The sequence below is a fragment of the Ceratosolen solmsi genome, unplaced genomic scaffold (assembly GCF_000503995.2).
Source record: "Ceratosolen solmsi marchali unplaced genomic scaffold, CerSol_1.0 scaffold29, whole genome shotgun sequence".
Lineage (NCBI taxonomy): Eukaryota > Metazoa > Arthropoda > Insecta > Hymenoptera > Agaonidae > Ceratosolen > Ceratosolen solmsi.
The window spans coordinates 9,609,936-9,682,024 of NW_011948417.1; the positions used below are offsets into that span (position 1 = coordinate 9,609,936).

Consider the following 72,089-nt stretch of genomic DNA (forward strand, 5'->3'; position numbering starts at 1 on the left):
GGTATGTACTCGAACAATTCTTAATTAGCTGTCGTTAAATCGGTATTATGATTAAGCAAAATACCGTAAGGAGTTTAAGCAAAATAATGAAAAGTCTTTGATAAACAAGCCCTTCTTTCTTTCCAATCGAACAGATAAGAAAACATGAATTTACGCTTTTTTATCGTAGTACCTAAGTATCTCGAGTACTCTTCTAGCTACGTTCATCCGGATTAGAGTGAGAGAAAGACCTGGGTTTATGGTCGACGGTTCCATGCTGTCGTGTCTTTCCATATTGATCTGGCAGCGCTGGCAGGTTACTCGTTGAACTGGCAACGTCGCATAACTTCGAACTAACTCTAAAGACGAGTGAAAGAGAGCAAAAGAGAGAAGAAAGAAAGAAAGAATGAATTTGTGATAAACTACTAGTGGGAGGGCTCTTAGTCGGTAGCGTATCCTTATTATTCGTGGACTTACTTGTTCATACAAGCAAAATATGCAAATAAACATTGGTTATATTGGCGTACCTCAGCGTTTATACTGTAATGGATTATTATTAGTGATTTTTAAACATAATGTTTTAACATCTATAATTAATTATTTGTACGAATTAAAAATAACTTAGTAGCTTTATAATTTCTATTACGTTCAAGGTTTGAGCATCTTTCGCTATTAAGTTTAATTGTTTTTCTTCTAATGTCCATTTCATAGCTTTCGCAATGTAAAATGAATGATTTTTATATTTATTTTAGATTTATTTTATTTTAAAGTTTATATTTTGCAATTGTACGTTAAGTTGACCACTTACTTTTTTTTTTAATCTTAAAAAAGAATGAAGTCAAATTTAACAAATTTTATATCATGTATAAAAAGCTTGATAAATTTGTGATTAAAATAAATATATTTTACCTATATTCTTTGTTCTATATTATGACTGTTAGTAAAGTAACATGTGATTAAATACTTAGTATTGATCATTGCAATATAATGAAAATGTAGCTCTTACATGGTATATTATTAAGAGTTAGAAACTAATTTTTATAATAGAACTTTTATTATTTATAACAGTAATCTGGTCATTTTAATGTATTCTATATTTTTCAACAACTTTTAATCTCTTTCTGATAGCATTCCTGATAGAGAATCTTTAATTAAGTCTAACAGCTAAGAATAAGTGATGATAAATTTTTATAAATATCAAAAGATTATATTCCATTATGACTTTCCTGTTTCGCTTAAATAAATTGTAATATTCTACAAAAATAGAGGACTTACTTGTATTTTACAATACACCTCTTTTTTAGGATTAATCATAATAGTTGTTTGTTTCTTCCTCAATTCGTGCAACAAGAATATGATTGACAGTGATATTCAAAAACTTTTTAGTGAGAACGAACAAATATATTGAAATTGTATTAATTATAACAAACACACTATTTATAAGATATTATCATTCAGTGTTCAGTCTAGAAAGCAGTATTTAAGATTGCAATCTTAAACCTAATATAAGATTTTATCATTTACAAGATAAAAAGTGATAATTTTATGAATATGTTGACTGTGTAACATAAAAGCATACATATTTTAATATTGAAACAAAAACAAGTTAAATCAATGCAACAAGTTATTCAAATTATTCTATATAACGACTGCAAAATGCAAAGTATGAAATGCTTAGTACTGCGAATATTAAATAAAATTCTTCAGTTTCTTAAATTTTATTATAATTTTAAACTAAAATTATAAGCGAAAATATTTTCAAGTAATTAATTATATAAACTGTATTATCATTTATGTTACATTACATTTTGTTAATAACTTACACATTTGTTAATAACATAGAAAACTGTTTTTCTATATTATTTCCTTTTGTAAAAACGTTTTAAGTGTTTCAATAAATCGATATAAATTCTATTCAGATATTTTTTATTTAAGATTTATTTATTTATAACTGTACAGTTTTATTCTTAATAAGTAACACAAATCACAATACATGTCGATAAATTCGATAAATAAAAAGGTTGAGGATGATTGAAAAAAGTAAATTTTTTAAAATGTTTGCTATATTTTCATAAAAAATATATAAGCAAATTTGGTAGATGTACCTGTAAAATATAAAATAAAAATTGCATGACTAAAAATAATAGTTAATCAGTAAAAATTAAAACAATATATTTATTTTCGCAACTTACGAAGTAAATTGAATAAAGTCGCAAAGTAATATTTTTCGCATTTATTATAAATATCGAAATTACGTATATATTAGCCATAAATGGGCATTTCGTCACGTAAAATTACCTTAAGTGATCGTTTAAATTAACCGCAAACTAGAGCTTATCCATTATCTGTTTGATTTGCAAATTTTCATCCTTAGATCTAATACAGTCGTAAACAAAGGACTTTCTTTTCTTTTAATATTTAGGGAAACATCTCAAAAGTTTAATGTAAATAACTATGTATGGATCACAAGTGATTTACAAATAATAATTGATTTAAAGTAACAATAAAAATATTATAATTATTAGTATTAAACCGTAATGTACAAATACTTATTGCTTGTGTTGAGAAAAACTTATGAATTTCAATGTTTGTTATCCAATCTTGTTTTTATAAATTAATACTTACCATAAAATTGAATTAATAGTTACGCAATTTGATACTTAGTTATCGGACTTGAACAATTACTTGAAAGTTCATACTCTACTACTTATTTAAATATTATGTATACCATACATATTATATGTGTTCACTTATTACAAAATATTAACATAACTACTACTTATGCACTGGAATAGTTTATATTAAGTGATAATAAATTTCATCGTTTTAATACGAAATTGCAACTCCTTCAAAAAAAATGTCTAAAAAATGGAAAAACGTTTAGATGAATAATTCATGCGATAACTCTTTATTCAAATTAAAAAAATGTATTTATATTATTACAAATATGGCATCGTTCTAACATTCCTTTCTGCGATTAAAATTTATTCTTATCTGCCATGTAATGACTTTCGTTCTGTCTTTAAAAGTAAAAATTATCATGAAATATTAATAAATAAAATTGTTAATAAATAATAAAGGGTTATCTTCTCCAATACTGTCCTCTTACTTTAAAGTTAGGCACGATATGTTTCACAACAGATCTAATCCGCCAGTGCATGCAATTTTTAGGTTTGTATAAATAGATGTGAATCTAATTTCAGATTGTATGAAGTTACTTTTTGAGTTAATTGTTTATCTGATCGATAATTATCCATAGATACTATTAGCAGAAAGCTATTTATTACTTAAATTTCGGTTCTCGTGGAAAACTATAAAAAATGTATATTTAAAAACATTAAAATATTTATTTTATTTATTCTAATAAAGCTATTTCTATGGAAAAATACACTTATAAATTACAAATGTTGATAAAAACATATTGAAGAGGGAAAATGTTGTTGTCTAATCAAAATATTTCAAACTCTTGCTTATCTTATATTATATATATTTCCATATATCATATATAATCCCCTTTAATGATGTTATCATATCTGACATACAATTAATTAGGTAATACGAAAAAAAAGCTTGAAAGCTTAATTATTCTTATGATTGTATATTTTAAACATTTTATTATATAATCTAAGCATTTAATAATTTTCCATTAATCATTATTTTAATTAGAGTTAATTATAGTTAACTATTTATTCAAAATTTTAAATAGCTCGGTAATTAACATAATTGAAATTTTTAAGTACATCTGTAATTGTGATTTTAAATTATAGAAAATAATAAATTGTGCGTACCTTTATATTATACTGACTTATAACCTTTTTTGATTATTTTTTCATTGTTTTACACTCAATATTTATTATTATCCAATTTTATAAAAAGAAATCAGTAGTGATGATCAGAGAAATATTATATAATATTCTACCTTTTATACATTCTATTTACAAATTATGCATAAAAATAATAATGTAATAATGAAGAGGACAATGAAATTATTAAAAAGTCGAAATTAATTATTAATTTTAAAATTATACAAATTTTTGTAGTATGCTTGGTATTATTAAATATATTTGCACATATTTATAAATCAAAGAGAAATTCAATTCGCAATTTTTATTAATATTTGCGTGACATAAATTAATTTCTTAAGCTACATATTTGTCTATATCAATAGAAAAAAGATAGTTAATAATTCTGAGTTTAGAAGAATTTTATCAGCCGTCTTGCATTTACTTCTAAATAGTTTTTATATTGTAATAATCTAATTTTACATTAACAGCAAATTTAATTTTCGTGAAATAAATTTTTTATTAACTGTGAAATGTATAAGAATTTCACAAAAAAATTTACTGTAAAATGCAGTAAATAAATTTAAATATTAGTGGTATGGTTGATTTTATGATGCATTATTTAAAAATAAAACATTTTTTATTTTAAATTTTAGATAGATTTTATTTACACAGGCGTACACACACACACGTACGTACGTGTTATTTTCGCGCATCAATATTTTATTATATTTATATATATTATATTTAATTCTTATTGAAAGAACATATTTTAACATATTTTAAGTATATTATTTAATATTAAATAACAATTTCAATTAAACTTCCGTTTCATTTCTACATATTATCAGTTAATATATACAAAATTTTACATTTATAAAGAAAATGTTTATATTACATAATTAAAGAATACGAAAAATTATAATTATTAATTTTGATATATATGTATAAATTTTTGCATTTACAATTAAAAAAAAATTGTTAATTTTATCTATTGTTACAAAGAAGATATATAACTGCATATATATATAATTTGATGATTGGAAGAACTTTAATTTTCAATATTTTTATCATTTACACTTTATTTTATATACAATTGTTTGTTTCCAGAACTTAAATTCTTTTGGTGTGATTAGTATGTTTTTGTAAAATCAAATTTTATAAAATCAATTTATATTTACCCTAATTTTTATAAACAAAAATAATACCTAATTGAATAATTATAATAGAGTAGATTTGGGAAATACATAAATTGTTTGGCCTATCAAAATTTTGATAGGCTGAAACATACAATAACGAAAACAAATACGACTCAAGAGCAAAGTCATTAAGAAATTCGGCGATTTGAGGTAGAACATAATAATGGAAATGCTGACTTTATAAAAACTTAAGGTACTTTTACAGAAGTTCATGATGCGACTCTCGAGATTAAGTTTAACTTTCAATATATTTTGTTCAGTTTTAAGCTCATTGGTTAACCTTCTGTGTATAAATATTGTTTGGAATGTTTTTATTTGTGGCCTGACACTGGTCGATTGAGAGGAATTAATATGAATAAAATAATATCTTCATATCAGTAATAAATAATTTACACAGAAAAATTAATTTATATAGCTATTGAATTTTTAAAAAATTTTCCTTTTTTATGTAATATTTCTTATACTGAGTTTTTTAAAATATTATTACAAAATATAATATCGATCTTCTTTATTATTTGATTAAAAAAGTTTTATTCATGATCTAAATTTATATTGAAATTAACTTTCAGATTTTTCATAATTATATATTTCATAATTATAAATTTCATATATATATATATATATATATATATATGTACGATATATCATTTTTATATAATTTCATAAAACATTTCCATTAGTCCTTATTGTACAAAATCACGAATATTACTTTTATCATTTACCTTCTTTTATTGTAAATATAAGCCAATATTTAGTTTAGGGTCGATATTATTATAATTTAATTGATAAGGAATTGATAACATTTTACTCAAATCTATTTTTAATGACTCAGTTAAGTTTACCTATTTAGTATCTTCAATTGTAATACTAATTGATCTATCTTCGAAACTAATAATAAATTTGAATATTGATTTAATCTCAATTTAAATTGATAAAAATTGAATGGCGAAGATCATTAAAGAGTTGTAATACCCTGTAAAATTAATAATCATTATATAATTTTCAAATTATTGTCCTTACGAATACGCTTATTGGAAAGGAGGAGAGAGGAAAATATATTTTAAAAATGAGAAAGTGTAGAAATGAGCAGTGTTTCTCAGGCTAACATGCGCAAATATCTGACCTCCTAACTTCTTCGATAATATTGATTAAATACCAAGGAAGTGCATGAAGTACATCATAAAAAGATCAATTAAATCAATTAAGCTCAAAAGTCATTGGTCGGTTAACCACGGTACTATATTACTTGACAAAAAAAATTTATTCGTTTTAGATACTTAATTTATGTATCAAGTACATTAATATTCTCTTTTTATTATTCTATCATAATATTGTATTTTATTTATATATTAAATAATGATAAATTTAATATACTCCTAATATTTGATGATTCAGATACGTAATTAATCTAAAACTTTATCTTTTCGTGTTATTTTATAAAACAGCCGATAAGTACAATAATATTGTCACATCTGTACACAGCCATTTAAATAAATTATAAATCATTTGCAGTCTTATTTTTTAATTAAAAAATTCATGAAATAATTATGTAATAAAAAGTTTTCTCGAAATGCATTACTTTTGGAAATTAAAATAGAATTTAAAAATAAATTTGATAATTATAAAATCTATTTTCAAACACCTAAAAATAAATATCATAAACATTATTGTCAATAAGATCATATTCTATGTTATTTTTACTTGAAGTTTATTATATACTTTTAAAAGTAATATTTTTAATTTTAATAGAGAAAGATTAATAAATAAAAATAAATATTAATATGATAATATATGTATTAGAAATAAATTCTAAATAAATAACACACTCCGGTCAATAAATTATTTTTCATACAAGGTAGTTAGTTTTAATAATTGTTTGTTGTATATATTGGCGAGAGGTAGGATACAAGTGTGTACGATGAGTAAATATATATGGATGTGCCAATATTTAAATTAAATTGTTATTTTAAAATATTTTTTAATAATGAGTAAATAAAATAATTTCTAGGATATATATTAATTGATAAATTAACACTCTAGTAATGATCGATAAACTCTTATAATGACTATATTTACTTGCAATAAATATTTATTGACAATTAAGAGTCAAAATATACGTTTTTTGCATTAAATTATGTATTTTATTTTTTTAAATATAGCAATAGAAGTGCAATTGTAAATTGATCATATTCTGGCGATTGTAAAACGAAAATCTCAAGCTGGAAGAAATTTCTTAGCCAGATACGTAGATAGTCATCTTCCATTTCTGCCCCTTAGCGCCGCATTTTAGTGTTTTTAATTTCTTCGTAGGATATTGCTTTGATCTACTTGAATTTTTATTAAATTTCCTTCATATTTAAAGTTCTTTAAAAATATGCATTAATTTTTCGAGTAACACTTTTTTTTACTTAATATAGTCTATATGTCGACGATTAAATCAAATTCACTTTTTATACTTAATGATGTTTAGTTAATTAGAAATCGATATGGATCAAGTTACATTGTATTACAATTATTGTAAGTATAAATTATAAAAAAATTTCAGTACTTAATTTATATTTTCAATAATAGAATAGATTTTATTTCAAATTAATTTTTCTTTTAGCTTTTCGTCTAAAACAATACTAATTATCTAAACGAATAATATTTGCAATAATTGAAAATATATTTAAAGTATTTTAACTGCTGTATTAAGTATAAATATCAACGTTTAATTTTATAATTATTTAAAATGCTAATTTAAACAGTTATAAATGCTTATTCATAAGTGTTCTACATCGTGTCAAAATTTCTAAAAATTGATGGATTTATTACATTAAAGGTAATATCTATTTATTTTAGCGTCGTTAGATGTATAAGTGTATATGGATTTCATACTTTTTTATTAATAATTTTATTGAATAAGAGAAGTATAAATTACAACTTTTCAAATATAAATTAGTCTAAATTAGTTCACAAATTTAGAATTAAATAAGAAGTTTACATATCTATATATATTATAAAAAATCTATTATATTTATAAAAAAAATAAATTTAGAAAAATATAACAACCACCGAGAAGAGTATTTATACACTAAATAAATTTGCTAATTTCAAGAAAATTTTGAATGAAATACGAATGTCGGGATTTTTTAATGAAATTTTAGACTGATTAAAACTATTAAAAAAGAATTTAACTTACATTTCTTGTTGTTAATCACTAATATAGTATCAGAATTAGCTCAGAAGAGCGTATTATATAACCATACATATAGAGATTAATTTCTATGTACTATAGATTTTACCAACGTTACCGTTACAAACCATCAGATTTTCAAACAAACAATATTATTAATCGACATTTACCAAGTGGAGAAAACTTATAAATATATATTGATATCATAAACGATAAAAAAAGTGGTAATTTACTCATTCCTTCGTCCTCTTTTTTTATCTCTGCAGTGACCGATAAGTACATTTGCCTTCATGCACAACAGTATTATTCGAATAAATAGCCCATGTACCAGTAATTTAAATCATGATAGTTTCCGGGACCGACCAATATCATTTGAACAACACATCTGGAGGGGGGGGGCGGTTAACAACGACATTGGTTTCTGTCCAGATTACTTACGAGCGAACAACTGTCACCGTTATGTTATGCCTTGCGCGTTTCTCGATACTGAGTTTGTAACTGTCCTGATTATGCGCGATTAATTATCTTGTGACAGCCACTAATCATAACATATATACGAAGTTTCAATTCTGAAATCAATGCTGATAAGAATTTAATAGTTCCATTATAATTATTTGACTAAATAATGTTAAATTTCCTATTGAGTGTATAACAATATTATACCATGTACAATTTTAAAATAAGAATTAAACGAAAAAATTACTTTAATTATTGCTTTTGATATTGAAGTAATCATTAAAATAATAAGTTATATGAACTTTATTCATTTCATTAATTTGAGCAATTTACAGTTTAATTAATGAATTTCATAAAGAACGTTTTAATACACATGTCATTATTACTAAATTATTAAATTATTAAATATAAGTATTTATAATATTATATTAACAAATATTAATAACATATTATAGATTAATATACAAATTTGAATCTAGCATCGAAAGAATTACAAAACTGTGTTAATTTTGAACGAACGATTTCATTCTTTATATATATACATTGCCGATGTAATCGAGAAATATTTTATTTAAAATTTGTTCACATGTAACATCAAATTCTGTATATCTTTATATGTTGCTATGGGAAAGCGTTTGAAAGTCGGTGCTTGAAATAAAATCCAAAAAAGGATACTAATAAAAAATTATCCGAATAGTAAAAAAAATGTATCAATTTGATAATATCTAACAAGCGATGGATTATTCCTGATCTCAATGACTTCCATATCATTTTAGTTTTATTGTATGAAGCTAATAATACATCACTCATCTTTCGAATGCTTTTGTAGTCATTGTTGGAAAAATGAATTATTCGAATTATTAGATGAAAATAATAGTCAGTTATCGATAAATATGAAAAATCAATTTATCTTTCATAGCTGAAAGCAGTGCTCGTTAAAATAAAAAATGACGATGCATCGTTTAAGAACGTTATACAGCCAGATGGCAGATATGGTGGTGTTTGCTGATGTGGCGTGTGAATAAGAGAGAGAGGGAAAAGGAAACAAGACGAACGTATTATAACCGTTTTTTCAAGTGAAGCCGTATCTCTTGCACAATTTGTGACCGCGCCATCTGCCGGATGTATTGTAGCCGTTGATGCAGCAGTAATATTATGACGATAGATTGTTGAGTTATATATATTGTGGTTAGATGGCGCCGTAACATCTATTTGTCGTTCCATCATATCGGATATATTAACTCATTTTTCTTTGTAACTTTGTACATATTTAACAAATTTCACGAGTTCGTTTAATGAATTACAATATAGAAAAATATATTTAAAAAGATTTATTGAATTTTTAGTATTGGATATCTTTAGTGGTTTGTTTATTTTTAATTGGACTGCTGATAATTATTCATTGTATATTTAGTTTATTAGCAGTTTTCTTTAATGTTTTAATTATTTTCATTTTAATTTCGTAGAATAATATATTTACTTATTTCTCTTATCAATATTTCTCAGCGTATTACGAATAAGATAAGCGTACAATTTTAATATATATCTTGGGCCATACAACTTTAAATTGAATCTACCATATTCTTATGAATATTATGAATATTATTTAAAAAAATAATATTTCGAGAGAATATTTAAAAAAACATTTGATGCGTAACAATATGCTTTAGCTTCTATAATTTATTTCAAATTTTGCATTGAACAATACATTTAAATAATATATATCTGCAAGATATATTGATAAATTACTATTGTATTTATATTATATACAGGCAATGAAATGTTGCGCTATTTATGCAAGTTTAATTAATTTATTAATTAATTAGAATTTTGAGCTTTTTTCTGAATCTGTGTTATAATAATTTATTTATTTTATCTAAATTAAACCCAAATATATGGCATGCGTTATTTGCGAACTTGTATTTGATTTAAAATTTTAACAATATTAATATTACTTAGACATTTGACGAAAATAGATTTTCGAATATATTTTCTAGCTATTATGAATGCCGATATAAATATATGTATTATAATGTTAAAATATATTGATGGAAGATTTAGGGTAAATGAATAATATCTCGTAGGAGAAACAAATACAACATACATCTACTTTTATTTCCAACTTATTGTTAAAATAATAGAATAATAATATAATATTTTCATGATTTAGGTATTTATAAGCATACCTAGATATCACATAATTCAGAGAAAATATTATCTTGTATGATTAATAAATTTATTGTTGAGTTAAATCAGTGCTGGAACGACGATTAATTCACAATCTAAAATCAATGTAAACGTTATGCAAGACGTATGTAAAGAAGAAATTGTAATCTATGACTGGTAGTTAATTGATAATTTGAGAAAATATAAAATGTTTTATCAAAAGTTGTTAAATTACACTTAAAATGGTGGAGAATTAGGAAAACATAAGTTCATATAATTAATAAAAATTAAATTTTATGTTGTAATAGTTTTTACATATTGGTAAATTTTTTCGCGACATTTATAAATAACACATTTTATTTACATAAATATTTATAATTTATTATTATTAAATTAATAATGATGGATTAACTTTACCGTGCATCATTTGTATAAATTTATCCCAAAACTTTACCGTAAATCAATATATTAATTAAATATATTTCAATGCATTTAATGAATATACGTAGCAATTGTATATAAGGTAAACCAAATTGCATAGTAAATATAGTACTATAGTTCAATTACTTTATTGAGTGAATTTTTTTGTTAAGAAGTAGTTGTTTGATAATTTTATAATTTTTTTTCGAATTCGTGAAAATTGTAATTTTACTCCATTAATCGTTTTGTTTACGAATTATATAATTTATAATTATATAATTTATTAATTTATATAATTTATATAATTATATCATTGTAATTATATAATTTATAAATTATATAATGTATATTTTAAATGGTCATTTTAATCCATTTTCAATTCTAATTAAAAATATAATTTGTCGTGTTCTAAATTTTACATTAATTTTAATTAACAAATTTTACCTAATTGGTAAATAGTATATGCTTATTCAATTTTTAATGCTAGTTATGTAACTATCTAGTAGTAATTATCGTTGTTATATATAGTGTGCAGATTTTGTGAAAGCTGGAGCTGAACAAAGTCTTACACCATCAGATGTTGTTTCGGTGGCGGATATCACATTTTCCTGCGTTGCAGATCCGCAAGCTGCTAAAGAGGTAAGTCATATGTTTTATTCTTATTGAAAATATAAAAGATGTTTATGGAGTTAATAAAATGATGCACTATTTATCAGATATTAATGCAGATAATCAATAATAATCAAATGGATGTAACAGTAATCGAAGCGCAACTTTTAATTTCATTAAAAAATGACAATATATGCCGATTTTTCTTTTTTCATAAATTATTTTCTTAAAAAGCTGCCTTTTCTTATAAATTTGTTTAGTTTTTAATTTATATATTTTAATTCCTTACTTTGTGATTCTGTACTGTATATTTTCTTATTTATGGTATAAAGAACTTACAAAAATATTGAAAACTTAACTGAAAATGAGCTGATATATCAAGTGATTCATAGTAGAATAAAAAAATAATACTATATTTATACAAAATAAATTATTTTGACTTTATAAGATTTCAAGCTATCAATTTAACAAAAAAATTTTCAGTTATTGGAAAATATTACATAATTCAATTAGTAATGCCGAAATAAATACCTTGATAAATCTAATTTATTTTCAGAAAACAATCTAATGCATATAGATTATTTAAAATATTTAGTTAGCTCTAATTGATCAATTTATTTATTACTTAGGCTATGATTTTGCCTAATTGATATTTCATCTTAATTAATAAAGCATTGTGATAAAAACGCTTTACTAAATGAAAGTGCATCATTAGTGCTTTACTATAAAAATTTGTATACAATAACATCATATCTATTAATACATAGATGGTGTTCGGTAATTGCGGTGTTCTCACCGAAATCTCTACTGATAAAGGCTATGTAGAGATGACGGGCATAGACGCAGAAACCTCCCAGGATATTGCAGAAGCCATTACTGCGAAGGGAGCGCGGTACCTAGAGGCTCAAGTACAGGGTAGTAAGGTTCAAGCAGAAGAAGGTACCTTGGTAATTCTGGCGGCAGGTGATCGCCAATTATTCGATGATTGTAGTAGCTGCTTTGGCGCGATGGGCAAAAACACGTTTTATCTTGGCGAAGTCGGCAACGCTTCAAAGATGAACCTTGTACTCCAGCTCATGGCGGGGGTGACGCTGGCCGGTCTCGCCGAGAGCATGGCCTTAGCCGATAGGGCGGGGCTGCAGCAGAAGGATGTACTCGAGATACTTGAACTTACCTCCCTTGCCTGTCCTGCAATACTTGACAAGGGCAAAGGTACTTTTTACATTTCAAGCTCTTTAGCTTTCATGCGTTGCACTGATACAGCTTTGAGAATGATAGTAAAATTACATGAGAATTATTGAATATTTTACTTAATATTCAGTGTAAAATATTATTGACTATAGGTACATGGCTGTAGGTACATATATATTATATATCTCACAAGAGTTTTGTATTCAGATTTTTAATCGTTAGAAGGTGTATCGATTATATTTGTATCATATTACAATTTCTATCCTCTAGTATTCAATTTTATTCTATCAATCATCAAATTTCTTTTAATTTAAAACCGACTACGTACGAAATATATATGCAATTTAATAAATTGTAATTTATCATTTAGATTAGTAAATTCAGAATAACATGTAATTCTTTATAATGCATAGCTTATAGTTTACCTACCTTAAATTTAACAGCTGCTTAAATTTAATTTATATTTTAGTTTCAGTTAATGTATATACCAATTATCTTAAATATTTAAATAAATTTTGAGTTTGACTATTGTAAGATTAAATGATAAAATAAATATACAAGTAATTGGTACACTATTAAAATATGCTTTTCATAATTTAATATAAAATTTTTTTTAACTAAATGTTCCTTAATTATTTGAAAATTTTCAATAGCAAATAGAATATTCCATGCAATTGAATGATTAAAAAGATTTTCAAACTTATAAGTATTTAAAAATTCTAAATTCCAATTTATATGATATTTAAAATATTTTTTTTATTAGTAACGTTGCGGTAATAAATTGTTGAAATGTTTTTAATAGTTATCTAATTAATGAAAGTGTTTTGTTATTTTATTTTCTATTTATTTATTTTTTTATTTTATTTTATAACTATTTATTTTATTATTTTATATTATATTTATTAATTTTTTTATTTTATTTTATAACTATTTATTTTATTATTTTATTTTATAATTATTTATTTTATTATTTTATTTTATAAGTATTTATTTCATTATTTTATTTCACACATTTATTTCATTGTTTTATTTCACACATTTATTTTATTATTTTATTTAAAAAATAATTTTAATAATTTAAAATTTAAAAATATCAAATATAATAAAGATGCTAATATTTATAGTTATTAAAATTTTATATTAAAAGCCAATGCAAGGGTCATTTACATAAAACTATTTTATATTATTTCATGTTACTGTTCAAACGTCCTAGTTTGATCTTTATAATTGACAGCTAAATGTCACTACTGTATAATTCTCAAAATTAAATATCACGAGTCTAGAAATATTTATATTTTTTTATATGTAATAAATATAGTTTCTGTTAATCTGTATAACAGTAGTATAAATTGCTGTAGCACATTTCTAATTTAAAGATATTTGTATTTTGAAGATTTTATTAAATAATGATAGGTTATATTAAATTCACTATTACTCTATTAATTACTTCGGTCTTAATAAATCTAGGATATTTCTTCATAAAAAACTATGTTTTTGATTATCATACTATTATTATGCTTGATTTCTCCATTCTGTTTAAAATCATTGTTTCTTGTTTTATTAAAATATTGCAATTTCAACTTATTTAAACTTCTTAAGAATATTTTCAATAGAAGCTGAGGCAACAAAGATGGCAACAAACCACGATGAATCATTTGACTGGATAAAGAAAACTATTTAGTTTATGTACTTTAAGTGATAAATTTCTATTTATCTAAGATATATGTTTCACAATATAAAACCATTTTGATTCAGTACTTTGACTTATTTAACATATTGATTGTTTGCTGTTTTCATGAACACACCATTAATAATTTTCTGAGACATCGTGAATGAAAAATATTTTCAAATTTATAAATATTGTCAGATTGTTGTTCTCTTATTCTGTTTCAATTTTTTTTATTAAATATAACTTAAAATTTGCAATGTCAAATAAGATAATATATCCTGTAGCCATATACATATCCTTTCATATTTTTCTAGCCATTTACTAATTTATTTATCAAAACTAATTTAATAATTACTTTGTACATTTCATTGTTATTAATGAAACGATCTTATAGAATTTACACCCTTTTTCCAGTAGTGGTCTTTAATTTATTAATAAAATAGCTTGTATATTATATATAATATGAAAATTAATAAATTTTAACATTAAATATATAAATTGTCATGTTTATCACGATAATTATGTACTGCAATACCATATTATTTGAATTTGTTCGATTTGCATGAAAAGATGTTGGTATTATCTAGTTTTATAAATAAGCTTTAAACTACTCAGTGTTAAAGTAATAGTGTTGTAAATACTGTAAATATTTTATAGGCATTTATTGGAGGAATTTTTGTTGCTTTATTTTTTTTTTAAATAATGACTGAAACTTTATAAGCCTTTATTCTTATTAGCCATTATATAATCAGTTTTAATTTATAGTCCACAACAAAAATATTAGAAAATTAGTATTCAAAAAAATTCAGAGTCCTGAATTATATCACATATTTTGCAAAAAGATTTACTTCGGTAAAGTTGAATTTCTCATGTCATATAATATGATCCACATAAAAATTTTACTTAAATTTATCCATGTTAATTTCATTACTAATTATTAATTTTCTTTTGTTTTATACTTTTTGTAATTTTTCCTTGAATTAAGCTTAATATTTATAGTAAGATTTATTCGATTTCTATGAGATCGAATACTAGTTGTAAAGGTAAATATTCATACTATGAAAGTTGGAAATATTCTGTTAAAGTTTACAAACAGTGCAACGTAGAGTTTCAGAATTTAGCGCAGCAGGTATTATATCCGTCTTCAAATGTAGAAAAAAAGAAAATTGTTGTTTTATTTATTATGCAGCAGTATTCGTCTTATTTAAAAAATGTTATTATGTGAATGGAAATACTTTATATTTGTCCGTAATACAGCTCTAAAAAAATTAATTAATTTAGAATTATTAAAACGTTCGTTTATATATAATAACATATGTATTCTAAAACAAACTGTACACAAATTTAATTTTGGTTATTAATGTTGTAAACATATAAATAAATTTTCATTAATATACAAAAGTATATTATAATTTTTAAAGTATTACATATTTTATATCAGCCTATTTAAAGTTGCTGTGATAAAATAAATATTACATATTTACAACACATGTATGATACACGAAACTAACATTACTAGAGCTTGTCTACATGTAATATTTAAAAATTTATATTTAAATGTTTGTTTATATTTCACATAAATAACATATATAACATAAATTGTAGAGCTATAAAATGTAAATATTGAATACGCACAAACTTTATATTTGTACAATAAAATGAGTATTATTGGTTAAAATAAATGTGTACATTTTATATATTATGCATAATCATTATGCATAATTCAACAATGAGGCATTGTTAAAAACATAATTTTTTAAATCACTAATCTCATCTATCATTACAGCCATAATCGAAGGCGGATTCACTACGCAACTGCCTCTTCAACACATGCAAAAGGATCTAAGACTGTCACTGAGTATGAGTGATCAGCTCGAGCAGCCGATCCCTCTTGCAGCTGCAGCTAACGAAATTTACAAGCACGCAAAACGCCTAGGCTATGGGGAGCACGACGCATCTGCTGTCTACATTCGTGCGAGGTTCTAAAAACTGAACTAAGATCGCGCGCCCAAGAATCCCAATCCACAATCCTCAGTGGCGCCGACATCTAATTATCATATTTATTGATGACATAAATACAACTGCAATACTACCTAAGCGAAATGTCGTCTCTACATCCACCTGCATGAGTATCTTGGGTGGATTCGAGAGCGAAAAATTAATAGACAAGCGCCTAGGAAATGCGTAGCCAATCCTCTTTGTTTGCCCAGCCAACAAAGTTATGAAAATTATACTTACACTTATATTTCCATCGATGACCTATTTGAAAACGTATTATTTACAATATTAATAAACTTATGAATCTTCGTTGTTTCGTATATTAATATAAATATACAAATGAAAAAAGATACCAAGAAAGACAGTATAGTTTCTTTTATACTGGACATGCGGTATTAAATTGACGAAATTAAAGTTGACAAAGAATTTTAAGAAGTGTAATTATAGATTTTCATACTCGACTATCTAAAATAAATTAAAGGATTCACTATAAATTTTTGAAAAGCTTCTATTAAATTATCTCGTGTAGTTGCAATTTAATTTTTAAAGTTTTCCATAAGGATATAAAAAGGTTTGAGGAAGATAAAGAGTGTATTTCAAACAAAAAGTAAAAGAAAACAGTGAAAAAAAAGTGAACGAGCAAGAGCGAGTAGAAATATGTATTTTTATTGCCCTGCTATGTATGAGTGAATAATTATATGAATGAATTTGCGTTTTATTTGAGTACTTCCAAATGACACACGACGATTATATATTTGCGCATGATTTATTTCTTCCTAAACATTTATTATCAATAATTTCTCTTTTTACATTTATTAAAAAATTTCATTACATAATTATTGTTAGCGACTCTGACGACGGATGGGATTATTTCGTTAATTTAGAAAAACAAATAATCGTGCATTGTATTCCTCTACATATTAATAATATCCATGATATAGCGCATTCGATATATCACGACGACGTATTATTTGTAATTTTATATATTTTCTGAGTGAAGATGTATACAGCTACTTGTACTAATTCATTCATCCAACCTTCTTTAATACTTTTTATGAATCTTCAAATGGGTGGGTTCATATTCTTCATTTTTTACATTTGTTTATTTTGCGCGTATACAAATGTTGTGCATAATGGTTTTCGTAATATTTACATAAAAGTGACTCGTTGGTATTAAAGAAACGTAATTTTTTTATTAAAGAAAAGAAAACAATTTGTATCAATATTATAAAAAGTTAATAGTTTTAGTGCCTTATAACAAATTTACAAATTAATTACGTTTTTTTTTTGAGTAAAATTTGGTTATTTTTTTAATTTACACATTTAAAATATTTGTAATAAAATAAAGAAGACATATGATAATCAATTTCACGAATTATATTATACGGTATAAGTAGTGCATTTATATTTAAATTTTCGTTGTGTAATTTAAAACTAAGAATCAAATAAAGAAAATAGATCCAACGAGTCGAAAAAACCACAAAATATGATGAAATATTAATTGAATACACAAGTAGTGAGTGAATTACCATATTGTTTGTTAACCACTTATGTAACAATGAAATACAAATGCTATGGACCAGCGCCAGTTTGTGTAATTTAATATTAATTTACAAACAATTTTTATAAATTTAACGAATTTACAAAATTTTTATATATATTTTCGTTTATTCCTTCAAAATGAAAAAAAAGAACGGTAATTTAAATTACACAGTTTAATTAAAATATTATATGTTCATTATGTATTGTGTGATATTATATTAAAAAATTAAGAATAAAAAAATTACATTGTGTATAAATATCAGGCAATTCTGGTGATGGTTCTTAAAGGATAGTATGAATTCATCAAACCTGCTATGAAATTATGCAAAAGGCAGTAAAAGTACAATTGTACATGAAAATATAGATGATAAGAATTGCGATATAGAATATCTTAATGCATTGAGAGAAAATTAATTTACAGCTTGAGAGTGATGAAAAGTGGATCTCGAAGTTGAGATATGCTCAGGCGGGGTTGAAATTTAATATTAATAGAGAATGTAAAAGATGTGTAATATTAAAATGATATATGTATATGAAAAATGCGTTTGTTCTAAGAAAAATAAAATAATTAACGAGATTATGCAAAGCTAAAAATATTAAGTACAATCTGGCGTAAGAGGCATCAAAAGACTTGCTTCTAAAACATATTCATTTTTGTTGATTTTGTATAGAAGCAAGAAATGTTAGCATAGATTAATATAAATATACACATGATTAAATTTACGTATATAAATGTTTCAATGTCTCTGTTTTTATATAAGTAATACAATAATTTATTTTTAATGAATTTAATTATCTACACAAATTAATTTATATTCATTTTTATATAAAAAAATGGTATTGTTTTATGAGCAAGTACTTTAATTGTAAAAACAGTAAATATCGAGACAAAAACAAAGCGCGGAAATGTAAGGTGAAAAATATACAAAGAATTAAAGTTCAAGTATATAGTTATATATACATACCTATAAAAGATAATTTGAGAATAAACGAGGGAGAGGATAAGACAGATTATAAAAAGAATAAGTGTGTTGAGGATGAGAGCATAATGCATAATTGCATCTGGGTTTTGCGGCGCACCGCGTAATATGTTTTTGTCAGAAGATGCATTGGTTTTATTGAATAAATATATCTATTTGATTTATTTTAAAAATAATTTTTATAAAATGTAATGCGAGAAATATATGTAGTTTAAGTATACGAAATGATTTCAAACATAGGATTTTCTTGTATTTACTATACAGACAGAACTTTCGAATAGCATTTATCAATGAAAAATACATTATCATTTTATTTCAAGTTTCCTAGAATATTAAATGACATTTCGGATTTTACATTTGGATGTTACAATAAAGTGTTAAAATACTTTTATTTGTATTGTATTATAAGAGTACCTGAAATACTGCCTCTATCTTCTAAGCTTTAACAAAAAAAAAATGATCACACTAAAAGTAAATAAACTGATTCGAAACCTAAAATCTAAATTATTTCAAGGAAAATATTTATTATTTTTGAAATTTTATTTATTAAATAGTAGATATAAATATTATATATATCTTTTATTAATCTAAAAAATAAAATCAAATATTTTTTTAAAATATTGGAATGAAAATTTTCTACTTCAACAAATTTAGTTTTTTTTTAGTTTCATTTTTCTGTTTATATAATTTAGCGACAAATATTTAGTTGGTGTATCAAGTTTTCAATATTAATTAGTAAAAGTATTTCTTGATTTAAATATTAATTTAATAGTCATAGTTTTGTGAGCAATTAAAAAACTGTATAGTAGATAACGTTGATACACGTGAATTTAGCTAATTGCAATAACCTAAAATTATTTTAATTTTAATAAAACAATAGTTTGGTTATTAATGGATTTTTATATTTATTTCATGAGGTAAAAGTAAATTCTAATTAATGTACATTTTAATATACTATTTTGTAATTCTATAAGAAATTTACTAATTAAATTATACATAAAATATGCAATAAAATAAATAGTGTAATTAAATAATGGAATTAAAAGTCATCAAGCATGAATTATATACAATCTATCCTTTTTATTACACTCATTTGTTTAATTTCTAAATGAAATTAATATTTAAAGGTATTAGGTAAAAGATATATCATAAAGAAATAATATAAAATGTTTTTTTAAATTTAATTCTTTTATTATATTGTAAGAATTATATAATTGTTTGTATGGAAATTTAATAATATAATAAATTAATATAACAATTAAATATTAAAAACTGTCAATTGTACGTTTTATAAATCAAAATATATATTAGAAACAGGACAGAAAAGTTTTTGAATAAAGACATTTAATTATTTGGCCCTGTAAATTAAAGATTTAAATTAATTAAAAGTATTTTTTTATTATAAATTTTTTTAAATTTTTTATTTCATACAGAAGAAATATGAACTATAAAATATTATACGAAGAAAATATTTGTATTCAGATATTTTCATAAAATTTAAGAAAACTTAACTATGCAGTAACAAAAAGCAAAATAGATAAAATGAAATTTAATTCCTTTACTGGGTTTGAGACTCCGAAAGACAGTGCAAAGTTTCAGAATTCATTCACTGCCGAAAGCTTTATTTTGAAAAGTATGTTCGCTCATTGGTATACAGTGACTAAAGAAATGAATTGTGAATTTAAATATCAATTTTGTATTTAATTATTTCCTGCCCTTTTATACTTTCACGTTTCAGTTAGAAATTAAATAAATTAAGTTACCATGATGTTAACACTTAAAAAAAAAAAAGATTGAAAAAGAAGAAAGAGCAATAGAAAAGAATAAAAATGTGGTACAAACATATAAAAGATAAAGATAAAGGATCCAGAAGAAAGCGAAGTTGAGGACAAAATACTACAATAATAAATAGGGTAAGATTAAATTAATAAATAAGAAAATGATTACAAGATTAAGAAATAAACAATAATTATATTGAAATAGTAAAAATGCAGTATGATATAGTATGATTGAATTTGAAAAAATATAAACAAGTTTTATTGCAAAATTAAAAAAAATATATAAAAATAATAGTACATGCATCTATATGAATATTTAAACTTTAAAACATTATATAAAGATATATAAATGGGCATTTATTGGTGTCATATCGAAGGGGTAAGATGCTGATATGATTTTAAACTACAACGATGTGGGTTACCACATCATGATAATTAATACTGTGTTTTATAAACTTGATAGCTAATAATTATTAAGACATTATCTTTCCACATGCACTTCGCAGAATGTTTTTCGGATCGATTTTTATAAGAACTGTAACTCTTTCTCGCCCGTTTATTGAGCAGTTCCTTCTTAAATATCTACACAGTATTAAAAAAATAACGTAATGAAAAATATAGTATAACCAATATTTGCAATTGAATTTTTCGATGTTTAGATTATTATACGTAAATGATTTTGTAATCGATATTCAGTGTCATTTCTCTTTATCATATCTTGTAATAATTGAAATTCATTTTATAGCAATGCTTCTAGTATTATTGTTATAAATATTCTACCTAGATCAATATGACTTAAAACATTTATTAATTAGTAAGTAATTATTAAATCTAATTTACAGTAAACAGATTCTTTAATGATATGAACATTTTAGAAAGGACTATTTATCGCATAGCGTTTATTATTTTTATTTAATTATTTTATAGGGCTAATTTGGTCATCTGATTATTTATCTATTTACTAAATTATATTGGATTATTATCCTCATTTGTTTTTACTTTACAATAGTGCTACTATTAGTGAACAGTTGGATAAAACGAGTAAAGAAACTTAAAAAATAAATTTTTTATATCTATCATTCTTTCTCAATATATTAATTGTAAATTTTTTATTTTATTTATTTTTTTTATGTATTTATTTATGTGCATTTATAGATGTCGAGTAAAGCGAGGCTTTAAATATATTGTATAAATCTAAATACATGCAGTGTGTTGAATTTGTGCGTGGCAACGATACCGAATGAATTACGAGTGAACGGTAGTTTGTTGTCGCAGCGATGTAGATTTAGTATTGGAGAATAGCATTTTGCTATTTTGCTAGTGAAGCATGTGGTTCGCAGTTTAAATGCAATAGATAATAGGACATAAATAATAAGTTTATAATGTTATTTTCCATTATATTATCGTATTTGGAGGATTCCGTGAACGCGAATAACGGTTAGAAATAAGTAGCTAGAAGAATAGTCGTCAGAAAAAACATATGAGGATGTGGACAAAAACGATAGGTAAGAATAATAGATTGGTAGTTTAACTACTTATGGCAGGAAAATTTGTAAATCAACGTTAATTTTTATCTTCGATTGTCAACTTACATTGGTGCATAGTCACATGCAATATTAAATGTATTGATAAGATTGAAATGACAAATATAAAATATATGAGAATGAATTTAAGATACGCATCATTATTTAAAATGAACAAGATAAAATAATATTTTTTTTATATAATTTAACACGTTATGTACTTTCATTTTATTGTGTTAACATTATCATTATCAAGAAACTATACTTTACAAATTATTTCATTATAATTATTGAAAAAAACATAATTATTTATATAAGCCTTACAATTTAAATTTGACTTAATAAATGAGACTATTAATAAATTTGCTGTGCGTGCTTAGTAGTTCTTTTCTTATCTTCCACAATATAAAATTATTTATCAAATTTGTTTATAATGTTAAATATTAAGGCTCAATATAAGCTATATTTATAATACGATAATAAGATGTTGCAATAAATATAATAGAAAGACAGTGAAAAAAAAGAAAAGATGTCATTACCCGACGTTTTTTAACCTGTAATACGTTCGTGTTTTATTTATTTCGAATCATTATTTTTCAATTAATTACATAATAAAGTTCTTATCAATGCTAATGTAATATATTTTAATTATATTAATTATATTTAAAGCAATCATATCAGAAAATGGAATCTAATTAAATTATTGTATAATTTTTATCAAGCTTACGATAGTTAGAAATGTAAACTAAATAAAACATAATTTTTATGCTATCACCATTAAAGAGCTTATTTTTGCTTGTAACCGACTCATTAAGGGCATCTTTATTCATTACCATTATTTTGAGTATCTATATACTTTTAAATCTTTGTACATGTAAATGGTTAAATATATCAAATAATTTTGTTCTTGATTATGTATACATTTTAAGAAATAGGATAAATAATCGGTAACAGGAACGTTCAAATTTCTTTCAAATTTCAAATTTCTTCAAAACGTTTTTGTTTCATCAACCTTGATTTAGATCACATTCACCCACCCAACTTAGTCTCGTAACTACATATGCATGTCCCCTCTTTTTTTTATCTTTGTCATCCCTTCAAACTATTAAAATGATCGAAAGCTTCTGTAGTTTTTCGTAAGGTGCAATGGTGCATGGTTACCAACAATTTTTTTTATCGTGTCTGCCTCTGCTTATTACAAATCTTTCGTTCACACTGTTTTTTCAACAATTATACTCTAACGATTTTCTTTCTTGTTTAAAAGGGAGAAATCCACTATCTCGGCGCTTCTATCCAGTGAAAATGTTCATTGTAGTTTGAATTATAATAGACTTCAGTGTTGACATTTAGTAAAGAGTGTTTATATTGATTAGCTATCATTATCGATCTTTAATACATTATTATATGTAACAATAAAGTTGAAATGCTTATGTGTTCATCATACACCCATCGATCTATATTGTATGTAGAAAATTGCATGTACTATGTGCATGCGTCAACTTTGATTTGCTGGAGCGTCGATTGTAGCCACTATATATATATATAGAAATATAGAATATATTCGTGTTTGCGCGACTCACCTTTTATTACAGTATTCCTTCGCGATTGAGGTTAAATATAGAGCGAATCAGTGATTGTTTTTTGCATATTTCATAAGCAACGGCATTCTGATATTTTTCTTACTGTTTAATAAGGTGAATAACAGTCTCAGTAAAGAATCAGAATAATTATCTTCTGGTGGTGTGACGATATGTTTTATTTAAGGTGTTATTAGTGAATCCTGCTGAGAGCTTCTTAGAGGCATTCGTACAGGAATTTGAGGGCAACATCATTGAACTTACAATTTTCTCCAAACAATTTAATCATTTTATTTTTCAACGTAAAGAAGTCACGTCAAACAGATCATTTTATTATGTATTTAGATGGAATTGTTATCTTGTTGCTTAGATAGGACGTCAAAGATCCAATTATCTACATTCTTAAAGGAATAAAAGAAAATAATTAGTCAAACATAAGTGTTTGAATAGTTTTTGAAAGTTGTATTGTTCTTATTGTTCTAAAAAATAACATGATGGATACGATTGACATACATTTAAAGTTTGTCGAGTGCCTTACAAAGATTGTTGAGAATCCCAATCCTAAAGAAGTGAACGAAGCATGGAGTCATTTAGAAAATTTAGTATCTCATAATAACTACAATGTAGATTACAAACAGGTATTAAAGTCAATATTGACTGAGAAACATATCAATAATATTGATCAAATACCTAGTGTACTTCAATGGTTTTCCAAATTTATATCTCCGGAAACTACTGCTGGTACAATATCTGCCGACATAGCATATTTTTTGTCTTCTTCAGCAGAATTTTTTGAAGTAAGTTATTATAAATAAATAAATAAATGTTTAAATAAATATTTAAATAAGTATAATATTTATATTATTTGATATACCCAAAGAATTAAACAATTTTATAATTAAAATAAATATGTATTCTAAAAGTTGTATATATTAATATTTTAAATACTAAAATTTTTAAATATAGAATCTACAAAAATCAACTATTTTACTTGTATATAAATTAAACATTTATAAGTCACTGAAATTTAAAAGTTAATACGATAACGTTTTAATATCATTTAATTATTGTGGAATTATTATATAATTATATTTGTAAAAAGTTTTTTATATTACAAATTATGATCCATTATATAGTTTATTTAAATATTACTTTCATTATCATTGTTATATTACTATTTTAAGGAAAAATCATACTTGGCTGAGATTTTGGAAGTAATAAATGACAATGATTCCATATATTTAACCAAATCTGATAATAGCAAATTGTGCCAAGCTATTGTTGAAGTATTGTTTTGGATGAAACAAACAAATGATAAACAAAAGTATAATGAAGATATTATAAAGATAAAAAATTTTTTGAAGATGATATGGAACCAAAATCTTCTGATTGATTGCTTTGAAGTGATATTTAAGATTTTTTTGAAAAATAATAGAAAAAAATATCCCAGTTCAGCTTTAATTATTGTCTTTCATGTGGTTAATGAAAAATCATGGATTGGTGATGTAGATGCAGTTGTTTGTCAATTGATAGATAAAATTTCAGATAAATCTAAAATTGTTCAAATGCTTAGTTTGTTTTGTAAATGGATTAATCAGCCTCCAGATACAAATATGAAATATTTAAGCTCATGGCTAATTTTATTTATTAAAAATTTGGAAACAAATCATAATCTGCCTGGACTGACAAAAGAAATAGCAGAAATGGCTTTACCTTCCATACTTATTGAAAATTTGAATTTAGATGTATTTTATACAATTGATACAGAAAGCAATATTGTTCTATTTTTAATGAAAAGAATTGGGTCATTAGAATTACTTCATAAGATTATGCCAATAATATATAATTTACTTAGTACTCAAAAGGGCTATAGTTCATATCCAAATAATCCAAATGTGTTAACTATTATAGGTATTACAAGGTATCTTCATCTTCATCGATTTTCAGAACATCTTAAGGTTAGCTGTGATAATTGTAGTAAGGTAAATGAATTAATAAGCAATTTTAATAGTCAAAGTTATACAAATAAAATTCTTGAAGAAAGTGAAGAAATGGAAGTTTGTTATCCTAGTACAAGTAACGGTTTTGGAAGATTTAATAACGTTAAAGTTGGTCTTTTGAATCTTGGGAATACATGTTACATGAATGGTGTTTTACAAGCACTTGCAATGACTAACCAATTCTGCCACGAAGTGTTACTTTATAAAAATAAAAATGAATTAAACAGTCAAACAGTTTTAAAAAACTTGCAGAATCTCTTTGCTTTATTAAAGTATATAGATACAAATTCATTATCTCCAACTGCAATTTTATATGCATCTAGACCATCATATTTTATGCCTGGTCATCAACAAGACAGTTCAGAGTTTTTATGGTTAGTATGCAATATTTTGTTACTAAGTTTATTACTAAAGCTAACACTTAGGATTTAAAATATTAAATTTCAGTAAGCAGGAATTAAAAATTTATATTTCAAAAGTAAAAATAAATTTTGAAAGTAAATAGTTAATAAACTAAATTATCCCTATTTTTTTTTCTTTTTTTATAAGATATTTACTTTTGTATACATATTTAACAAAATGCTTTATTTTTTATTACAATTTCTAATTTTATATTAATCATTCATATTATTGTTTAGTCATCTACTGGATGTCATGTATGAGCAGGAAAAATCTTCACTTATGCAGAGCAATAGTACTGATAAAACTATTAATACAAAGTTGAAAGTTGATGATAATGAAATGGTAGATACAGAAGAACCTATTGTGGCATTAACTTCACCATTGAACAATGATGGTACATCATTAAGTATGTATAGATGGACTACAGAAGAGAATTTAAGTGAAGGTGTTTCTTTACAACGGAAAACGCAATCTTTAGCTGATTTTTCTCAAGGTTAAAAATATTTCTAAATTATAAACCATTACGGCTTATACTTTGCCTCTTTAATTTTAAAATTCTGATGAAAATCAGCTTATTTTTATTATTGTATTTGTATAATACAACGTTTTTGTGTGAATTATTTAATTTATTAAAAAAAAAAAAAAAAAAAAAAATAGAAATGAAACTGAATTTGGAAGGTTATTTAAAATTAATCAAGTTACAGTTTTTCAACCTAAATATACTTTATATTCATGTGTCAATTGTAATAAATTACTTACTCAATATTTTAATGAAAATTGAAATATACATACATTACAAATAAAATAAAATAATTATTTAGAAAATATAAGTGTTTGAGATTAAAATAATTTGTATTTAATTATCTAGTATCTTTTCTTTGATTTTTAATGTTTATTAAAAATTTATTTATATTACTTTATAATAAATATGATATAGTATATATTTTGTATTAAGATATTAAAATTATAATTGCAACTTAACAAATCACATATTGATAATTTGTATATTATCTTGTGAATGTATGTAGTTAAATTCTTAAATAATAAATGAAATTTAAAAATACAATCAATAGATTGAAAAATAAATCTCATTATTATTTATTGTTAAATTTCAATAGCATATGAATATAAAATATTTTTATTTATAGAATTCTATGAAAGATATTTGTTTGTCAGTAAGTGAATAATATATATATTTATATATTTTACCTTAATTACATTTTTTTTTTAATTTTTATTTTATTTGATTTTTTTTATTTTAACATCTGCAGATCAACATGATACATTATAAATATTCATTAAATTTATAGGCGACGAACTTGTCCAGACACAAAATGCTCTTTCAGAGTCTCATTCGAATTCGACTGATAGTGGTATTCAATCTGTTGGTGGTGAGGACTCTACTTCATCTTCAATTTCTTCAGCCTCAGTACCCTTGGTAGGAATGTCATCATCATCGTACCTTGTACATCGAGTCTTTGGAGGGGAACTCAAAGTTACTTATCAGTGCATTATTTGCAATACAGAAAGTGACAATACTGATAAATTCAGAGACTTACAGCTTTGCTTCCTAGATAATTTGGCACCAAGTAAAGAAATTTCTGTACAGGATCTCATCAATATGAATTATTTCCTTCCAGAGAATTTGACAGGAGATAATAAATATAGATGTGATAAGTGTGAGAAATTGTGTGATGCTCGGCGAATTATTAAAATACTACAGGCACCAGCACATCTAATTCTAACTTTAAAACACTTTAGGTAAGCTAATCTAATCTAATAATATCATGCCATAAATAAAAATAATTTTTAACATTTATAATAATAATAATAAAACATAATGATAATTAATGATAAACAACTGTACTTAAATTTTAAATATAATAATAGCCAAAAGTATTAATATTTGAATAGTAAATTCAAATTTTTTGATATATTCAATTAGTTAATAATAATTAATAATTAACAAATAATTAATGCATAAAATTTTAATATTAAATTATTTATACTATTATTTTGATAATAGTTAATAAATACGCATAATTATTTTCTTAAAGTACTAATAAAAATGAATGTAATTATTTAAGATTCTTCTAAAATTAATATTAGAGATATTTGACCTAATTAAAAATTAAAATAAATTGAAATCGTTAAATTGATTTAATTAATTAACTGAATTTTAATAAACATGATCAAGAATATTTTCAATAAAGAACTACAATATTTGGTATTTACGAAATATCTATAATTTATTTGTAATAAACCATATAAATAAATAAAGAAATATATATAGTAGCTTTGTATTATATGCGTTAATTAAAATTTTAATGGTAATTTTAAACATTTTTTTGGTGAATTAATTTTATACGCTCACTTCTTAAGAGTACGAATTTAATACCCTTTTTTTATAAAATATAGTTTTCCATTAATACATTTTATAAAAACATTTAGTCCTATCAATTAATAATTTATTATATTCTTTTATTGAAATATACAATGAATGATTAGTATTTCATAGTATTTTATATTTTTAAGTTCGGTAAAGTTAATTTAATATATTAGTTTGTAATTGTATATTGTTTTTTTATCAGGTACGATTCAGAGAGTAGACTAAGAACAAAGTTGCGTCGTAAAGTCTTCTACAACGAAACAATTCAGTTACCAGTTCTCGAGAAATCTAAAGAGACATTTCGATTGTACGCAGCTGTAGTTCACTCTGGTTACAATATGGACTATGGACATTACATAACATATGCTTGCGACGCTAGAAACCGTTGGTATAAGTTTAATGACAGCTACGTATCCGAGAGTAGTATTGAAGAGTTTAAGAGCCTTGAACCTCCCGACACGCCTTATATCCTGTTTTATAAAAAATGTGATGATACCTTAGAGGCAGATGCACCCGAGTTTTCGGTCCTTAGTAAGAATTTACAAGATTATATTAATAAACAAAATAGGCAATGCTTAAAAGATCACAGAGCTAGCGGATCCAAAGTACGTCGACATGCTACCCCATTATATAAGCCTAATAATTTCGGTGGGAAGGATGTAAACGATGATGAAGATGATAATCCTCCACCAAGTAACTGCAGAGCAGCTCTCAATGTGCCCCAACGGCCTTGTTTGTTTTGAGAGGTGTATGATTTTGTGAGTCTCCCATCTATTGGTTCCTTTGTAAATTCAAAATTGGAATTGTGTCTAATAATATTTATGCACGGGCGAGCGGATGAAATTTAACAATGTGTTTCGTTCGGGTTTTAAAATTTTCAGTATTGTTTTGCTGTAATTGAGAGTGATATAGGAAAAATATTTAAATACATATTAAACATTTATAAATTAAGTTAAAAAATTCATTTATGCCAATATTTGCATTAAATTTCGTATGAAAATTGACAATATTTTTAGCATAGCACAAATGAATTTCGTTTAAAAAATACACTTTATGGAATATACGTTTATACAAAAATTCCGTAGCGTTACATTGACTGGCCAAATCTGTTTATTATTTTTTATTAGTTATGCGAATTACGGCCTTTAGACACCGGGTATAAGAATATACAAGTATCATATCTAGATAGTCTTTTAATATAAATAACAAGAGTAAATATGCGTATGCAGGCATATGAAATTATATTTAATTAATCCAAGCTGGTTATTTTTTATCTAAATGAATAAGAGATACGAATAATATTGATTTTATATATTTCATTTTATTTATTATCTTCATTGCAATTGTAAGAACTTGTTAAAAAAATTATGCAATAATTTATTTATTTCTTGATGAATATGTATAATTTCATAATAATTTCTTTCCTTTTTATAACAGCTGTTTTTTATTCAAATTTGAAATATATTCTAATTTTTAAAGAAAGCAATTCTTGATTTTAATTTATTTAACAAACAATATTAAATTTTATATTTTCGAAAAGCTAATTTTTCGTAAAAATTAACAATCTTAATATTATTCAATATTATGATCATTTATGAAAATTATGTAACTTTTTACATCGTAACGGGACTTTTTCAAAAAGACTCTTATGTAAACGAATATCGTAGTTAATGCATATTCTTATATGGGTTTGTGCCAATCACCTAATGTGTTGGTCGAGTTGGAACTTGTTCTATCTACTCGTAAAAGCGGTAGAATCGAGTGGAAAGTTTAAATGGAGTAAATAAATAAAGAAAGAGGTAGGTGGCCGGAGAAAATAACAAATGCAAGCATTACATTTAAGAATGATTTTAATATCAATTTAAATCGACACATTTACCATTGTCCTTACCCATCGTTTATTTTTTCTTCTTATTCCCTCACGCCTCAGCTCTCCCTTTGCCTTTTTCACATCTTTAAATTTTTCCTGTCTCCTGAATTTCTGTTTTTTGTCGATGATGTATATCAATAAATAATGGAGATTCAACTAAATTTTTTATTTGTCGTTCAATTCAGATTGACGTTGATTCATACCTTTCAGGAGTTACGTGCCTTTCCCTTGGTCACACAATTACGAAGTTGTTAGAACTCGTTACGATATTAAAAATTAAAAATAAATTTGAAATCGTATTGAAAACTTTTTTCTCATTTGGAATTTTATGGTAGGTTCTACATTTATTCAATAATAATAAGTTGATTTTAGTTACTTTTAAAAATAAAAACTAAAATCAAAAAATTGTTTTTTAATTAATGTAAATCATTTTTTTTTTTCAAAATATCTCTAGGCGAAAATAAAAGATAAGCTTAAAAGAATACCGTTCATCTGTATGAAAGAAGAATGATTATATCTTTATTATAAGTATAAAATCTCGATAATAAATGTCAAAATTCTATACTTATATAATAAATAAACTTTTATAAAAAAGGTAAAAAATGTGATTTTTATATTAATGTATACATGCATTGAAAATTTTTAATTTCATTAGAAAAAAGTAAATTCGTTCTAAAATATTTGAATCTCTGTATATTACAATAATTCGTACTTTTATTAGAATTTTTTATCAATCGGTGTTTATAATTTTAATCGTTTAAATCTATGCAAAAATTAACTTATTTGTATCAATATGTTTAAAATATATGAAATAAAATAATAGTTTATTTTTATGTTGAAGATAACAATTTGATATGTATATGATTTCTAATGAATTTAATTTTTGCATACGATCGAAAAATAGTAAATTTGTCATGCGATAATGTCATGTAAACTTTAATTTTTACAAAAAACTGTAAAAATTTTGAATAAGAAACTACATATTACAGAAAATCTAAATCTATTTTTTTTAAGAAATTTGTATTGAAATTTTATGTAGAAGTAATTGTAATTGATCTACGGTACCAGAATGTTCTTATTTTGATTGTATTTATGGTATAAATTATTTATAATTGTAAAGAATATTTTATTTTAAAGTATGTTAATTAAAGTATGTATATGCGTCATGAAATTTAATTAAAATTTGAATAAAATGAATGAATTTCATTAATTATTTACTATATTTATTGGTAAATTATGCATTTCTTAAATAATGAAACATACTTTAGTTTAAAAATATACAATTATTCAATTATATAGTTTTATTGATTCATTTTAGTCATGCGAATTGTTAACAAAATTTTTATATTTCATTTTGCAGTACGACAAATTTCTAATATAGTTAAATTATATCTTTTTTCATTGTGTAAAAAAATTAGTTCCTCAAACTAAATTTGAATTTACATTGATGAACATGTAAATAGTTGTTTTAACAAAACAAAAAAAAAATTAAGCTAAATTTAATAATAACATTTAAATAATTTTTGCATACATTGAAAATCTGTGATAAATTTATAAAAAATGACAACATTTATTTCTTTTATTACTCGTACTTCATTATTATTTTTATTCATATTGTACAATAGATGTATGTACAAATTGGTCTTTTGAAAACTATAATTCAATAGTGATTTGAAAAAAAATTATTAAAGTAAATAAATTCAAGTCTTTGTAAATAGTAATGGGATAAAAAAGACTTTTTGTTACAGGAAAAAACAATAATAACAAACATTTATTTAAATATATTGTTTTGTTTTCGAGAAATGAGATACAGTAAAAAAAATGAATGTAAATTAACAGTATTAATATTCCAGTAGTGGCTAGTATTTAAGTTTCAACTAAAATTATTTTTGTGTTGTGCTTATTAATAAGATATATTTTATTTAAATTTATCTATGCCTCATTAATGTAGTAATGAATTTGTAATAAATATGAGAAAACTAAGATTGGAGATTTTAAGTTTTAATTGAGCACTAATATTGTTTTTAGTAAATATTCATATGATTTAAAAATAAAAATAAAATTTAAATTTAATTATTTATTGTATAAAATATTTAATTTTCCTTCCAATTATATATTTTTATAATGTTTAAGTCTGAGGTGTTCCTTAGATCCCCTCGTTTTTCGTCGACTGAGTCTGTTGCGTATTTTGGTGCACGCTGTAGCCGTACTAGAGGACTTTGAATTCTTTCACCGTGTAAAAATTTAAATGTGCATATGATTTTGTATTTTACATGTTATACCTACACGTGAAATACGTATTAATTTATATTGTATATGTACGTGCACATTATACTCGCTCGTACTTGGCCTATAGTATCGGTCGTAGCGAAACTTACCACAAGTAATAATCTTATCAAGGATAATAGATAACAATATCATAAAAATTATTGGCTATATGTACAATAATTATTTTTATTGTGAGTATTCAGTTCCGAGATCATTTAAAAGAAATAGCAACGATAGAATCAATATTTATTAAGAAAAATTAAAATTAAAAAATAGATAAATATCACGAGTGAATATGATTATTTAAGGTAAATATCAGCAGTACCATTAAGTAACTATACGGAATGGATAATTGAAAATTCCATCTATTTTGTCGTACCTCATACAATACACTGGACACTAAATTACACTAAATACACTAATACACTAAATTAAAATACCATTTCATCAATCATTTTGATTTTGATCGTGGAATTCCTTAATACGTGCGTTATACAATTTAGTATAATGAAAAAGCATTGATAATTGTGGATAGAAAAGAGAAAGAATAATAGAAAAAATTTCTAATTTTGTGAAGCAGTAACGTATCTTTAAATAAAAACATGAGTGTAAACGGAGAGTTAAAAGTGGGATATAGTTTAGATTATAGACAAACGTTTCAAAGAAAACATCATTTGTCGCATATTATATTATAGGAGTATTATGTAGATTTTTTGTTTGGCAAAAATCTGATACAAACAATTAATAATTAGATAATGATTTTTTCGAATTTGTCATCAATATTATATAAAAATTAAATTATTAATCAAAGCCCAGTGTTATTAAAAAAAAAAAAAAAATAATAATCAAGGACTTGAAAGATAATGCAATTTAAGTTAAAAAGAATTCAATCATAAAAAAACGACGTAATCCAATATTTTGCTTTACATGTTCTTGACATGTTTGAGATCAAATAAAAATATGCAAAATATACGTGAAAATTATATGTATGGGATGAATATATTTACTGAAAATTCGTACGTATTCTTACAATATGCGAGTGTTCTTCCTCATTCGATCATAACACCTTTATCTGCTGCTATTACATTTTAATGCTACGAACGAGCCATAGTAAGTTGTATACGTTTGATATTCCGTATTAACTTAGTCGATTGAGTAGAATCTTCGATTTTTGTCAATTTTTGCTTTTTTGATGAAGTTATATTTTTTTAGTATTTTTGTTTTTTACGTTTCATTAATAATTTCATCTGTATAATATTATATTGTTTCCAAATTTAAATTATCTATTGATTATAGCTTTTTAACCATTGAGTTAATACAGTATTTTGAACTGTAAATAATATACAAATAAACTATTTCGAGATGAAATATTTGAATGAATTAGAAAATGGTCCGTTTAATAAAATATACCTTATATTTCTATGTATTCTTAAATGCTAAGAATATGATTTTCTATTTTATTTTATTTAATAATCAAAAAACAATTAGTATAAGTATAAAATAGGACTATGTTTAAAAAAATAAAAAATATTGGCTTAAGGACATAAAAGTTTGACATTTTAAAATTATCTAATAAGTTTAATAGCTATCAATTTAATATAAAATTTTAATATTTTTTACTTTAAACATTTTTTTTTATATTGTATTTTAATAATATACTAATCATAAACATATTTCTTATAATAAAATATATAAAATAAAGAATAATGCAAAACCGTAAAAATGAACTTGTTTAATTAAAGATAATTAAATATAATTTTTTGTAGAACGAATTAGATTCAAATATCCATGTGATAGGGTTCAAACACAGAAAAGTTTTAACATAACATTACATAACATTTGTAAAAATGTTATGATTTTACATTTTTATGCAAGTTCTTAAGAAATGATATAATAATGTATTTTCGATACATTATATTTTCATAAATTTATAAGGAAATTTTATTCAGACTTTAAATCTACGTATTTGATGTATTGCTGTATATATAATTATAGATCAAATACTAAGTATATCTTTTATTTTTACGTATTATTCTTTTTTAAGACTTCATTTATGTAATACCTATAAAAAACAATAAAACAAATATTTCTATTTGAATTTTTTAATATTTTTAAAAGATTTACCATGGTATTAATGAGTTTATTTATAGAGCTATATAGCATCTCTTTTATCTTCTTGATTTGTTGATTTTAATATGATTGTCTATTTGGATGGACCATGCCGACAATAGCTATCACATTATTTATTCCGACCAATTTGGAAAAGTCTATGAATCATTTTCTTAAGAATTACGTTTACAATTATATAATATTCTCCCGGAATAACAATATTTATGATTATGATTAGTAAGTATTAATTAATTATTCAATCATTAAGTATTCATAAAAATGTATATTTAAGTCCATCAAAATTTAAATCTAAATAATTAAAAAAAATATCAAGAAGCTTCGATATAAAAAACTATTAAACAGGGATTGGTATTTTTGGTTTTAGTCACAATTACAGTTAAGTTTTCAATAAAATTTTGTTAATGATATAAAAAATGTAATTAATTTATTTGAACGATTGCATATATTTTGTAATATATATTTCATAACATTCTATTTTTAAAACTTATATTTTATATATTTGCAATAATCTAATTCATAATTTTGTTACTCTTGTTACGTTCTATTGACTTGTAATTTGCAACCTTTTTATGTTTAAAAGCAAAAGGTAAAAAAACAAAAATGTAAAAAAATCGAAGTATAACTATTTTAAGTAATTAAAAAAATTAATATATTAATTTATTTTCTGAATTTAATATCAAAATTAATTTAACTGTAGAAAAATAACTAAAAAATTAAAAAAAAAATCTAAATTATTTAAAATCATTTTAAATAATCTAAAAATATAATTTCTATGTTGTTTGAATCTATTTAAAGATACTTATTAATAACACTTACTACAAGATACTATTTACACTGTCTTTAAAAACTTCCTATTCGGTCTAATTACTAACTTAATGTATTCTTTAATTTTTTTCATATATAACAATTATTTTATTTTATATATAAGTAATTATGTATATGTAGTTTTTTATTTACTAGTCTTTTTTTGCATATTTTAAAGCAATAATAAATTATAATAATATTAAAATTATGATTTCATAGATATTTATTGATTGTAATTAATGAATTATGCAAACTTATCATGAAAACTATTTTGCTATTTTACATCAAGTATTATTTTATTATGAGAAGGAAGCAAGAGTTCAGTTTTTTTTATTGATTTTGTAATCAAATAAGTTGAAATATAAGTTTATGAAAGAATATTCATATTTACAAAACTTATGGAATGTAAGAAGTTCTGTTAATGTAATAAATATTTGCTTATATTTTTTATTCGAAAATAAATGCATTATTGTATTGAGTATTATTGAATGGATTTAAATGAAATTATATTATTTTTTTGCTTTTATAATTATACAGTTAAAAATTTAAGCATAATATTTTTTAAAAACATTTCCTTTGGTAGGTTTTTAATTACATATATACATAATTGTACGTTTATTTAAAATAGAACCGAGATTTGGTTAATTTTTATATTGTGATAATAAAAAAAAGCCTTAAGAAAACAAAATTTTTAATCTTTATTAATTCTACAGAGGGAATAGAATCTAAAAAACAGAAGTAACGAGTGAATATTAGTGACTAATGAAGGTATTTTAATGAAAATTATATGCTCATAAATAAGTATTTTTCAATGTTTAGTTACAATACTTACATATATAATGGCAATTGGTATTATTAAAGCTGGGGGCAAATAATTAGAAACATTATATTCTCAATGTATATTCCATAGTATAAGTTATGAAATAAATATGTATAAATAATTCGTAAAATTGTAAAATATTATGAATATAATTGCTAATAATTGCATTATTCGGATATTGGTGACCGTTACTATATTGTAAAAAAGGTTAGTGCACAATTGAATAATAAAGTGGTTGAGTAGATTGTATTGTGCCTACATTTCTCGATCAGCAAGCGCATCGTAGATTCAAGAAGGATTAGAAGGATTTATACCGACGTATTTACGCAGATGTGCCTGCGCTGGAATCGGGAACGATACTGAGCAATGACAAGAGCAGCTGTTCCAAGTTGAAAGAAAAGTATAGAAACAGTTTGATAAGCTAAAAAGAATAGTCATCTGTCCGATGTAATTTTATATTTTTAATAAGTTATAATCTCTTTTTGTGATGTATCAATAATTTTATACTTAACAAATCGTATGTTATGCTTTCGGTGATTTATTAAAACCTATATTAGTATTTAGTTAATAATTTTCTACATTAATTTATAAATTATCATTCATTTTTATCGTAATACATGTAATAATATATAAATTAAAAATTGATTTCTTAAGAAGAAATTAATTCTATTAAATCTAATTATGCAATCAAATTCTATTATCAATTCGATGCGAGGTAAGTGAAAATTAATCGTTGATTCATGTATATTGATGGGTTTCAACGTATTTTTGTTATCAAATGTAAATTAAAAGAACATACTTATATATATAATTAAAAATTTTTTTATATTGTTTTTACGTATTTTCATATTTTTTGAAAAGCAGTTATAAAAGGTGCATCTGTAAAATAATATTGTCAAATAAAATTATAAACTGTTAAAAACTAACAATGAAATATTTTTAAATATCTAAGTTATTATTGATATCGTCATTAAATATATTAATTATGTTTTTGTAAATTTAAGAACAAAATAACATAAGAAAAATGATCTACTTTCAAACTTTATTGTATTAGCATGCCCAAGGTACCAATTTTTCACGAATAATTTATTTGTAAATTTTATTTGCATTTATTTCAATTTATTTCAAGGTATTTCAATATATTCGTTTCTTTGTTTTCTTTTTTAGCTCGTATTTAGATAGTTATGGGGATCTCTAATTTCCACCTTATGCGTTTACTTTGTGATTCTTTCTACATTTAATCATATATAAACTATGCTTTTATATAATAATTATTATTCAAAGAATCTTATATTTTTAAATTAAAAATTGTATTTATTAAACATTAACGTTATCAAATTTGTTTTAAAATAATGAAAAATATTGAAAAATATTATTATAATACTGTTTAATGAAATATTTTTAAATAAAATAATTCAGTTTTTTATATAGTTAATAAATTTTATTTATTATACATCATTATATATCATGTATTTGTTACATACATCGTTAAATACATATTAATATATATATATATATATATATATAGCAATTACAAAATGTACTTAACTTTATTTAATAATATTATTTTAATATGATATAAATTATTTTGCGAATTAATTAATTTAACGAATAGAGGTTTATATATTTATATTATGAAATATTTTATTAATATCTAATAAATTTATAAATAAAATTTTTAAATAACTTTATAATTTAATTTCCTTACAACAATAATATTCTTATTTACTCATAATTATTCAAAATATTATTGAAGCTTGTAAAAAAAGATATTTTAATGTGAAGCGCTTTATAGTTTTAGAAAATTTAAAAAAATTGAATTTTATATTACGTTACTATTATAATCATTTACAATTTTCTATTTACAATTTTAAGTTGAATATTTCCTTTTTTGATGATAAAACATGTTTTTATTTTAATATTTATTTTAAAAATCATAATCAACGTTTTCATTATAATAAATTATTTTAAGCATTTTCATGAAAATAATTTATAATTTTATAATAAAAATTTCATGAATTTTTTTTCAATTAGTTACATGAATAAAATGTAATATTTAAATACTACATTTAATAATATATGACAATTTTATATTTTTTATGATGATGTTTTGATATTAATATTCTAATTTTATGTTAATTTTTTAACGATTTATTTAATAAGTTTTTAAATTAATTATAAGAATATGTAATTAAAAATTTTTTACATGAACATTATGAAAATTCTATTAGTAATTGATAAAATTATTTCATATATAATTTTACAGGGAAATTCTAGTAATAAACAATGGTTATATTAGAATACAGTAATACTATTAAATATATACATTAATTTATTAGTATATATTCAATAATAAAAAATTATGAGTACATTATGATTTACAATATTTTGTAAAATGCTAATGAACAACGAAACTAATACATATATCATATTATAATACTTTGAACGTATGATAATTCTAAAAAGATTTTGTTTATAAAATGATTTGATAAATTTTGTGAATTATGATATAAGGAATTTTGTAATTCTTAAAAAGATACCAATGATAGTATGAGACATTAATAATATTCATTAATATTCATTACTATTAATAATAGGTTTTACAACGTAGCATACAAATAAAAGAAATTCAAGAAAATGTATATTTAATTTATTTCAAATCTTATAAATGTTTCCTAATATTATTATAATTATCCTTTTTTTGTGTAAAAAAGATTCAGTATTCATTATGTAATAAATTAAAGAATTATATGAAAAATAATGGAAAAAAGTGTAATTTAAACATTTAAATTATATTCTTTGACTTATGTACTATGCATAATCCTATAATATATCCTGTAGTATATATACGTAAAATAGGAGCAACGAAGTAAAATAATTATTAATCAATTAATAATTTAAATAAAATAAGTAATAGAATGTCAAATATTCAATATTTTTTATTGGCATGTACATAATTACAATTCTAGAATTTTCGGTAAAATTTGTAGAAATTGTGAAATAAAATGTTTAAAGATATAAATGTAATGGAGGAAAATGTAAGTAATAAACGATAAAGTGATAATGTTTCTTTATGATTTTTTAAAAGCAATTATTAACAGCGTAATTGTGTAAGTGTAATAATACGTATTTGAAATAATTATTTAATTAAAAATATATATTACTAATTAATCGTTATTTATTTGTTATATTAAAAATTAATTACAATAACTATTCAATATTTAGAATATTTTAATACGTGTCATTATAATTACACGAGAGAAAGTTTACTTTTTCTTATAATATCCCTTCCTATACCATTCCAATACTTATTTTTAAATAAAATGTATAAGTTGAAAATTAATTCTTCTTATTTTATTATGATTATTGCTTATAATTCGAATACCTTTATATTATGCATAAATTACAAAGTTTGAATTATCATTTTTACGATAAATTAAATTTATTTCGTGATAAAGTATTATGCTAATTAAAGATATAAAACATTAAATGTTAATTATTTTTATTATGTTAAATATCATTTTTAGTATATTTGTACATTATATATAGATGTAAAAATGTTTCAATAAAATAATGCTAGGTATGATACAAACAATTAAAAATTAATTGCAGTATTTGATAGTAAGCATAAATCTCAAATAATATTTCATCAAAATGTAATTTCTTTCTTAAATAGTTTTTTAATTATTTAAATAAATATATATATATATATATATATATATATATAAATACATTTATATAAATAATTTTTTAATTTAGCCTTTCGTAATTTTATCTATCACTCAATATACTGTTGACAATTTTTAAATTAGCATGATGATTATGCCGTAGATGAAGCTCACCAAGTATTTTCAATTGACTATAGTGGTCTTCAACAGATCACCACTGACTACTTCATCTGCAGCAGATGAGGCAGTAGCCCTTGCATAAGATAGTGCTACATACATAGTCCGACACCGAGTGCACAATTCCTCTTTGGCTCAGATCTTCGCGTATTTATTTACATCTGTATATTTCACATAAACAAAAGTGTATTTTCTTTAATAATGCATGTTTCTTAATGAACATTTACCTGTTTCGAATAAGATTATTAAAGTTTTTATTTTTAAATCTTTTTTATACATATTCCCAAAGAGAGACAATTATTTTTAGTGCATTAAAGAATTTGACAGCCTTTTTACAAATATTGAAATATCAGTATATTTATTAGTGGCTCATGAAAATTTGTGTCTTTTATAAAGCAATAATTTAAATGTAATATAAATATAATTATTTTATATATTTTGTATAAACTAGTTTCATTAGTCTTCTGAAACTGAGTCAATTGTATTAAATTATAAGATTCTATTACAAATGCTTTAATTTATAAGCTTGAATTGAAAAAAAAAATCCATGTTCAAATATATGGACCAATTAATGAAAACAAAAAAAGGACATAAAACATAAATTTAATGCATTCTAAATCATAAATTCAATAAAGTTGGATTTATTAACTTTTCTATAACTGATACTTTTTTATTTTTATATCATTTTTTATACGCTATAAAGATAATTTATAATTTTAAAATATTTTATAGTTTTCCACTGTTTCTTGTTGATCTTATACATCATATAATAATAGCATAATTCATTTCAGTTAATAATTTAATATTTACATTAAAATCCTATTTCAAATTAAAATTTGAAGAATTTCAAAATTTGTTACTGATAAATAATAATTACGGCTATAAACATAATAATTAAATTATTTTATATTTTATAACTTTATATCCAAGTTATAATTGAATAAATTTTAATAGAGATACCTTTTGAAATTCATTTTAACTGAAAATTGCAAAGAATATTAAGCAATTTAAAATTCCACAGCCTCAATTCGAGGTATTAAAAATATGCAATTAACCAAGTGAGCATTAATTATTCGATTGTAAAGTAAGCAATCTATTTCTTTAATAGTAAGAAATATTATATTTTTATTATATTAGGATCAGGATATAACAGAGTTTCATAATAATAATAATACTAATAATATAACATAATACAGTGTTATGCTTAAATTTGTTGTCTAAAATAATTAAGTTTTTATTATAACTTAATACTTACAATAAAATATAATATTTTAATACAATTCATTTTCTTCTACTATATTTTTTACAAAAATTTAATTTATAAAAATGTATTTACAGAGTTCACTGTAAGTATAAATACTTGTTAAGAATTAAATGTCTAATAGTAATTGAAAAGTGTTTAAGAATAAAATTATTTCATTATAAATGTAAATTTCATTATAAAATAGGTATTTGTATTCAAATTAATTTGTATTATTTCATTTTATTATTTGTAATGATTTAATTGTTATCAGTTCTTATTCAAGCAAAAATTAATATTAATATTTTTTTTTTTAATAGTTTTCAATTACAAAATTTTCAATTTTTTATATATAATTTTTATAATTTTTTATATATAAATATATAATTTTTCAATTATAATTATAAAAAATACTTTAGTGCTCTTATTGAAAATTTATATAATTATTCTATAAAATATTAATAAATGAAATATTAAGTTAAATATTTTTCTATCGCTATATCATGTATGACTTTGAAATATTTTTTTATGCACATGCTGTTGTATGATCGTTAACTAGAAATTAAAGTAATAATAAATTAAGTATATTCCTTACAGTTTATCCTAAATTTGAATTGTAAACAACATAAAAAAAATGTCTAAAATTTTTTTTTGTAGATATACAAATAATTTACATTTACATTTACATTTAATTGAAAGATATTGCTTAAAAAATGAAATTTTTATGTATCAGCTTTATGCACTATAGCATATTTTTCATGATTTATAAATCATTCTAATTTTTTACGTACTCAATTCTCTTGCTGATTCCCTCGTCTGCGTGAAAAGTCGTTAATTTAGATGATCATAAGGAAGGACACAACGAGGTGAAATAATAAAACAGACCTGTTCTATTATTCACAAGGCTGCCCGAGGTCGAATCAGGAAATTGTACGTGCTTGCGATTTGGTATATCATTGCTAGAGCTGACTTGGACCGTCAGCTGTTTGGAGAAAGTTATTGGACTATAAGTCGTCGTCGTCGTCATTGTCGTTGTCGTCCTCATCTTCGTCATCTTCGTCATCATCATTGTCGTCGTCGTCGTCGTCGTCGTCGTCGTCGTCGGCGTCGGCGTCGGCGTTATCCATATTTCATTGTTTACCTGGGTTCGACGCGAACTCTGACAAGATGTTGCTGTTGTTGTCGGATGTACGGTGTATCGAATTGCCGGTACCTACGGTATATTACCATCGACCGTTTTCAAATATATTTTCAAATATAATGCTTCTATTTCTAAGAGCAAATGTTTTTGCCCAATGCGATCTTTGTCTTTTCAATTAAATTTGATAATTGCAATTGAATTGTAATTGCCTCGATTCTTTATTTCTTTATTAACTAAATTTTATTGATTGAACGATGTGCTTGTAATTGTATAGAATGAAAAATTGAAAGCGATATTATTTAAAATCGATAAAAAATGATGTAAATTAATTAATTAAACTCAAAACCTTCATTCGATTTCAAAATTAAAATAAATTTTTAAATCATCACATAATAGAAGCAGTAATACCTATTTGTTGTTTCATAAATATAAAAAAATTAATGTAAAATTTCTTTATAAGAAAATTTAATTTTCTTCAAGTTAATTGTATTTTTTACGAATGCAAATGATAATATACATAATCCTTATAAATCTATTTGAGTTGGAAAAATAATGTATAAATAAATAAAAAATTATAAAAATTATAAAAATATATAAAAATTAAAAATATATCATTAATAGTATTACTTGCACCAATTTTAGTTAAATATGATTTTGGATTAAAATAATACATATAATAACCTAAACAATTATGAGAGTCAATATTTTTGTAATATTTTAAAACACGGTTACTACAATTTGTCTTTTATTTCAAGCTGTTCAAAATTTTACTCATTTGTATCATTCCATCAAATTCGGTAAGCTAATTTAAAAATTTTATAATTGATTATGTAACTGTTGAATTTATAGAAAACCTTCTCTTCAATGTCAATTAATAGTCGTTTCCCATAGCTATTTTGATATTAATTTTTTTTAATAAATATATTAAATTATATTCAGTTGATAAATGTAATTAGTATAATCAATATAAAAATATCTGATAATATTTTTCTTAGCTATATCTTTGTTTACGTACAGCTATATAACTATTTCTATTTTTCATATAGCAGTTGATAGCTTCTTTCTCCCTCTTTTCTATTCCCGTCTGTCATGAATGTTATAATTATTAAATTCTATTTGTTTATAAATATGTTTTGAGATAATAATTTTATAACTAATTGATATTATTGATAATTGAATATTTAATTGAATTATTTGTGAATAATTTAGAATATTAAATAATTTGGTTTTATTGTAATATAAATACTAATATTAATATACTATTTAAATAGACTATCGTAAAAGATTGTCGAATATATTTTTTAATTTTTAATGTTAATTTTATTATGTAATTAAATAAAATATGAAATACTGAACATGATGATTTCAAATATTGTAATAGCATTCTTTCAATTAATAAAATTTTCGACAATAATTTCAATTAAAATATTTCAAAATCTTATATTAACTGTGATGGATTATTCATAGTTTTAAAGTACTTCTTTCAAGATTTTCTTTTTTCTTCATTCTATTCGCATCACATTCGTATATTTCCGATTTTAGTTTACCAGGTATACCTACCTTGCTGCTTGTGAAGGTACGTATGTATTGATTTAATAATTATGTGTAATGGTAATTTATTTTTCTAGTAAACATTCAATATTTTTCAGCTATAAAAATGTTGACTTAGCGTTATACGGAAAAGGATAATGTAACAGAATTTATAAAATAAATTATATAGCAAAGATTAAAGGATATTTCATATATTGAATAAAAAGTTCTGTTTATAAATTATGTAAGTAGAGATAATACTTAAAATTTATATAGATTAAATTCAGAATGTTTTTATTTATTTATTTTATTTAAATAAGAAAGGATTAATTTTAATCGTTATATATCCCGATCTGTATGGACAAAGTAAAACTGTAGCGATGAAATGAAGGTTCGTGAAATTAAAGTGTCGAAATGATTATCAGCACACGGTTTAGATCGGTTATTATTGGATTATTAATTTTGTGTTGTTTATTGTAAATACTATTTCAATTTTTAAAATGTATTCACTATGTTATGTCGAAACAATTATAAAGATAAGATAGATAAGTAGAAGTTATAATCGGTAATTGCATTATTTTGATTACTAACCAATATTATTGACTTTGACCTAGAATGCTTCTTTTTTCAAATATGATTATTAAGCTAAAATTTTTTATTTCAAAAATTACGAAACATTTGCTTTTTCTTAAGACATAGTATAATCGTTAAATATGTTAATTAATACAAAGGATTGTCCAGATTCGAAGAAAAAAATGTCTGTATTAAATTATTTTTTATTTAAAAACACGAAGCAGCTTATTTATGTGCGCCTTTTGGTACTCAAGTTTTCATAGAATTCTTTTAAAATCGTTATTATAAATATTTCAACATATAGTAAGAAACTTTAGATCCCATGAATGCTTTTACTGCATCTGCGTTTATATTATATTTCATGTTAAATTATTAGTCTCTTATTCATGTAATTTTATGGTTATTATAGTTATTTCTATTGAGTTCTTAAATTGGGAAATTTTGCAGATGTTATGATTTTTTGTACTATACTAATGATCTAGATAAGATAGCTTTTTAATTTTCAATAATGATAAATAATAAATATTCGCCTCATCATAATGTATTAAATTAAGGTAATGGTTAATTAGTCAAATAAATTATAATTTATATATTTGAATTAATATTCCTTTAATTATAAAAATATTTTTCAAAGACTTATGGATATAAAATAATTAATTATAATATTAATGTAATGCTAACCCTTTGTTCACAGTCATCTGATGCAGTACCGCGACCCGTAGCGTATTCTTGATATTGTGAAATAACGCATAAAACTGAGTAAACCTGTAATTGTCATTATGATAATGAATAAAATAATATTTTTAAATAATATGTATTATCAGTTCATACATTACTTTTATGTTTCGTATTATAACTTTATTAATTTCTTAACACTAATTTAAAATATTAATGATATTAGTAATTTATCTAGTTCTCATTTATTTTTCTAAAACTTTTATTCTTCATTTAATAAAAATAAATGTGATTCTCTTACATGTTTGCCTGAATAAATGTATTTAAAGTTATACCGAACACACTTTTTTTTATTTGCACATATACACACAATCGCTCTCACTTTCTCTCTCTCTCTCTCTCTCTCTCTCTCTCTCTTTCTCTCTCTTTCTCTCATTTGTACACATGATAAATAAAACTGAATTAGATCAAAAGATGTTCTGTATATGGATAGTAAACGTGCAGAAAGATTTACTAATAAAAGCGTGTATGTGTTTTTGATGGCATCTGAACAAAAAGTAGTGATTTATATAGCGTAATTATAATGTAGTGAAATGAGAATAGCGCTAATAGAGTGATATTGATTACTCACGTTCAAGCATAAAAGAAAAAAATCAATTGTGAGGACCATAGCAGTTATAGGATTAAACGCCAGCTGAAACATATAAAGTTAGGACTTTTTACTTATTCATTATTATTAAATGAAAAAAAAATTATTAATAAATATATACATCGATACTTTGCGCATGTAGTTTGTAATTATTTCCAAATTGCTATATTTTAAGAAGAATATAATTGAAAAGAGTAAATGAATACAATTTTTTAATTATAATTTTATACGAAAGATTTCTCATATAATGTTATTAATTGTTAGATAAATAGTTACAATATTTTATCTTGAGTAATAAAGAATAATTTAAATATTATTTTTCAAAGTGAGCTATTTGCTAAATTAGTGAGAATTTTACAATACTGCACATGAATATAAAATATGTATGAGACTAAAGTATACAATAAATATAAATAAATCCGTTTATATTACTATCTATATATTAATAAGATTGTTGTCTTTATTATTAAAGTTCTATTGTTTCAATAATCTGAATATATTTATACAGCAACCGGGACAGAATAATTTCAATATTATACCAATTATTTTTCCTTAATTCTAATATAAAAATAGTTTCAGTTGTAAAAAAATGTTTAAATAAATATATTAATATAATTTAATATATTTATTTAATACATATATAAAAATCATTAAATAATATACCTATAAATGTATAAGATTATTTAATAAAAAACTTATTTTTATTTTGAAAACATGATATATTATTTAAAAAAAAAGGTTCTGTAAAATATTTCACTCCCCTAATAAGTACATTTTCATATTGATCACACGAATCATAATACAATAAAGATTCATTTATTGAAGGATTCTCTATAATAATCTCTTAAGTGATTTTGCAAATTGAACTGTAATTATGTGAAATATAGATTAATAATATTAACAATATATTTTAAGTAATTATAAATTTCAATAAATTTGTCGACATCACCATCGAACTTTTATTAATGTTAATTTTTATCAATATTCTTCATTAATCATATCATTCACGATGAATATTTATACATTGCAATTAAAAAATGGATTATAATTGACTGATTTATATTTTTTGATTATAAATTATATACTATTTTTTTAAAATATATGTATTCAAATAATGTGTGATAGTAGAAGCGAATTATTTAAACCAAAAATTACATTTTTATATTTAATACAAAAATTAAAATATCTTTTCAAAATAAAAAAAATTTCATTTATGATATTAAAAGTAAAAAAGAATATACTGTTTAAGTTTGATTGTTTAAATGCTTTATTTAATGCATTCATTTATTAGTTATTTTTGAGTTACTTATGTGTACTTGTTCATGAATATTGCCAGATTCATTTAAAAAAGATATGATTAGTATTAAAATTAGTGTATATAATTTAATAGTTATTTAGTTATTTTAATTAGTTCGTAACAATAGAATCGCTAATAATTCTTATACTATTTATTTGATTTATTCATACGTTATAAAAAAAATTTTATTATAATATAAATACCGAAAATATTGAAAAATATATAATTATATAAATTTAAAACTCAATAACATATTCATATTTAATTAAATTAAATTTAGAACAAATGAAACCAACATTATTTTAAAATAAAAGAAATTTTAATTACAATTTATATATGCATATACTATTATATGTAATTTTCAATTACTGTATTATATATATTTAATTTTTTATATTGTATAAAATACGAATCAATATATAATTATAAATTTCTTATTTAAATTAACAACTAAATGTTTCTGACTAGTACAAGATAATCGATCTATTTGCTTACAAGAGGATCATAACATGCATTGTTTCTCCGCTTTATCGAAAATGGTATTGTTAATATCGAGTATTGATCGGGTATTAATACTACGTATCCAATTATTTCGATTTTTTGATAAATAAATAAAATTTTTTAAATTATTACAACTACAGTTAATAGCCATACATATTAAATTTACTTATAAACTATTTGTTACAAATGTTAAAAATGAAATTGAATGAATTTAATTTTAAATTTCATAAACAAATGGGTTTACCTTCAATTTAATTGTTAAAACATTAATATTTAATTTAACTTAAAATTTTTTCATCATATTTAATATTTTTTATAATATATTAATAATTGTCTTATATCGATTATTCTAAAAATTTATATGTTCCTCATTTTTCTTCAATCTAATAATTTTAACTGGCTATTAATAAATTTATCTTTATTTCTTATATATCGAAACTAAATTGAAAATTTGAAATTTTATGATCTACATTAGTAGCTAAGCCATTTATTAACTAGTTGATATTGAATGAATAAATGTAGAACAAGTATGAAAATGCGAAATTTTTTTCATACAATGTTTATTGATTTAAATGGTCCGAATGAAAAAGCGGAACATTTGCGAAATATTAAGTATGAATTAAGTATAGTCCAAAGTGAGAGAGTAAATTTCAAAGGAAAATTCAAACTGAGAAGATGGACAGGCACTTAACATGAATTGTATACTAATTGATGTAGACGTCCTGGAGTTTATTATTTGATGGTTTCCATATAGATATCTGTTTAAAATGCTTGTACATTAATAAATAATTTTTTATTATCTGTATCTAAATAAAATTAAGAAAGTAAATAAGCGAAAATCATTAAATCAAATTAACAAAGACGTGTATATTTATATATACTTATCAATATTTATATGAATCTATTTATATGATACGACGAACAGAAGGAAGTAGATCTTTATATGCTTTTTATTTTAATACGCATGCATGTATAGAAAAGGGTTCAAATCCTTATCGGCATGCAGATATAAATGTCGTATACATTCCAGGTTGTACGTATTAAAAAACCATTTTTAATATTATACGTTTTTACTAGTATTAGCTAATCAAAGCCATTAATATATTTTCAATAACTTATTTTAACTTATAAAGTTCAATTTCTTTAGTTCTTAATAATTTTATTATTGCGTCATAATATTAACATATTGAATAATTAATTATTAAATATTTAATAGTTTCAAATTCAAAATTAATTTAAAAAAATATATATTGTATACATATATCTATATAAAAGTATATAATATAGTTATATCTATATAACGACAGTTTAGAAAGCACCTTAAAAACCTATCTGATATTTGTTTTATAAAGTACTTCTTATTTTTTAAATATTAAAAATAAAAATTTTATAAATTAAATCGTTATTTTATGTTTTATTTATATTTACAAAATTATTTTTTAAATATTCGTTTCAAATTATAATATTTTTAAAAGTTATCGTTATCTTTATCTACTTTAAACAAAGTTTGTATTTAATAAAGTTTGTATAGTTCTACTATTTCTTAATTATATTGTATTGAGAATTTCTATTCCAATAAACTTGGAAAGAAAGTAATATTTGTTAAATGATGCTGGCTAAATTCAAGTTATTAATTCCTTTTGAGAGCGTGTCTTGTAGTAGTTTTGAGGATAACGTAGAAAGCTATGATATATCTTAGTAAGGATAATGCCAGAAAATGAGTTTTATGTTCAAAAGATAATAATGCCGGAAGTTGATTAATTAAAGAATGTCAGAGTGAGATTCACTTTATTTTTTGCGTGAGAAAATTCCATTTGAATAATGTGTTATAAATAAATATGAAAATCGAACAAATAAATATCGCGTTATTACATAAGTAGTTGTGAAATATTAAAAAAATTTTAAAGAATAATATGGAATGAAATAATTATTTTATTCGATTAAAAAAAATATTAGTTGGTTAAATGATTTGACAGATATAATACTTTATTATAATGCTTTATATAATAATTTATGTTACAAACAATAGAAATTAAATTGTAATATTTTATTTTATGAAGCTTTATGTAATACTGAAATTATTTCTTACCAACTATTGACTCTAATCTATTTTCTTTATTAATTCATCATTGAGCAACAGCACACATTTCAAACATTTTCAGTGCGTTAATTTTATTATATATTTTAGTTAAAGTTCAAATTAACTTTATATTATTTTCAAGGTTTTTGTTTTCAAGAAGTTTATATGATATTGTAATGGAATATATCTCTTAATGCAACATCAACAAGCGTTTAATTAATAGGGATTAAAGAAAGTTTTTGTGTAACCGAATTTGTTGTATTAATTAGATGCTTCTAAATATGTAAGACAAAAAAAAGGAAAGTTACTCACCGAAACGAAGAAAAATAAATATATTAAATGTGATATGTCAACAAAGCTACAAATAATCACAATGATAATCCATGGTACCAGTAACAGCTTTTCATCCTGCAAATTAAATCATACTTGTTACTTATGTATCATTATATTTATCTAGAAAGACTTTTAAGCTAACTTAATATGATAGGATAGAATTTGAAAAAGAGTTGGAAGGATCTTATAGTATTTTATAGTAATATTTTATGGACTATTGTTAGTAATATATATTATTTTTCCATTAGACAATTTAATAATTCCTTGAAAATACTTCGTTCATTAAATAACATTTATTATTGCTGAATAATTAAAATTTTTATGTATATACAAAAATTTGAATTCATTCGCTTACTGTATTGTTTTAATATGCTTTAGAATTTTAATTTGTTCTTCAATAACTGAAAGATAATTCTTAATATTTTTGTTGAATTATAGTTTAAGAGTTTTATAATTGTATAAATAAAAGAATATTTGTTTATAGCTACATATGTTTATTAAAGTTAAAAATAGATAATCGCGTAGTAACACTAAATTTGTTGGTATTACTATCTAAAATCTTAATTTTTGCTTGAATTAGTAAAGAGAGAATAATTAAAATGCATTCTATAAGTCTCTTTGAAATTGAATGCTGTCAATATTTCTTTCTACAAGGTTAGATTACAGTATTACAGTATTAGACATAGTTATATAATATTATTTATGTTATTCTTTTAATTATATATATCCTAATTATATATATGATCACTATTGATAAGCGAATAATACACGGAACGTAATGAATTTAAATGTTATAAAATTATCAACTTAATAAGGCTTAGTACTATTAAAATACTAATTAAATTTTTATATACTGTATTTTCATAAAATTTAGAAAAAAATTCTCGATACAATTAAATTTATTAAAGATTTATGAAAAAATCTTGTTATATGTTATTTTTATTGCTTCTATTATTATATATGAAATATTAAAATTTCATTTTATTTAAAATATATGCTAAACTTGCCTTTTGATTAAGTTAAATTTACATTTCATACCACATTTTATATGAATAAAACATAAAAACTTGTTATTTATCAAATATAAGGAATCTCAAATATTTTACATTATTTCGTTACATTATTTCGTTTACATTATATCGTTGTTTTTCGAATGTGGCTAACTTTTTTTAGGTTATTTAAAAAATAGAAGATCGAATATTTTATTAAATAGTTTAATTATTTAATAATACAGCATCAATGCAATCACAATTTTCATCTATTTTTTTATTGTATTTTTAAGCTTTTATATATATATCCAGGTTTTTTTCTTTGATGAGTTGCAGTCTTCGCTAAACTCTTGCTAAATTGTAAACATTTAAACTCTAAATAGTCCAAACAGCTATTAAGTGTTATTTTATATTATACTTATCCTGACTTATATATAGATTTTATTTATTTAATAATATTAATTTTTTACAGTTTGCCAAATTTCGATGCTAATTCTTTTTATCAAAAAATTAGATTAATTTATGAGAATTATTTCTTATATATTCTAACTACAACATTTTATTACCATATTAAACTTATCTTATCATTGATAAAACAGTAAATTTTTTAATCAATTTAATAAATATTTATTTTAGTGAAATTGTGTTATTATAAGTAATGATTACATAACAAAATTGAATTAAAGATGTACGTGAAATATTTTTAATCTTTAAGATAGAGAAATCAATCTTTTTATGATATTTATAAAACAAAAAGAGGACATATTAATTTAGGATAAAAGAGAGTCGACATATTATAGGGATTTACATTGAACTCTTTTTTTTTATATTATTTTAAATAAGTCCAGATTGAAGTAAGGTATATGCCAAATAATTTATACAATTCAGTACTTCAAGATTAATGATATATTTTCTTATTTGAATTGAAACCATTATTCTTTTTTGTAAAAAATTTATAAATTATAATTGTATACTATAATTGGAGATATTAAAAAGGTAGGGTAGTTTGAAATTTTGTCGAAAATTGAATTTTTAAAATTTTAGTTTGTTCATTGATAAGTATCTTCAATATAATAATATTTTGCATATCCAAGAGTAATTTATATTGCAAATTATTTTATAATAAAAATTTCTTCGAAAAAAAAATTTATTAGAAAATTTTAGAAATCTCAATTATTTAGAGAGTATAAATTTACATATTTTGTGTATAAACAGCGATATTATTATATTATAGTTTTACATTTGAAATTAAATGATAAAAATTATTAAAACTGGATAATAAATCTTTTTTAACAAAATTTTGGAAATTTAAGGCTCAAAGCATATAAAAAATAAAATAATTGAAAGATATGATATCAAGTAAGTTATGATAGCCTGTATATTTTACTAAGTTTATTTTTTATTAATACATTAAACCATAACATAATATATTTTAAAAGTATTTTAAAAGATATTATTATTGATGTACAATAATTAACAATAATGACGTTGAGTTAATAATTAATAGACCTACTTTTTAATATGTATAATTTTTTATAAATAACATCATTAATAACGACATTAGTGTATATTACCATAATTACTTTAGATTCATTGATTTAATAATTGAAAATAAATGCGTAATATATATGCAAGTTTTCTTCTTTTTTAGAATATACGTGGAATAAAATTAAGTTTTCTAATTATTCCCATTTTTGATTGACTTAATAAATAACGACGAGTAAAAGAGAATAGCAGTCTTGAAAATTAATTATTGATACAATTATTGATTTAATTATTTTATCAATGTAATGGATAGATAGAGAATGATTTTTTCCTTTAACTATAAAAAAATTTTGAAAGTCTAATAGTTTCTAAGCACATATATTTATCGTGCAACCTTTAATTAATTATTATTTAAGAAGAAATACCTTTCATTAATTAATACATTAATGGTAAGAAATATACTATTTTATTACAATACAATTCTAATCATACGCCACGTAATTTTAAAGTATTTGTAAATATCAAATAATAGATAAAAAGTGTTTATTTTTTTATGATCAATCATATAAATATAGAAATATTTACGATAAAGAATTTTCTTGTATTTCTTGTTTTGTAAATAATATATTTTTTTTTTATTTACTGTATATCTATATCTTCTATATTATTTTACTAACAAATTAAATAGTTATTATAGATATAGATAGCTTCATTAAAAAATTATTATTTTTATATACAACAATTATTATATAATTATTATTATAGATTATTATTATAAATTATTATAATTATTATAGATTATTATTATTATAAATTATTATTATATTGTATATAAATATTATATACAATAATTATTATAAAAAAAAATTGAATGTTAGGATTTATAACAAATTTTAAATTTGAATGTAAATATAAATATCAATTTTTGTTTAATTTTTAATTATAAATAACGATAAGTTTAGTTTTATTATTCATTGATTAAACAATAATAATATAAACAATAACTTTATTATTTATTTTATTTCAAGAATATTTAATAAACAATTTAGTAATAAAAATTAAGTAAAATACCTTAAATAGTCCGTATAGTAGTAACAAACAGCAAACAACACCGCAGGAAGAACATATAAGAAGTGTGATGTTAAATCTCATTGTTACTGGAAAATAATAATTAATGATTTATAAATAGAAAAGTTCGTATCCATGTGATGAGTATATTTAATTTAAGAAATGATTTTTTTAATTTAATTATATATATTATAATTTTAAAAAATATAGGATATTTTTCTTCTTCGAAATTTTAAATTTACAAGAATTTAATTAAAGAAATATGCAAAAAAATATTTTGAATAAAAAAAAGAACATATTAGACATTTTAAATGTATTTTAATTAATTATTAGATTAATATGAATTCACATTTTTTATTAGAATTTTAAGTAGAAAAATTATTTGTATTCAAAGTATATTAAAGTTTAAACATATGTAGAATAAGTGTTAGTAAAAAAAGAAAAAACAAAAATTTGATAATATTGAAAACATAAAAAAAATGATTAGCAAATTATAATAATTTGACAGGTAATAAAAAGAAGTTTTACAATAATTTACAAATAATTTGGAAAAATTTGAAATTGCATATAATGATCAACATGACAAACGAAATTGTTATTATTATAATAATAGAAATTCCATTGATAATTATATTAAATAAAAATAATATTCATAAAAGTTAATAAATAACGAAATATAATGCGAAATCATACAAATCTGAAACATAATAATAAATTATATAATAGAGTGACTTAAAAATAAAGTGAAGAATAAAGAATTGAAAAACAGTTAAGAAAAGTGTGGAAGTATACAAAAAAAGGAACGCATTTCAACTTATATTACAAATAAATTTTAATACAACAGATCGTTTAAATATTGAAATATTTTAGTAAACAACCAGAAAACTAATGTTCTAAGGTAAGCATATGAAATATATAAATGATTAAAAACAAAGATAAATATTGTAAATAATTAGATTTTTGAACAATATCTACGTAATTACTGAAAAGGATTATTAAGAAATTATTATTTTAAATTATTTTATCAATGAATTATTGAAAAATTGTTTGTAAAAAGAATATACTAAAAGTATATTTATATATTTCTAAAAGTAAACTTAAATCTAGTATAAAATATAAGAAATTTTTAAAAAATTGGCATTGATTTAAAAATATGAAAGAACTTATTATATAAAACACATAAAACATAAAACAAATAAAGAATTAATCATACAGTATAGAAAAGTAAAGAAAAGTAATTTATGCCTGTTACATTTATCTTTTAATTATTCTTGAATTCTTAATACATTAAAAAAAAATGAATTACAATTTTGAAGCTGAAAAAATAAGAATATTTTTAATAAACTAGATAAATACTCTATAATTATTTTTTAAAGATATTATTAAGTGTTTCATTTACTTATAGAAAATATTTTTAATAATTACTTACCAGGAGATACTTCTGATTCAAGTACGCTATTTGATTTAGGAAGCGAACGATTTCCCGATAGATACTGACCTTCATCTTGTAAAACTGTTGCTATGGTCATTGCAATAACTGAATAATATAACTGTAATGGACAGAGAAAATATGTCTTCATAATTTATAGCTTTAAAATGTTAATGAATTTTCAACTAAACTATTGAAGAATTTTTAATATCATTGTGAATTCATATTTTTTTATAGATAATGATTAATGAATTTTATGTACTTTATTTTCGACTTCATTTTCAAAAATATTATTGGGTTTATCTATTTTTCATTTATAATCTTTATTTCAAATAAATAATTAAAAAAAAATTAAAGTGATACATAAAACTTCTGCTTAAATATAAGATATAGTTATTTATAATAAAGCATAATATATAAATATATTATATTATAATATATAATAATGATTTTATAGACTATAGCTCGGTATGGCATTATATTTATTAGTATATTTTATAATGTAATTTATTGACATATATTGGATATAAATAGTAAAGATAAATTTACTGATTTTCAATTACTTTTAATTACGGAGTACTATTGAAATTTTTGTTTGTTTAAAAAATGTAATAAAAAACTTCTTTATATAATGAGCCCTATATTATTTATAATCATAAATGATTATATTCTGTTATTCATTTAATATTCAGCAAAATAAGAAACAATTTTAACAATTCACAAAAAAAAAACATTTTTGCATAAAATGTATTGAAACTTAATTTAGAAAAATTTTTGAGTATTGAAAAAGAATTAAAAAAAATGCAAAAAACTTTTTAACAGTAAACCATAAATGTGAATTACACAATTTATAGTTACCTCCTTCTTTATTAGTATATAATAATTTTTATTAACTATTCTATAATAATGTTTTAAGATGTCATATTATTAATAATATTTCCTATATTGTGTAAATACTCTATATTATTTTCTAGAACTTTATCAGTAATACAGCAAGGTTATAGTAATTAATAAGGATAAGTAAATTAATAAGATTGAATAAATTTAATAATTATTTGTATTAGGCAAACTTGCCTTGAAAAAAATTAATTTTTATATAGATAAAATAAAATTCAAGGAATTTAGCAATTATCCAATTTTTAATTTTTTTATATATATTGTTAATTAATATATTTCTTACCTAAAATAATCCGTAAAATGATTAATTTTTTTTTTAGATTCTTATGTTCAATTCTTTCTAACTCATGATTTGTTGTGAATATAATCATTCATATTCATAATTTCAGTTTCATTATTGTCTACATTCATTACATTTATAATATTTAATATTTAATTTGTTCATATAAATTGCAATCATTCTATTTATATAATATATTCTTCGATTGTATTAGTAAGAATTATAGTAATTCGTGATTAATTAATTTAATCAAAAGACATTAATTATATATTTTTTACTGTACTGTGATGTGCATAAATATTAATATTGTATTTATATTAAATTTTACATATTAAATACGCTATTTATTTAAAAAGATAATAATATTATATAATGTTTGGATTATAAACTTAAATTATTTTTATTTATACCATACTAAATTTATGTAATAAATTTTTTCTAGAATTCTTTCTTTTCAGAATATTCAAAATAAAGGAATATTCAATACAATATATTATTTAGGTAACATTAACAATTTGTTATTCTAAGATATTTTTTTTATATTTTACCAAATTCAGTAAACTACAAATAGTTTTTATATTTATTATTCAAGGCTTTTATGAAAATAATTAAAATATTTAGAACACAAATAAGTCATCAAAGAAGTACAAAAACTATTTATTTACATATCGTTTTAAGCATAAAGTATTTAAAATAACAACTTTGTTGTTTCTTCTTTGTCATATTTTGTCCATTATTATGCTGAAATATCTGTTTCATCGCAAAATAATTTTCAAAAATATTTTAGTTCATTTCACATAACTTATGTTTGTTTTAAATTATGTGTCAAGGTTATAGAAATATTTTATTAATATGCTATTTTAAATATATTATTATATTTATTGTGTTATTTATTTATTATATATTATATTTATTGTTGAGTTAATATATTTATGCTAACCCAAATTTCTTAATTTTATACCAGAATCTCTTCATAAATATTGAAGTCAAATTGGAATTGTATATGAATTTCATTTAGAATTGCCAACTTCAATTATACTCGATAGCTTCAAACAATTCTTTTAACTAATGAATTAAAATTTTTTTATTTACATACTTAATCATTTTGAAAAATGAGCGCTTGTATTTAAAGTGATAAATAAAATAATAAAGGTAAATAACACCAAAGTAAATATTTAAGATAAATTAATAAACAAAAAACATAAATTATTTCTGATTATTTAATATGTACATTCTATACTTGCCAAATAAGTTTTCAATTTCTTTGCTTAAGTTTATCGATTGTATTGATATCTACGAGTCGACAATTTCATGTCAATACTTCATGGACGATTAATAATTTTTATAAAATATTAATAGACTATTTTATTGAAAATCCATATTTTTATGGATGATATGAAACTTATTCATTGTTTTATTTATGACAGTGAAATGTAGAGATCATAAGCAGTGATATAAAATTTTTAAAAAATCGATTGACTTATACTGTTTTTACTATTGATATTGTATCAGTATTGCATAATTATAACAGTATTAATATTCGTTAAAATTAATTATAGTTGTGATTTATTTAAATTAATTTAAAAAAATGGATCAGTTTGAGTACTTGTGGTTAAATTTAATCTATAATGCATGAGTATGTTATTTGCCTAATTAATAATTATGATTTTTTGGCTACTATTATTTCCATTTCTAGAGGGAATTTTTTCGGAATGATGAGTTGTACAGTATCATTGATTAATTAGTTGGACTTAAATATATTTTTAATAAGGAACAGTTATAGATAAAAATATATGACAACTAGTAAATGAGACATATCAATGAAATGTTAAAAACTATAAATATTTCTAATAATAATTTAATTTTAATTATTTACTATATGAGTAGTATATAGAGAAAATGATTTTCTTGGTTTGTGTTTTTTCATATTCTATTTCTTTATTATACTAATAAAGTTTTGAATGAAAATATTTTGATTTTCTAATGTACATAAAATAACTTATTTTACTTTTAAAACTTTTTTTATATATATATTTTAACTCTATAATTGCTATAAAACAGTCGAGTCTATTTATGTACTATTCCTAATAACATTTTGTTAGATAATCCTGGATTTCTCAAAATTGTCATAATACTATCCTTTCTTTGAATTTATTAAATTAGTATAGAATTTATGACATTAGACTTTGCGAAACAAGTTTCTTAGAATCTACAGAATCCTGTGAAAATATTTTAATGTTAATATTAACTAAATTATATGATTGAATTTAAATATATTGAATTTAGTATTAAAGATACTACCAGTTTTGTATTTATATTAGTGTACATCTTAAATGATATAAATACTAATATATTTTTTAGAATGTAACTAAATAGATTTATACTGAAATAGAAGTGTGGATTAATACTAAATTTCTCGATTTATGATTTATCCATATTATTTTATGTACTAATATTTGTTTCTTTATTTTATTTTTTAATCGAGATGTGAGAATTAGATTAGATCTCTAGATTAGACTAGATCTAATATCGAGATATTAGAATTAGAAACGAGATACGTTCTTTATTTACATACATTTTGCATATTTCTTTACCTTTTTAATATCATTAATATTCTTTAATTTTGATAATAATTGTATATTTAGAAAATAGATTCAGTTTTTTTACATTACTTAAAAGTAAAGTAAAATGCTACAATTTTTATCACATTTATAAATTCTTAGTTTTTAAAATAAGAAATATATTATAAATGATTTAATTCAAACACATTTCGATTATTATATTATTATGCATATAGATTATTATTATATTATATATAATTAACAAGCACATTTAGAATAATTTCCTAATATAAAAAAGCATTATTAATCAGACGAATAAAAGTATGATCTGAACATATTTGTTATTTAAAAATACTTTTATACGTTTAATATAAAATTTTTTATATAAATTGTTTCAGAAGATAATTGTACTGACAATTAATGTTCAGTTTACCTATATTCACGTATACATATGAAATTTTACTAATTTTATGCTTATTTCTTATAAAAGAACTCTATTTATTTTTAATTTTTTGTTCTCTAATTTTTCTAGTGAATCAATTGTATATATAACTTAAGAAATTTAGTAATGCGGGTGAACATCTTCCTCACAGTGGTATTTATTACAAACTGTATAGTGACTATTTGTATTAAGGGATAAATATTGAATCCAAACTCTTGGTGAAAATATTTTTCAATTTGCTAGAGAAATGAATGTATATATAATAGAGGACAAAATGTTGTATAAAAAGAAGAAAAGAATAATGAAATGTTACTAAAATAATATTGTAATCCGACAGAGACAAAGGGAGAGAAAAGAGCAAATAAATAATTGTATTGGAACTAGTTACATTCGTACATATACTCAACTAAATCGGATTATTTATCTGTTCAGAGAACTCCATGTGCTTCTTTCTTTTCTCACGTTTGTAAAAAATTTAATGGTATATTTATTTGTTCGGTAATTAATTTTATTTGAAAGATTAAAAAGTATGTTTTTAATTTTTCTTTAAAATTTGTTTCTATTTCTTTGTTTTAGAATTTTTAAAAATTCTAAATTTAATTAGAAAAAAACCAAATATTAAATTATGTAGGAAATAAAAATACTTACAATTTACATAAGATTAAGAATAGAAAATAATATTCATTGGTTTCAACTATTTAATGTATTTTAAGCTAAATCACCAATTTTTAATATTTATTTTTTATTATAGTTATAAAAAATAATTTTATGTACCATCTGTTTCTGAATTTTTTTCCTGCTTTTTCATTACTATGTATTATAATATTAAGAATAGTATAATTAACTTTAATAAATTCAAGAAAATTAAGTACTATTATTTTATATAATTTTTTTGTATTTAATATTTTATTTTATATAATCATAATCTTTTTTTATTAGAATGTTTTAAAAACAAATCAATTATTTGCTTAAATTTAATTGTAGAGTAAAATATTTTCTTTTTTGTTAAAAATTTAAGTAGATTCTGTTTATATATATTATCAAATACAAAAAAACTGTATATTATTTCCATTAAAATTTAATAATAATTTTTTTTTGTATATTATTTTCCAAAATGTGTATTAAATTAATTATTGAATATTTATTAAAAATAATTTTTACTAATATTAATAATAAAGTATTCTTAATTATTAATAATAAGTTCTGAAAATTATAGCCTTATTATCATGAAAATTGATCATAAATTTACATCTCTGCATTAAAATTAAAAGATTATAAGAATATATTAATATAATTTTTTTCTATATTAATTTAAATAGTACAAGTATAATTAATATCCATTCTAAGTTGATATACAATATAAAATGGGTATTAAGGTTAATTTAGTTTTGTTTCCCATGCCTTTTATAAAGCAGCATTACATTCTTTAATCAGGTTTCTCTGTAGTTATATATTATTAGTTATTTATCAATGATATTTAGTAATCAGTAAAATTCATGGATTTTCATTAATCTTTTCAAGTTATAAAAATCAATTTAATTTCATAACCACACGTACTATAATATGTAGTATTCTGAAATATTTTTCGAAAACTTAATTGATATGCATAGCTTGTAGATGTATAAGGTGTACCTTATACACCTATTCTTTGGAGTAATATTTGCCAACAATATTCGCAAAGTTATAACGATGAACAAGAGAAAGTCACAATTTCATAACAGCGTATACTGGTTTCAATTAATAAAATATTTTAGTCTAGAAGTTTAAAAAATAAAGTTAAATATATTTACGAAAATTATTGAAGTAACAAATATTCTGGAAAAAAATTTAGATGGAAATTAATATTATAGTAAGAACAATGCATGAATATAAAGTTTATTAGTATAGATTAAAATATAATGTTTATAAATAATAATAAATAAGCAGTTTTTCGATGGTATTAACTTAATTAAATAAGCTGATGATTATGGATACATGTTGCTTCAAACTTAAAAGCTTGCCTTGCCTTAATCGTAGTACTAAATCCAGAATTTCATCAACCTTTATCACGTCATATATAAATTCGAAACTTATATGCGCTATTCTAAATATGTTCAAACGTATTGTAGTTAAACTTTGTAGTTAAAATAAATTCGTACATAAATTAGTTAATAAATAAGTACTTGTTAAATTATAATAATAATATACTATACGTAACATTTGTATATGTACATACGCACATAAAAGCATTTGCTCTATATTTTATGTTTCTTATATATAATTATATTTTTAATAAATAAACACATGCACACATAGATACGCATGTTTGTATTTATTTATTTATGTACATTTATGCATATAATTTATCTATTTACACATGCCAACAGCGCGCGCGTACGCCAGTATCTACCCTCTCTCCTCCACAATGAATCACGATAAATGAAATATAATTAGACAAATCAAAACATGTTTATTTATTAAAAATATTATAACAGTTTTCTTAATGAAATTATGGAACTTATTTACTAAAAAATTTCTTGAGTAACATATTCTTAGTTATGCAATAACAAATTTCCATACAGAATTATACATACAACAAAATAATATAATGAATATATTATAAATATACAATATTTGGTAATATTCGGCTGGCTTCACTATTGTTATAATATTTTAATAGATAAAGAATAGTTTCTAAGTTATATCTTAAAATATTTTAGTATAAAATAACAAATAGTAATTATATTAATAAGTGTATAAAATTTTAATTGAAATAACATAAATTATATAGCATAGTTTAAATACATAAACAAAAAATAAATATTAAAATTAATAGAATGAACAATAAAACCTAGACAATAAATTGTATGCATAGAACAAAAGTAGTTGATTTAAATATAATAATATTTTATAGTATATGACATTTGTTGATCAGAAAATATATAAAAGGTTTAGATTATAAACATTTTTAAATTAATGACTTAATAATTAGTGATTTTTGCTCTTGATTTTAAACATAAAATTATTAATTATTATATTTAAAATTAAAAATATATTTTATCTATTATTATAAAAGTAGCAAATGACAGAAAGAAAATGTATATTTTATATATAAAGACAAGTTTATTTTTATATTTCAAATTGTAAAATAAAGTATAAAAATTTCAATTTGTTCACTATGGAAATACTGTACAGTGAACAAAAAATTAGAATATTTATTTATTAATAGAAAATTTGTATATACAAATTATTAACTACTGTTTTCGTAATTATATATGAAATGTATTATATAAATTTTTAAATGGATATGTTCCTATTAATTATACATTACTTTCATTTTACATTTAGTTATACGGAACTAATATTAAACCGATTCTTTAATATAGAAGAAATTGAAAGTCATAATGCTCTAGAATCATAATCAGTTAACTGGACAACTTTTATCAATTTAAATTCGAGTAACTTAAATAATTAAAAATCTTTTTGAAATACAGACTTCAATTTTTACTTAATAATGTTATTGTCAATTTTACTTTTAAATGTATAATTAGTAAACATTTATAATAGTATGTTATTCTACATTAAAAATGATTTTATTAATAATAAATACACTTTCAATAAAAATCTATAATTAACAAATGTTTAGATATCAATTCATTAATTTTTATAAACAAGACGTATCTTTAAAAAATAATTATTCAAGTAGCAATCACAACTATCTATGGACTGTATTAAGAGAAAATATAAATATCAATATGTTACAATTTCTAGGTGTATTACAATTTCTAGTAAATGTATTTATAAATTTTCTGTATGCATAAGTTAATATAAAGTTATTATATATCAAGTTAAGTATAAATTAAATAAATTCGTTACTATAAGTAAAAATGACAAAAATAATTTTGTTGTTTTTTGTAGACTATATAACATATGGTAAAAATTAAATATTCCCTTTTTGATATTTTCAATGATATACAAAATTTTCATGACAATATAGTTTGTAATACAATGAAATTTTTTTGAAAGTATTGACATTTTTAATATACTTTTAGAATATACATATATATATTTATTTACGTTTAAATATTTGTAATTAAAGTAACTATATACGTTTAGAGTGTTTATTTCATTGGTGTAATTATATTAATTATATTAATAGCTTTAATAAATAAAAATATTTAAAGTAAATAAATATATTTAAAGTAAATAAAAATATTTAAAGTAAATAAGAATATTTAAAATAAATAAGAAAATTGACATTCATAAGTTGAAATTTAATTTTATCGATGATCCATCGCATCGAGGTGCCTTCATTATAGCTGTTGTTTCAGCTTGCATTTATAAAGCTTCAAACTACATCTAACCGTTTACACTCACCATAGTGTAAATAGCGCAGGCGAAACTGCCGCGACGCACGGATCGCCAGCAGCAGCAGGATTGCATAATTGACATGTCACTTTCTATACCAACACCGGCGCTGGCTTTTTGTTACGGTACCACAAGTGATTACGATGGACCGCAAGGAGGGCCTGTACATGTTTCAAGCTATAAAGCTCGCGCAACGTGATGCCACAGAGCCGACTGATCGTTCAAAACACTTTGCCTCCAATATATATTGCTGCAAAGATGCGCGCGCAGTTTTCCAGCAACAGCATCTCTGATCCGGAGATCATGGAACTTCGTAGTGAGAACTTCGTATATTTAAGGTAAATCTAATTTGTGTATATTATATAGGATAAATATTTTATTTAAAATTTAAGGTAATTATTACTAATAAAATTAAAATTAAAGGTTAATTAACTTAATAAATTGATTATCTTATAATTATAAACCAATGAATTGAATAGAAAATCCATATGTTAAAAAAATGCATGTCATTTTAAGTAATTTTCGATAAAGTTTATAGTTTCGATTATTAGACACTTCAATTTATTTTTCAAAATATTTAAATCATACTGGCGTGAATAACCATTTCAGTCATTGCATGTACATCTAATTTGCATGTTATTCGGATTTACAAAACTATAAACATTCATAATATATTCGTATATTTATAGTTTTTTTAAATCTGAAAAGTAAAAATTATATATCATTTTTACATATTTATGTAGAAATATATATAAACGAAACATACAAAAATAAACCATTGTATTGTTTATTAAAGATCACTATTTATTGTTAAATATTTTATTAACATCATATTTAATTATAAATGAAAAATATTTGATACAATATTTGTTTAACAAAGTTTTTTATATATATTTCATGTGTTATTAATTAAGATTATATTGGATAAGTATATTACTAATATAATGTAACGATAAGAAATTATTGCCATATGGAAAGAGGAACGTTTTTATAGCAAATTAAAGTGGGTATTTATTAAAATGCTTATAACTTTCATTTTATATTTGTTCTTTTTACATATTAAAATTTTATAAGATTAATTACATATCGTTAGGTTCAAATTTACTAGAAAATTTTTTTAATATTTTATATGATTTATTTCTATTTATTCTAATATAGATTTGATAAACATGAAGGTTCAATTTTGGATTTTACTTGGACAATATATTATCTTTTGTAAGTAAACAAAATTATTTGCAATTTCGTTTAAAAATATTGAAGTTATTATTTTTTATATATTTATTAGATACTCAATATGGATTTGTAAGTTTAAACCCTTTAGTTGGTAATAGTATCAGGCTTGCACGAACTAATGAATTTTCATTTATTGTATCTTTAATGCGAATAAATCATTTGAATCCTGATCCCCAAATGGATCACATATGTATGGGATCATTGATCTCTCGAAAACATATTTTAACTTCTGAACACTGTATATCAACAGAAAGTCCAGAAGGAATACAAATAATCGTTGGGTCCACAAATTTATATGAAGGTAATGCATATTTTATATATTGGTGGATTTCCTACGACCAATGGGCAACTGTAAGAGAAATCCAACTTGAATTTTTGGAAAATGATGTAGCTATTATACGTGTAAGCTACATTAAATTCAATTTATATTTCTATACAACCAATTTATTACTATTTAAATATACACTTAACCTAAAATATTTAAAAATAGAATAAAATTCCAAATTTTAAATTAAATATATATTTAGTTATTGAACATTGTACCTGCAACGATTAACTTGGCACGTATTTCGGCTGGTCACAATACTGATTTTTACAACATAGTTGTTCAAACAGTGGGATGGGGTTCTGAAAATGATAGTGTAGCTAATAATAGGTTACAAGCAGTATCACTACGTGTCATAACAAAAGAAAATTGTGAAAGTCGTATAGGAAGATTGTTGAATCAAGAAATTTATATTGAGGAACAACAAACTGTCTGTACTATTGCCAATCCATATGCATTATTAAGTTGGGTACTTATATATTAAGCAATATTCTTTCATTAACTTAATTACAAGATTAACAATATTCTTAAATATTATAAGTATATATATTCATAAAAACATCCTTTGTAAAAAATGTTATTTTTGGCATTTTATATTTCGAATTAAAATTAATAAACAGAAGAATTTAATCATGAATCATAGAGAGTAGTAAAATTAAAAAGATCACAAATATCTACGTATACGTATTTTTAATACATTATTAATATTGATGATTTTAATTCATAAAATATATTGAGTTATTCATATATTTTCATATAAAAATTTATATTTGATAATATTTATATAAAAAGATATATGAATGATGAATTATATTTTTATATATCTATTATATATAAAAAATTATTTGAAATTGTGTTAATGTTAATTTTATGTTTATATAGAATTTATTTCATACATATAAAAAATTTTAAATCATATCAAATTAATTGGTTTTTTATATGAACTTTAATAAAATTACCTTCATTTTTTTCCTACATTTTTTTGTAATGATCTAATAATTATTTTATTTTTTAGGGTGACAGCGGTGGTCCTCTTTTGAATGCAAATAGCATTATAGCTATTAACAGAGGAATATGTCCGGAAGTAGCATTAGGTGATCCTAATGTTGTAAATTACCATATTGGTATTGCGTATTACAGACCGTTTATTTTGGAACTTTTATATTTTTCATGTACATAAATAATGTATTATATCGGTCCCCTTTAAAGAAAATATTTTCAGATATTTTAATATAGAGTAAATTCATTATAATTACAATACAATTTATAACATTGTAATAACTTTGTACATTGAATTTCCAAATTATTTTATTTATATTAGCAAAATAAAGATTAAAAGAATTATTTTAATTTATATGATTTTTTACCTCCTAATCAAAAAATTATTTTATTGATTTAATATATCTACTATATGTTTATAATTAATCTAATATTTAGAAAATGTTTAAAATATTTTAGAATTATTTTGTTGATACACGTAAGATTAACAATTGTGAATTTTATTATCAGAATATACTTTAAAGCTAATCATAATATAGAGATTTGTTAATAAAAATTATTAACAATATAATAGCACAGTTTTTAAAAATAATTTTATTAAAAGTTATGAAATAACTTTATATCAATGTTATGTTTCAATTTATTTCACTACTCCCTTCAGTATACATGTTGTAAACAGTTTTTGCAATTACTTTAGTTTCCTTTACTATGACGAATTATAAAGAACTTAAAACGTATATAAATAAAAAGAATATAGTCTAGGCTCATATACTTGATGTATTTGATTAAAATTTGATTGAAATTAAGTTTTTTTCCAAATATTATACGTGGGAAATTTTGTAATACACTGATTCCTATATAAATAGAATATTTGTATTATTTGTAATTGGTAAATGCTCATATGTTGGTATCTTTGCGGTAAGACTTCATACTCTTTCTTATTATATCGTTTAATTATAAATTCATGTTAGATAAAATAAAAGAATAAAAACGTTAAAATTATATAAACGAAAAATTTTGTTCAATTATCTACTGGCAACATATATTAAGAAGCTGTATGCTTACTATTAAAGATGAGATTATAGATAATATATCAATTTTGAATATTAAGATAGTAATATAAGATACATGAAGGAGATAGTCGTTGATTACAATTATGATTATAAAAAAATTAATTATCTGAATTACAGTCACTATATGCACGGCTTAAATGGAAACTGGAAAGAACTCAAAATAATTAATCTTAAGTAATCTTATTAATTTATTAATATTAATATTATAATTAATTGGATGAAATAATGACTTAATTATAAAACTGAAGGCTTGAATAAGATGAAATAATGTAAAACTATTCGTGTTAAATACTATTATGATAATACGGTTTTATCACAAAAAATCATAGTCTTGGATTTTTGATTAAGTAAACATATTTTGTCATATTAATTTATATGTGAGTAGTATATAAGAACAATATAAGTCAAAAGTAAAAACTGTTTTTAATTATAATTATAATTTTAATTACAATAAGAAATTCATCATTATATAAGGGCTATTCTATGTCATTTATTTAAGAAAATAATAAATGTCTACACTTTATAAATTTAATATATAATTTTAATTGTATTTATAATATGTATTTATAATATTAATTTTAGTTTTCAATGATTATAAAATTTAGTATTTATATTTTAGATATATTAAGACTTATTCCATTAAATATATACAAATTTTAATTTATCGCAAGAGTTATTCGATGACATAATAATACCTGCTCCTTCTTTAGGTTCTGTTTTGAAAATAGTATTTGAAAAATCAGTATTCCTCAACTCTTCATTGTTATAATAAAATGCACTTTTTAAACTCTCCATGAAATCATTAACTTTTTCAGCAGTTGTTATTGCAATGACGAAACCACCCCAGCTGTCAGCAAATAATAAAGTAATATTATTATTAAATATATTTTTAAATTCAATAAAATATTAAATGAAAAGAAATTATGATTATTAAAAATGAAAAATACAGAACCTAATAATATATATATATATATATATATATATATACAACATAAGATTTTTATATAATAGTTAATTATTATTGCTAAACAGTTATTCAAAATAATTTCATCAATAGTATTAAAACTATGAATAATATAATTTTCTTTATTTAAATGGTTAAATATTTAAATATTTAGAATAGATTTATAATAATATATTACGAATTGAACATAATACTTATTTATAAATTCATGATTAAATAATTTTAAATAGCACGTCTAAAGTGTAGAGAAATTTTATATTCAAACTTTATCGCAATAAAAATGTAAAAAAAGGAAATTTATAGGATATTAAAATAAAAGAAAATTGAAATAAAAAAATATAGGTCCTTTAGTCTTTAATTTTCTCAATTCTGCATTATTTTTTTCGAACATTAGAATATACTAATAAGATTTCTTTTAATTCATACAAAAATGAATATACATGTATTGGAGTTCTGTATAACAAATATTAAAACAATTTTTCACTGTTATAGATAAAAAAAAGATAAAAGTAGACGAGAAAAAGTACGGAAAGATTACGAAAATAGTAGTGGAAAATAATAACGAAAATTAAAAAATGATATTAAAGAGTAAAAGTAATAATATTTTGCGTATAATAAAAACAATAACAATACCAAAAGATATGAAACGCAAAATAAAAATGTGTATTTAAAATAGAAAATTCAATATTTTCTTTGTATAAAATACAAAGACATGTTATTTTATTTTATTTATTTAAACGTAATTTTATTTTTGCTTTCAAGTATACATATTTAGATAATATAAATAATTTAAAAATAGTTTTCAGTATATATTTAATCCAGTTTCTAGAACTAATAAAATTAGTTATAATTTAAGATATAATTGAAAAATATAATTGAATGTATTTTTTTATTAGTTATAAATTTGATTTATATATTGCAGCAAATAAATGATTTCAAAATATATAAAAATTAATTTGAGTATTAGATAAATATTGTTTTTGTAATTCTTAACAACTTTTTTTAGAAATAGTCAATTTACTATTACGAAAATTAACAAATCAGGGGTTAAATATGAAACAGCATTAGATTTTATTAGACAATAATGATTATAGTGTAGAATTTAACATAACTCATATTTATTCTTACCCTGCACCTGTTAATCTTGCTCCAAAAGCTCCACTCTCGATAGCTTTAGTAACAAGTGTATCAATCCTAGGATGACTACACTCATACAAATTCTTTAAACTTTGATGACTTTTTGTCATAAGATTGCCAAGTTGACACAGTTGTGTCGATTCATCCATGTCTTCAAGTTCGCAAATTTCTTGGAACATTGCAACTCTTGCAGCTTCTAGAAATAATTTCAATAGATTGCACATATGTATTTTAAAAATTTATTGGAATTTGATAAAGTACAATATATAAATAAAATATAATGTAATTATTTCTTATGAATTCATTATTAATATATTGTTTTGGTGCAATATATAATAATATATAATATATAATAATATATAATATATAATAATAATAATATATAATAATAAATATATAGTAAAAAAAAGGATAAATATGGATTTATAAATGATTAGTTAATATGTTAATATATTTTTTTACATTACAAGGAAAATATTAAAACATAAAACAAAGTGTAAAATATCAAAAGGGTAAGTTAAAAAATTTATTAATTGCATTATTATAAATAAATTTTAAATCTATGAAGTACATTTCGTATTCTTTAAACAAACTTAGTATACGTTCAATAAGAAAATCGCTTGGCAAACATAACTAATAGTTTCAAACTATATTTTGTTTAATAGGTAAAAATTGCTGAATTTACGGTGAAAAACGGTGAAACCTGCATTAATACAATTATGTGATATGAATAGTATAGTATGAAATAAATGAAATATATCAAATGAATAATATTTTCAAACATTTATCTAATAATATAATCATATTATTTTATATATTTTAAAATAGGCACATGTTCAAAGATATAAAAATTTATGAACTAGGCAAGATGTTTTTTTATCTAAAGATTTCTCTAGTTTATTTTTAGTAAAAATTATAAAACAAATTAAAATACGAAATAACTATCAAAAACTAAGAAATTATCAATATAAGTTTAAAATACAACTGGCATTTATTTATTTTGTTTATATGATATTATAAATTTAATATTATATTAAACGTATGTAAATAAACAAATGCCAAAAATGATTATAGTTCAGACAAATTATTGTTTTTTATTAGTGCTGATTTTTGCTGACGATTCTACATTCTAACTTTATAAAAATACAACATCGGTCAATTTTAATAATATCAATAATATCCAATTTGAAATTTAGCTATATTCTACTTGTAAAAAGTATCAAGTTAAAAAAAATTTTTAAGGTTTAATAATAATTGTTGATTTTTTTCATTATACAAACAGGTTTTATACCTCCTATTAGTATTACTTTGTATAAATACTATTTATTTTATATAAGTTTAATTGACACATAAACGAATTAAGATTGAAAAATGTCATAACTAAGATAATTGTAATAAATATATGAATATTATGACAATTTCTCTCATGTAAGAAACAACTACAATAACTATCAACAATATATATGTTTGAGAATATTTAAAAAAAAAAAAGAAATTGATATAAAATAAATAAAATAATAGTTTCAAATATACCTTGAAAAACGTGGAGTGCTCGTTGTTTTAATTTGAATTTTTGCGTTCTATAATGGAGTACATTGGATATTACTTTCAATTCATCCAGAGATGTTTCAAGTATTTGACATATCTATAAATGAAATATAAAATATTAATGATATATTATAATGACATATTACCATTTAAATATAGTAAATTTTTTAGAGTAATGTCTGTTTTTTATGAAAACATAATGGTAAAAATTTTATAATATTTCCAATACTTATATTTAATACTAATATTTAAGATAATATGAAATTTAGAATATAATGCGCTCTTAGAACTCATTGAGTTGTTACTAAATTATATAATAAATATATATACGAAAAAATATGTTTAAATTTAAAATAGTTTTATGCGATTAGGCCTATCAAAGCTATTTCAAAGTAAATATATATTTGGAATTATAAATTATAAATGATGCTAAAACAGAATTTAATTAAGAATTTTCAAACTTATTTAGAAATATGATCATATTCAAAATTAATACTAGTTCCAAATAGTTTAATTGAAATATATTTGTAGGAATATTTACCTTAATGTGCACAATTTTATTTTTGTAACTACAAAATTATTTAAAAATTAACGATCTTCCTTAAATTTTTTTTAAATTACGAACTGTTTATACTATAATAAAATTTGAACATAGTAATTTAAATATTATTGTTTATTAATAAGAGTAGGAGATAAGAAAATTTGATAAATTAATGTTATA

The 72,089-nt window shown here is 21.8% G+C and overlaps 5 protein-coding genes across 8 annotated transcripts in view; 3 read left to right on the top strand and 2 right to left on the bottom strand.

Moving 5' to 3' along the window:
- Window positions 1–10,623: 10,623 nt before the first annotated feature.
- LOC105360037 (putative oxidoreductase GLYR1 homolog) lies at window positions 10,624–17,127 on the top strand. The gene is made up of 4 exons (XM_011496811.1): window positions 10,624–10,653; window positions 11,706–11,816; window positions 12,554–12,998; window positions 16,433–17,127. Exons 1-4 carry the CDS (start codon window positions 10,624–10,626, stop codon window positions 16,630–16,632), a joined length of 786 nt encoding a protein of 261 aa, XP_011495113.1. The 3' UTR covers window positions 16,633–17,127.
- Window positions 17,128–24,250: 7,123 nt separating this feature from the next.
- Window positions 24,251–29,771, top strand: LOC105359826 (Deubiquitinating apoptotic inhibitor). Its single transcript, XM_011496535.1, has 5 exons — window positions 24,251–24,841; window positions 25,229–26,418; window positions 26,683–26,939; window positions 27,757–28,207; window positions 29,038–29,771. The coding sequence occupies exons 1-5, from the start codon at window positions 24,536–24,538 to the stop codon at window positions 29,576–29,578; spliced, it is 2,745 nt and encodes a 914-aa protein (XP_011494837.1). The 5' UTR covers window positions 24,251–24,535; the 3' UTR covers window positions 29,579–29,771.
- Window positions 29,772–46,244: 16,473 nt separating this feature from the next.
- On the bottom strand, window positions 46,245–55,678 carry LOC105359827 (uncharacterized). The gene is made up of 5 exons (XM_011496536.1): window positions 55,563–55,678; window positions 54,137–54,222; window positions 50,571–50,666; window positions 46,363–46,425; window positions 46,245–46,277 (listed from the first exon to the last, which is right to left on the bottom strand). Exons 1-5 carry the CDS (start codon window positions 55,660–55,662, stop codon window positions 46,245–46,247), a joined length of 378 nt encoding a protein of 125 aa, XP_011494838.1. The 5' UTR covers window positions 55,663–55,678.
- A 9,696-nt stretch (window positions 55,679–65,374) lies between these two features.
- On the top strand, window positions 65,375–66,845 carry LOC105359828 (chymotrypsin BI-like). 3 transcript variants are annotated; one of them, XM_011496538.1, is made up of 4 exons: window positions 65,375–65,426; window positions 65,500–65,724; window positions 65,850–66,116; window positions 66,663–66,845. In XM_011496538.1, exons 2-4 carry the CDS (start codon window positions 65,500–65,502, stop codon window positions 66,825–66,827), a joined length of 657 nt encoding a protein of 218 aa, XP_011494840.1. In that variant the 5' UTR covers window positions 65,375–65,426; the 3' UTR covers window positions 66,828–66,845. The 3 variants fall into 3 exon arrangements, with proteins under 3 accessions (XP_011494840.1, XP_011494839.1, XP_011494841.1); XM_011496537.1 differs by lacking the exon at window positions 65,375–65,426 and having other exon boundaries at window positions 65,435–65,724; XM_011496539.1 differs by lacking the exon at window positions 65,375–65,426 and having other exon boundaries at window positions 65,435–65,724; window positions 65,850–66,111.
- A 1,484-nt stretch (window positions 66,846–68,329) lies between these two features.
- The window catches only part of Galk (N-acetylgalactosamine kinase), a 16,363-nt gene continuing 12,603 nt past the window's right edge, over window positions 68,330–72,089 (bottom strand). For both annotated transcript variants that reach the window (XM_011496541.1, XM_011496540.1), the window contains 3 exons: window positions 71,354–71,465; window positions 69,812–70,016; window positions 68,330–68,566 (listed from right to left, as the gene is read on the bottom strand). In XM_011496541.1, the coding sequence (XP_011494843.1) occupies window positions 68,359–68,566; window positions 69,812–70,016; window positions 71,354–71,465 (525 nt within the window). In that variant the 3' untranslated portion in view covers window positions 68,330–68,358. The remainder of the gene's footprint in view (window positions 68,567–69,811; window positions 70,017–71,353; window positions 71,466–72,089) is intronic.

Coding starts and splice junctions, on each gene's coding strand:
- LOC105360037 (XM_011496811.1), top strand. CDS start 10,624: ATGTTAAAATATATTGATGGAAGATTTAGG. Junction 10,654..11,705: donor ATATTGATGGAAGATTTAGG/GTAAATGAATAA, acceptor TGTTATATATAG/TGTGCAGATTTTGTGAAAGC. Junction 12,999..16,432: donor AATACTTGACAAGGGCAAAG/GTACTTTTTACA, acceptor CTATCATTACAG/CCATAATCGAAGGCGGATTC.
- LOC105359828 (XM_011496537.1), top strand. CDS start 65,467: ATGCGAATAAATCATTTGAATCCTGATCCCCAAATGGATCACATATGT. Junction 65,725..65,849: donor ATGATGTAGCTATTATACGT/GTAAGCTACATT, acceptor ATATATATTTAG/TTATTGAACATTGTACCTGC. Junction 66,117..66,662: donor CATATGCATTATTAAGTTGG/GTACTTATATAT, acceptor TTTATTTTTTAG/GGTGACAGCGGTGGTCCTCT.
- LOC105359827 (XM_011496536.1), bottom strand. CDS start 55,662: ATGACCATAGCAACAGTTTTACAAGATGAAGGTCAGTATCTATCGGGA. Junction 54,223..55,562: donor TGAATCAGAAGTATCTCCTG/GTAAGTAATTAT, acceptor ATTATTTTCCAG/TAACAATGAGATTTAACATC. Junction 46,278..46,362: donor TTTTTCTTTTATGCTTGAAC/GTGAGTAATCAA, acceptor CTTTTTGTTCAG/ATGCCATCAAAAACACATAC.
- LOC105359826 (XM_011496535.1), top strand. CDS start 24,536: ATGATGGATACGATTGACATACATTTAAAGTTTGTCGAGTGCCTTACA. Junction 24,842..25,228: donor CTTCAGCAGAATTTTTTGAA/GTAAGTTATTAT, acceptor TACTATTTTAAG/GAAAAATCATACTTGGCTGA. Junction 28,208..29,037: donor CTAACTTTAAAACACTTTAG/GTAAGCTAATCT, acceptor TTTTTTTATCAG/GTACGATTCAGAGAGTAGAC.